The 72,089-nt window shown below is 40.8% G+C and overlaps 2 protein-coding genes across 2 annotated transcripts; one reads left to right on the top strand and one right to left on the bottom strand.

Moving 5' to 3' along the window:
• Positions 1 to 15,088: 15,088 nt before the first annotated feature.
• Positions 15,089 to 21,225, top strand: ftr55 (finTRIM family, member 55; the record flags this gene model as incomplete). Its single annotated transcript, XM_079828494.1, has 6 exons — positions 15,089 to 15,661; positions 16,351 to 16,446; positions 16,565 to 16,798; positions 18,538 to 18,673; positions 18,813 to 18,860; positions 20,702 to 21,225. 6 exons carry the CDS (start codon positions 15,089 to 15,091, stop codon positions 21,223 to 21,225), a joined length of 1,611 nt encoding a protein of 536 aa, XP_079684620.1.
• Positions 21,226 to 21,583: 358 nt separating this feature from the next.
• Positions 21,584 to 39,976, bottom strand: sf3a3 (splicing factor 3a, subunit 3). The gene is made up of 17 exons (XM_079829685.1): positions 38,555 to 39,976; positions 37,930 to 37,977; positions 37,747 to 37,799; positions 37,550 to 37,655; positions 37,375 to 37,447; positions 34,626 to 34,717; positions 34,452 to 34,534; positions 30,696 to 30,834; positions 27,900 to 27,968; positions 27,695 to 27,762; positions 27,419 to 27,526; positions 27,195 to 27,264; positions 25,844 to 26,008; positions 23,798 to 23,908; positions 23,594 to 23,684; positions 22,483 to 22,538; positions 21,584 to 22,344 (listed from the first exon to the last, which is right to left on the bottom strand). Exons 1-17 carry the CDS (start codon positions 38,648 to 38,650, stop codon positions 22,267 to 22,269), a joined length of 1,506 nt encoding a protein of 501 aa, XP_079685811.1. The 5' UTR covers positions 38,651 to 39,976; the 3' UTR covers positions 21,584 to 22,266.
• Between the last annotated feature and the right edge of the window lie 32,113 nt (positions 39,977 to 72,089).

Here is a 72,089-nt window from a genome sequence, read left to right on the forward strand (position 1 = left end):
TGCTCCCAACACTGGCCCCTGGGACAGAAACCAAGGTTTCTTCCATATGACTAGGGAACGAAGGCATCTGCGCGTTACCCTGATCATACAGAACAGTTTTCCCCTCGAGGAAAACCTCCTGATTCCCAGCCACCACTGTAAGGGTCTCGTGCAGCAGGCCAAGAGATATTCTGTTGGACGCAGCCGCAATGAGCCCCAGCAGTCCTTAAAACTGCTTCACAGTGATGCTGTGGCCTAGCTTCATTTTAGAGACCACCGCCCGTATGGACTCGATACGTGCGGGAGACAATTGTGCCCACAACGTAGAGAATCCCATACGACTCCCAGGAACACAGTTCTCTGAGAAGGCGTCAACACGCTACTGCGTGTAGAGTCTAAACCCCAAGCACTGAGAGCAGCCAAGGACGATACCTCAATGCCGAACTGCTGCTACCACTTACTTTGCGAGGGGAAGGGCTAGGCCGTATGAAAAAACCCAATATTGGTACGCTTTGCCCCCAAAAGCGAACCTCAGGAACTTCCTGTGACACAGAAGGATGGATACAGGGAAGCATGCGTCCTCTTTAGACCCGTCGTGACAGACCAGTCCTCAGACTGGATCTGAATCACAACGGAGGAACTGTAAGCATCTTGAATCTGAATCTCCTCAGAGAACGATTCAAGTACCTCAGATCTAAAGTTGGACGCAACTCGCCATCCTTCTTAGGAACTATGAAGTACCGGCTGTAGAACCCGGACTCCCTGTCTGGCGGAGGAGCACATTCTGTGGCCTCCTTACCAACGGGGAGTGAACTTCCTGTTCCTTTACCCGAACCTGCCCAGGGACCACTGCCGTCCAGACCACCCCACTGAACTTCGGGGGAAGGTAACCGAACTGCAGTCTGTATCCCCTTTTCTACAGTATGCAGGGCCCATGCAGATATATCCGGAGGCATAACCATGCGGCGAGATAATCTGCTAAGGGATCCAGCCTCTTGAGGCCAGCCTCGGGTGTCAACCGAACCTCCTCCCCGACCCCATGAAGCGGCTAACCGGTAGGGCGAAATCGAGGAAGATTTTCGGTGTGCGTACGCATTTGCTGGACCGCCGCAAGTCTTGCTAGAGGCGGCTGGTGCAGCGCACGTGCGCGGGGAAACGATGTGGCCCGAAGCATACTAGATGGCGGGAGCACAGCATCGATTCCCGAAAACTCCACAGGGGAGGCAACCTCGATCGCTCCTACACGGGAGAGGGGGCTGGACAAGAGGGGTCTCATCTAAGGGAGCAGCTCGACAGGGCCGCAACACTAGGGCGGACACTGCGATTAGCAATTGCCTGAAACTGATGTGTCCCGCAGGCCACAAGGCGGCGAGAACGACATCAACTTCAGGAGGGCTCCACCTTAGATGAATATCCAGACAAGTCAAACATGCTTGGGTGACATAATTAAAGTATCCAACTTATCAAAGTCAGATAACATGACACTCAATTCCTCGGAATTAAATGCCATCATAATCACCCAACCCGTGCAACCTGGTCTGAATGATAGGCTGAATAAATCTAACTCCTCAAAGTCAGATAATATTTTAATTTAATTCCTCGGAATTAAATGCAGCCACAATAAGCTGAAACATGGTCTGAATGATAGGCTGAATATCTAACTCCTCAAAGTCAGATGATATTTTATTTAATTCCTCAGAATTAAATGCAGCCATAATCATCAGATGACACTTTTTTATTGTATTTATACGGACTCGTAAACCACACGTTGCCTCAGCAATGTGGTTCAAGCCGTTATAATACAATTGGCTTTCATCCCTCGAGAAAAAAGCCAAACAGTATCACACAATACGGTGAAACATGGTCTGAAGGACAAGCTGAATATCTAACTCCTCAGAGTCAGATCATATTTCATTTAAATCCTCAGACTTAAATGCAGCCATAACCATCAGGCGATACTGTTTTATCGTACTATATGGACTCGTAAACCACACGTTGCCTCAGCAACGTGGCTCAAGCCGTTAAGCCAACTAGTATCCCATGCACACCGATCGCGTGTGTTCACTTTAATTGCAGACCCATGACCTGCACGCTGCCTCTGCAATCGTGAGATTGAATCTTGCATATAAGAAGTGGCGAGCTCTCGTTATTACTTTGACTGCCTCGATGCTGAGCACGTCTAATTCCTCAGAATCAGACCGCTCAAGCATCGGGTCCTCCGCCCTGGGGGAAGAAGCCGCAGCGCGGGCTTCCACGCGGGGAAGGAGAACATCTGAACTGTCAGACAAAGACTGGGAAGATGCCTCAGCAGTCCCAAGTCTCGCTGACATGACCGCCTCGGCGGATGCGGGACCGATCCACGGGGCTCACGAGGCTGGCCGGCCTCATCGAACACAGCCAGCCGCGAGCGAAGCACCCTGAGCGGCAGCTTATCACAATCGCCTCGAAAGCCGCCCTAGCATGCTGCATGCCCAGGCACTGTACACAAAGCATATGTGTGTCCGTGCCCGACATATAACTGGGACACGGGTGCACACAACGCTAGTATTGCCCGCCCGGAGTCGCCATACTTTATATATATATTCTTTTTTTTGACAAACAACACCAAATAGGCAGACAGTTTGAAACACAGAGCACTATGCTGAGGAGCGATAACTGCCGTTCCTATGCGCCGGCTCCCCTTATGTATCTTCCGGGTTTGCCGTCACAGCTACGTCATGACGCAACACCAATCAGGATTGGGATAGTTTCATTCATACTTCAGACACGCTGTTGCTTAGGGAGTGTCCCCAAATTCGTCGTTCCGACGCAGTGTGAGTTCCCTCGAAAGGGAACTGTTTGCCTTCCTGCCACCAAACACACCTGACGTCTCATTAACTCAGTGCTTTACATATACAGCGTTACTAGAGCGACACCCTATGGACAAAACATACATTGCTTTAAAATGGCTCCTACCGGCCACTTAATTGCTTATGGTAGACAGACATAAAAAATACACAAATACATAAAGGAGCCATAATGCAACATTTGAAATTGTGAAATTGTTACAACCACAAACCCTTATTCACATTAATCATTTGTCTCCACTAAAAGGCAGATCTTTGTAACAGGTCATTCTAAAACGCTACTTTTAGTTCTAATCTTTACTGTATGTACTAAGCCTTTATCGTCTGAAAACGTTTCCAAGACTTTACCAAGTTGCCATGAACCACAAGGTGCAGTGGGATCCAACAGAAGAACAATATCCCCAGGAGCAAACTTCGTTGTTCCTTTGTCCACTTTCGATGTTTTTGTAACAAAGGTAGATACTCCCTTATCCACCTTTTCCAGAAAAGATCAGCTAAATACTGAACCTTTCTCAATCTTCTTTTCACATATAAACACATTAACACATCATCATTTCGAAAAGGTAACTTGAGACTATAATGTCCATCTTCTACCTTACAGGACTTGTCCATTATTTTCAGAAACCTCTGATCCTCTCTGGACGTTTCTTTCTCATCAACCTTGTTTTCACTAAAATCATGATTGTATTGATATCGAAGGAATTCCGCGAGCCTTCCAATAGAAATCCTATTGACTAAAACAGAAGGTGTACCAGTATCCTTCTCACAATCACTGTTCTTCTCTGAAGGTCCAGTAACAACCCACCCCAATAGGGTTCTAATGGCGTATGGTCCATTACCATAACTATTTATTACCTCCCATGGCTCCATCACCTTAGATGCATTAGCTCCAATAAGCAAATCAACATTAGCCTCAATGTGTGGGATCTTTACTCTGTCCAGATATGGCCATTTGGATATTTCCTCCTGTGTTACGATGTTGTCTGAATTTACAGGCATTTTCTTTTGCGTGTATACTTCGGGAAGGGAAAAGAAACAATTGCTGTTAAGTCCACCAACCTCCAATCCAGTAACAACATTACAAGATACAGCCTGCTCTTGTCCCATGGTAAACAGACAAATGTTGACCCCTTTACCTCTAATGTTCAGTTCATTCATCAACTGTTCAGAGCAGAAAGCTGAACCGGAAAAGCATATGTTTGAATCTGTTTGTCTCCTTTGGCTGATTTTACTTGCACTGGAATAATTGACAGTAAGCACTTCTCATTACCGGCCCCTGTATGTCCACAAGTTTGTGCAGAAATTAAACTGCTCCTTTGCCCCTTGTCCTAATCAGCTGGTTTGCGATGTATGTGCAACACTGAAGGATGTGTCTGATTGCAAACTCTACACACAAGGCGGTTGTCACATTCCTTGCTAACATGTCCAGTCTCCAAACAGCTGAAACAAATCCCTTTTGTTCTTAAAAAGTCAAGCTTTTCTCGTTGTAACTTTCTTTCAAAAGCATCAAACCTTTCCAACACATGATCGCCAGAACAGAACAAGCAAGATCTTTTGTCCTTTGGTTTATACACTGAATGATCCATCAGTTGTGGGTTCACATGTCTCCTTGGACCTACAGTAACAACATTTGCAGCAAAACTATTTCCTTTAAATGGTTTGCTTACATGCTTTGTACTTGGTTGTTTGTCTTGAATACATCCAAAGACAGGATCTGATGCCATCTTTGCCTGTCCATCAATAAATTCCACAACATGTGAGAAATTGGCTCTACCTTAATTCAGCTCCATAATCTCACAAGCCCTTTCTCTCCAGCGTTCTCTCAATTTGAAAGGTAACTTCATTACCACAACTCTCATGTTGTTTGGCATGTTAAGCTCTTGCATATGAGAATTATCTTCCAGAATGTTACTGCATGCTCGTAAAAACAATGAATATGCATGTAAACCTTGGGCATCCTCATTCTTTAATACTGGCCTACTCAAAGCTTTCTCCATATACGCAGCAGCAATCTTAAACTCGTTGCCGAATTGCTCTTTCAAGAGCTTCTTGGCTAATGAATAACCCACATCTGGATAACGATGTTGACAACTCCGAACTTTTTTTTTTTTGTCCTATGGTGAATTGCTCCAGAAAATACAAGCAGTCTCTTTTATTGTGAGTCTTTTCTTCAACACAATACTCAAATGCTCCGATGAATGGTCAAACATCAAACATTGGGATTTCTCTTTTAGGCAGTGTGTGGGGTTGAGCTTGATTTACCAAGTATGAAGTCAATTCCTCCTGTTTTTTCAGAATCTCACCTTGAGATGGAAAACAGTTCCATGTTTGAGATGTCGCCATGTTACCTCTGAGATGTTTATCCAGGGAATGCGAGTCCTGTTGTTGGTAAGTACAGCTTGGTTGAGTGGTCAATACTCCTTTAGGCTGCTTAAATGTTGATTGTGTTATGCCAGTACAAGAAGCACCAACTGATTGTAATGGAACACTGCTGATAACTCCAGCTGTAGTTGTGATACCTGTTGACATTTGAATCGTTGGCACATATTCCGTAGCTTGTGGATTCAACACCTTTGGTCTCGTAGAATTAATAACTTCATTTCTTGTCACATCCCTTGAAGTCTGAGACTTTGTTGACCCTTTTCCTTTAAAATGTGAACTCTCTCATGAACATTTACTATGACTGTCACTTGTAATAAAAACTGCAACTGCTGCGATTTCAGCGTCCAATTCAAGTTGTTCCTTTTTTTTCCTTGATTCCTCACTGATTCATAACGCTTCGAAGCTTCATGATGCATTATTTTGAAATCGGTCATCACTATATAAGTCATTATTTAGGTTTTTTTTGCGCACAAAAACTATTCTTGCCGCTTTATAAAGTTATTTTAGAACCTGCACTATAGTGAGATGGATTGTAATGACGTCTTTAGAACCTTTTATGGGTCTTGAGAGTGTAAAGTGCATTGTGCCAATGGAGGCCTTTCCGAGCCATCGGATTTCAGCTAAAATATCTTAATTTGTGTTCCGAAGATGAACGGAGGTCTTACGGGTGTCGAACGACATGAGGGTAAGTATTTAATGACAGAATTTTCATTTTTGGGTGAACTAACCCTTTAAAGGGATGGTTCACCCAAAAATGAAAAAAAATTTTGTTTATCTGCTTACCCCCAGGGCATCCAAGTTATAGGTGACTTTGTTTCTTCAGTAGAACACAAAGGAAGATTTTTAATTCCAACCGTTGCTGTGTGTCAGTTGTATAATGCATGTGAATGGTAACAAAATCTGTGAGAGTAAAAAAAAAACATGCACAGACAAATCCAAATTTAACCTTGCGGCTCGTGACGACACATTGATGTCTTAAGACACGAAACGATCGGTTTGTGCGAGAAACCGAACAGTACACTCTAAAAAATGCTGGGTTAAAAATAACCCAAGTTGGGTTGAAAATGGACTAACCCAGCAATTGGGTTGTTTTAACCCAGCGATTGGGTTATTTTAACCTAGCAACAGGTTGTTTTAAGCAAACATTTAACCCAACCGCTGGATTAAAACAACCCAAATGCTGGGTTAGTCCATTTTCAACCCAACTTGGGTTATTTTAAACCCAGCATTTTTTAGAGTTTATTTATATAATTTTTTACCTCTAATACACCACTATGTCCAACAGCCTTGAGTGTGCTCTCACTTCTGGTGAGTGAGGTCTGTAAATGATCTGGCGTAGTTTACGCAAGCCAGGTCGTGTACAGACCTCACTCACCAGAAGTGCATGTCCAAAAGCCTTGAGCACGCTCTGACTTCCGGTGAGCATCAGTATATTAGGCTGCTGTCTCTTTAAGAGCTAATGCCCTGAAGACATAGACTGTGTTTTCGTGAATACTCAGATTTGGACATATCTTTGTGTTTTTGACCATTTAGCCACACACAGAAAGCTGCCTGAAAAATTCATATGGGATCTGGAAGGAAGTGGGTAAATAATGAAATGATCATAGGACTCCTAGCTTATCCCTGATTGGTGGAATTGGTTGTGTTACAACTCTCCCCAGTCTCCCATACTGAATACGAGTTCTCTTTTGCTTCATATTGCAATTTTTGACATCAAGCACATCGTGCTCTTTACTCATTTGACAATGTTGCTTTATGTCGATAACTCCTGCCACTAAAAGCTGCACAGATATTTGCATAGGCTATAGAAAGGCTATAGAAAAAAATTGAATCGATTCACACTTATCATTGCCATGATATAGCACATCATAACACCCAGTCAACAAGCAGTAATGCTTAAACTAACTTGAGTAGATAGTTGACAAAACCAACAACCGATTAACTATCAAGACTTACTTGCAAATGCTATTTTCCCCCTTGCCAGTGCTCTTTTATTCCTTCATGTTAAGTAAAGGAAAATTATGTTCCGTTTTACCCTTAATCAACAAGTAAAATCAACCATGACATCCTCACCTTATCTTATTCCTTATTAATGCAGAAAATTTGCTCACCCAATGCTAGAGTCGTGCAAAGACTTTAAAATACAAAATATATTTAGCTTATTCACTATACTACCCATACCTACTAGGAAGCCTGTGTGAACTTGAGAACTGACTTCTAACATCCACTAAAAAAACAACAACAAAAATCTTTATCTTTTACAGGTAATTAAAAGGCATTACAAAAATGACTCTGACAAGTTCTGAGAACAACTCTAGCAAACATTTGTTTGAAGATGACAGAATGGAATATAGTGCAGACAAGCACATTTATATGGGCACATTATACAATTGTCATTTAATTATAATAAATTGAACTACTGAAATGATAGTGACTAATAATTCATGCAAATTTCGATCTCAGCAACTCTTTATTTATCCTAGATGAGGGTCACATCAGCCTCATTCATGTGAATCACTCAAAGCAGGTCCCGAGCATTTCAGGCTTTCGTCAGAGACGGGCCAGACAGATGCTTTGTTAGCAAAAAAAAAAGATGGTGTGTGTGATCTCAGCAATTTGCCTTTTGTAGATAAAAAGTCTCGTCAGGACATGCTGACGCTGCACACTGGAAACACATTTGGCAAAACCGGAACAGAGACAGTGAACCAGACTGAAGGATACCTTTTATTGCCTGTGCACCATTTCTGACCTGAAAATGAGCTGATAATGAAAAAAAAACAGCTCTCAGTATGCAGTCTTAGTAGAGTTGCCATCACTTCAGTGATCATAACTCTCATTATAATTGCTGTATGATAATACTGAGCTCTACTGGGCCAGTAAACTGAGCAAACTTTACCAGCATCTTAGCACTGATGTCACGGTTTTCAAGGAAATACACCACTCACGTTTTGTTCAGAAAAAAATTTAAATAAAATAATAAGAATAATAAGAATAATAATGTTGGCTATGTATTGACAAAGCTGCTCATTTTCATACTTTTTTATTTACAGAAAAAATATTCAATAAATTAATTATAAATAAATCAAATAAGTAAATTTTTCTGCTTTCCAGAATATTTAATAATGTAATTGTAGGGAAAAGAATACTATAGTACTCATTGGTTCGCGAGATTTGCTTGGTTACAAACATTATTCCAAAAATCTTCCTTTGTGTTCAGCAGAACAAAGAATGCAGGTTTGGAACAATTTGAGGGTGAGTAAATGATGACCGAATTTTTATTTTTGGGTGAACTATCCCTTTAAATAGCTGTCTATGGAGGGGTCAGAGAGCTCTCGGATTTCATCAAAAAATATCTTAATTTGTGTTACGATTGGGAACGACGTGAAGATGAGTAATTAATGACAGAATTTTCATTTTTGGGTGAACTAACTCTTTAACCTAACTGTTAACCCCCTTTTTGATCATAGACGTTAACTGTGATGCGCGGGCCGTAAAACAAAAATAGAAAAAATCTCTTTGTAAAGACACTCGGCAGCAGATTATTGCTGAAGTGAAAGCAAAAAAAATTGTTAATACAAAATATATATTTGGACTTGTTGATTTCACAAAAAAATAGGTTCCTATTACATTTTTGACCAAAAATAGCACTATGATATTTGTTGTGCGTTTTTTTGTCAAGATTTTCACAGGATGAAAGAATGAACGTTAACATCTAATTATGATCATTTCTAAAATATGTGATATGAAAAGGGCAAAATTTCATCCAAGTGCCCTGCTTGTGGGGACAGTTAAAATCAATAACGTGCCTTTAGAAAAATAAATGAGATGACTTTTTAATACTGATTTATTGAATGTAGGCTACTTTTAGTTCCCATTCAGTCGGTCACTCTCGACGCCACGTCGGAGTACCGACGAATAGGAATCTCGCTCGCGAGAGCCAATCTACTTCGAGTGTAACTAAACGAGCCAATGCACATTGGCATGCAATGATTGCACCAGGTGCTCATGCCACGCCGCGCGGGTATAAATGAGACACAGGTGATTGCATCAAATCAACCTTTTGCTTCGGAGCCGGGTGGTAGATGGTAACGCCAGATATCACTCACTACTTCGCAGTCCTGACTGAAGACGGAAGCCGCCTTTCGGAAGCGATCTCTTCAGTCGGTGTTGGTGTGACGGCACAGCAGCGGTCGCGTGGTTTTCGGATCATCTCTCTGTGTTGTTTGTTTAGAGCAATCACAAAGGCTGTTCTCACAGCTGGTTCGGTGCGCTAGGTGGAGAGCGCTGAAAAGCCGTTCTTACGGCTGGTAAGAGAGCGCCTTCATGTGAGAGAGCGCGCACGTCAGGCTGCACCCACCCCCTGACTGTGTCGCCGCGACCCCGCCCCCTGCGTGCTTCAGCACCAAGGAGAGCGTCCTTCTGAAAGAGCAAACACAGATAGAGCTTGCGTCTTTTTCAAGATGACATTCTATCTGTGTGTTTCTGGATGCGGTGGTTACCTGTCACCAAGGGATGGTCACCAGCGCTGTATCTCGTGTTTGGGCGTTCAGCACGCTGAGACAGCGTTGGTGGATGACTCATGTTCTCACTGCGGGAACATGACCATCTCGGAGTTGCGGTCTAGACTCCATCTCGCAAGGGGTGGAGTCCCCGTGCCTCTGCCTCGATCTAACCCTCCACAGAGGGTTACTTCAGGCAGTAGCACGGGTGATTTGAGGGTTACGGTGAGCGCGCTTCCCCCAGGGAACCAACCCCCGGGGAACCCTCATCCCTCACGCACTCCGCAGCCAGCAGAGCTGCCGTCGGAACGTGGTGGGCCGTCCTCGAGATGTGCACCATCCGTATCCTTCGGGGCTCCCCCTGATGATCAGATGTCCATCGCTGCATCGGAGGGAGGGTCAGACTTCTCTGGAGATGACGTGTCGGCGCAGGGGGCTCCTTCGGGAAGATCCGCTGTGCCCGATATGGATCCGGAGATGATGGCCATGCTTTCCCGGGCCGCCGAGAAGATCGGGCTCGTGTGGAACCCTCCACCGTGTCCCGAACCTTCGAGGTTGGATGATTGGTTTCTCGGGGTGGCCCGTGCTGGTTCTCAGCGCCCCACCCCGGTTCCTTTCTTCCCGGAGGTGCACGAGGAGCTCACTAGGTCGTGGACGGCACCTTTTACTGCCCGAAACCGGCCCAGTGGATCCTCCTCCCTCACCACCCTCGATGGCGGACCTGCAAAGGGTTACACGCAGGTTCCTCCCGTGGAACGGGCCGTTGCTATGCAACTGTGCCCTAACTCCACATCCAGGGGGAACCCGTGTCTCCCCTCCCGAGCCTGTAGGTACTCGTCCGATCTGATCGGAAAGGCCTACCAGGCTTGTGGAGAGGCAGGCTCCGCCTTACACGCTATGGCGTTGTTGCAGGTTCATCAGGCCCAGGCACTGAAGAACCTGCACGAGGGTGGTCACGATCCCGCAGTTCTCCAAGAACTGAGAACCGCAACGGACCTCGCGCTTCGTGCGACGAAGGTTACGGCGCGGGCCGTGGGTCGTGCGATGTCCACTATGGTGGTCCAGGAACGCCATCTCTGGCTGTGTCTGGCAGACATGAGGGAGACCGACAAGATCAGGTTCCTTAACTCCCCCGTCTCCCAGACCGGCCTCTTCGGCGACGCGGTCCAGAACTTCGCCCAGCAGTTCTCGGCCGCACAGAAGCAGACTGAGGCCATCAGTCACATCCTGCCACGGCGGTCAGCTGCTGTCTCCACCCCGCCGCCGGCAGCACCTCAGTCTGCTCGTCGCCGAGGGCGGCCGCCTGCGTCTGCCTCCGCTCCCGCGTCGCAGCAGCAGCCTCCACCCAAGCGACGTCGTGGAGCCGGGCGCAAGCAGGCCGCCCAGCCCGTCCAGGCTCCTGCCAAGAGAGGTGGCAAAGGCAGGGGCAAGGCCAAGCGGCCCTGAGACGGGCGACCCGGAGATGGGGAGGACTGCTCTTCTGGAGACGGTGACCGCACCGCTCCATCCCCCGGAGGAGGGCCGGGAGGAGAATTTTGTGTTCCGTTTTGTTTCTGTTCCGCCGCTGGGCTCAGCCCCAGCGGTACCCAAATTTTCAATAAAAGAGCAGTTTCCTCCATCTCTGGGTCCTCAGGGGGCTCGGAGAGTTGTGGCCGGTCAAACGCCGGACCACACTCATCCTCCCCCTTCGCCAGCGGGCAGCAGTGGACGACCTCCTCACGTTCCTCCTGCCCACCTGTGGAATCAGGTAAGTGTTGCACAGCACACTCTCACCTCGCTGCGGGCCGCCTCCACGAGACAGCCGCCCCAGCCCGGTACCTGCATTCCACCTCGCTGCCCCACCGTGGGTGCGCCGGTGGTCCCTATGGTCCCGCTTGCACGGTCTCTGCGAGCCTGGCTAGAGCTCCCCAGTCCGTCTCGCTGGCTCATTCGGACCATCAGGCTCGGCTATGCGATTCAGTTCGCCCGGCGCCCCCCCAGGTTCAAGGGCGTCCGCTTCACCTCGGTGAATGCTGCAGATGCCCATGTCCTGCGTGCGGAAATCGCTGTCCTACTGGCGAAGGATGCGATAGAGCCGGTCCCTCCAGCCGATATGAAGACCGGCTTCTACAGCCCGTACTTCATTGTACCCAAGAAAACCGGTGGGTTACGGCCAATCTTGGACCTGCGAGTCCTGAATCGGAGCCTCCACAAGCTACCGTTCAAGATGCTCACGCAGAAACGCATTTTCGAATGCATCCGTCCCCAGGATTGGTTTGCAGCGATCGACCTGAAGGATGCGTACTTTCATGTCTCGATTCTTCCTCGACACAGGCCGTTTCTGCGCTTTGCGTTTGAGGGTCGAGCATATCAGTACAGAGTCCTGCCCTTCGGGCTGTCCCTGTCCCCCCGTGTCTTCACGAAAGTCACGGAGGGGGCCCTTGTGCCCATGAGAGAACAGGGCGTTCGCATCCTCAACTATCTCGACGACTGGCTCATTCTAGCACAGTCCAAGGATCAGTTGTGCGAACACAGGGACCTGGTGCTCAGACACCTCAGCCAGTTGGGTCTTCGGGTCAACTGGGAAAAGAGCAAACTCGCTCCCGTGCAGAGGATCTCTTTTCTCGGTATGGAGTTGGATTCGGTCGAACAGACAGCGCGCCTCACGGAGGAGCGTGTCCAGTCGATGCTGAGCTGCCTGAACACGTTTCAAGGCAGGATGGCGGTTCCACTGAAACAGTTTCAGAGGCTCCTGGGGCATATGGCGGCCGCTGCGGCAGTAACACCGCTCGGCCTGCTTCATATGAGACCGCTTCAGCATTGGCTACACGGCCGAGTCCCGAGATGGGCGTGGCAACGCGGCACTCACCGGGTGAGCATCACACCGGCCTGCCGCCAGTCCTTCAGTCCATGGTCAGACCCCTCGTTCCTTCGGGCCGGAGTGCCCCTGGAACAGGTGTCCAGGCACGCTGTGGTTTTCACGGATGCCTCTGCCATGGGCTGGGGAGCCACGTACAACGGGCATGCAGTGTCAGGGGTTTGGACGGGCCCGCACCTGCATTGGCATATCAATTGCCTCGAGTTGCTAGCAGTGCATCTTGCTCTGAGCCGCCTCAAAGCGTGGTTACGGGGCAAAGATGTACTGGTCCGCACGGACAACACTGCGACCGTTGCGTATATCAACCGACAAGGTGGTCTGCGCTCCCGTCGAATGTCGCAACTCGCCCGCCATCTCCTCCTCTGGAGTCAGAAGTGTCTGAGGTCGCTTCGGGCCATTCATGTTCCTGGTGTGCACAACCGTGTGGCCGACGAGCTTTCACGAGCTGCGCTCCCAGGCGAGTGGCGACTCCACCCCCAGGTGGTTCAGCTGGTTTGGAGACAGTTCGGGGTGGCACAGGTCGACCTGTTTGCCTCCCCAGAAACGTCCCACTGCCAGTGGTTCTATTCGCTGACCGAGGGTACACTCGGCACGGATGCCCTGGCGCACAGCTGGCCCCAGGGGCTGCGCAAATATGCGTTTCCCCCAGTGAGCCCAGTGAAGGTAAGACGGTTGGGAAGCACGACCTGGTCGTCAGGTTCCTTAGGGGGGCGAGACGGTTAAATCCTCCTCGCCCCCCCTCCATACCCTCTTGGGATCTTGCTCTGGTGCTCCGAGCACTTCAGAATGCCCCATTTGAGCCTTTGCAGTCAGCAGAGCTAAAGATTCTGTCAATGAAGACTTCGCTGTTGGCTGCATTGGCCTCCATCAAGAGGGTAGGGGACCTGCAGGCATTTTCGGTCGACGAATCGTGCCTAGAGTTCGGGCCGGGTGATACCCACGTGGTGTTGAGACCCCGGCCTGGCTATGTGCCCAAGGTTCCTACCACTCCCTTCAGGGACCAGGTGGTGAACCTGCAAGCGCTGCCCCCGGAGGAGGCAGACCCAGCCCTAGCTTTGCTCTGTCCCGTCCGCGCTCTGCGGGTTTACGTGGATAGAACTCAAAGCTTCAGAACCTCAGATCAGCTCTTTGTCTGTCACGGAGGCCAGCAGAAGGGAAAGGCTGTCTCCAAGCAGAGGATGGCCCACTGGATAGTGGATGCCATCACCTTGGCTTACCAAGCACAAGGTGTGCCCTGTCCGCTCAGGGTGCGAGCACACTCTACTAGAAATGTTGCATCCTCCTGGGCGCTGGCACGTGGCGCCTCGCTGTCAGACATCTGTAGAGCTGCGGGCTGGGCGACACCCAACACGTTCGCTAGATTCTATAGCCTACGTGTAGAGCCGGTCTCCTCCTGTGTTCTCACCTCAAACGGGTAGAAGCACTGAGAGGCCCCGGCTCTTGTCGGCTTGCTGCGCTACGGCGCTTATATTCTCCAGAAGCAAACTCTGTGAGTCCTCCACCGCCCTCGGTGCCGGACGTGGCGGAACGTCTGGCATCAGGCCCCTTGCCGCTGAATCCTTGAGAACCGGTATTGGGCTTGGGCCATATGAGTGACCCTGCGGGGATCCCATATTTCTTCCACGGTCGCTCCTACGGGAAGCCCGTGTCTTTCCCTTGGGAGAGCCTTCCCTGCAGTGGGACTGAGCCCCCTTCTCCTTGCGGGCTACGGCTCAGCATTGTACTCCACATAACTCCTTCGGGGTACGATGTGGGCTCCGCAGCGTTCCCTTCTCTAGGGCACGCTTTCCCAGTGTTATCCAATAATCACTGAGCGGGTCATGCGGAACAGCAGTGATGGACTTCCCGGTGTGAGCCCCGTCTCATCAGGTAAGAGAGCTCAGGTGGCTCACACAGGGCACTGGATGGGGGCAGAAGCCATGGCGCTTTGGTAGGGATTCCTATTCGTCGGTACTCCGACGTGGCGTCGAGAGTGACCGACTAAATGGGAACGTCTCGGTTACGTATGTAACCCTCGTTCCCTGAAGGAGGGAACGGAGACGCCACGTCCCGTCGCCATGTCCTCTGTACCCTGCTGGGGTGCCTGTCTACCTACCCGGCTCCTCAGCAAAAGGCTGATTTGATGCAATCACCTGTGTCTCATTTATACCCGCGCGGCGTGGCATGAGCACCTGGTGCAATCATTGCATGCCAATGTGCATTGGCTCGTTTAGTTACACTCGAAGTAGATTGGCTCTCGCGAGCGAGATTCCTATTCGTCGGTACTCCGACGTGGCGTCTCCGTTCCCTCCTTCAGGGAACGAGGGTTACATACGTAACCGAGACGTTCTTCATCTGGCTCAACTCGCTAGTTTCTGGATGAGACTGACACCTGGTGGACATATAGCTATACAAGTTTACAGACACGCCTGCTTTGCACACGTCTCTCAAACACAAAATCAGGAAACTCAATAAAAAGAAACAGAAACTCTGTTGTGGAGCTGTTGTTGGCCTATGCGTGTCTTTATTGGTGTACATGTATTGAAATGGCTGAAGCCAGTGTTTCAGTGGAGCAGTTCAGCTGTCCAGTGTGTCTGGATCTGCTGAAGGATCCAGTGGCCATTCCTTGTGGACACAGTTACTGTATGAGGTGTATTACAGACTGCTGGGATCAAGAGGATCAGAAGAGAGTCTACAGCTGCCCTCAATGCAGACAGGCCTTCAGTCCAAGACCTAGTTTAGCTAAAAACACCATGCTGGCTGAAGTGGTGGAGACACTGAAGAGAACCAAACTCAAAGCTGATGTTCCTGCTGCACCTGGAGATGTGGAGTGTGACATCTGTACTGGAAGAAAACACAAAGCCGTTAAGTCCTGTCTGGTGTGTCTGGAATCTTACTGTCAAACTCATTTTGAGCGCCATGAGGAGTTTCGCTCAGGAAAACGACACAAAGTGACTGATGCCACTGAACGACTGCAACAGATTATCTGCCATCAACATCACATGCCTCTATTGGTTTTCTGCCGTACTGACCAGCAATCCATCTGCATGCTGTGTGCAATGGATGAACATAAAAACCATGACACCGTATCAACTGCAGTAGAGAGGACTGAGAAAGAGGTATGACCTGAAATCACATTGATGTATTAATGCTTCAAGTGTTGCTCTTCACTTGCAGTCTCCAGCTGTATCATATGTGGATCATGTGATCTACACTCCTATTTGGAGTTACTACATAGCGGCTCTGTGCATTTGCGCACAAGGTGAAGCTTGCTCAACTGTCACATTGCTCAAGTTCACTACTCTAACTAAAAATGCATTAGAGTTGCTTATTTTGATGCAAATGAAGCCAGATTTAAATGTCTATTTCATTGACATTGCAGAATAATGTTCTGTTAGCGTCCCAAATCTTTAACATTGCCATTTGACCAAAGAATAACCAAAATGGAACGCCCCCCTAAAGTCATATCGCAAACTTTTTTTTATATGACCAACAGAGGACCATGTGGGAACGTTATGTTAGCGCCCCAAATGTCCTCTTTGTAATGTTGCTATGTGAACATAAATTAACCAAAACAGAGCGTCCCCTTAAAGTCATATAAGGAACCTTGAAATGCAGCACTTTCATAACCAAAAGAGGACATTTTAGGAACGTCCCTAATGTTCTTTAAAGTTCGGGATTTTCGTCACCTTTAGATAACTTTTAGGGAACGTTGCACAAGGTTTGCGAGAACGTCCCCTCCTACGTGGGTGTCCACCTTCATGTGTGGGGTCTTTATCAAACCTAAATTCAATAATTTCCTCTACAGAAACACTTGAAGGAAACACAGAGGAAAATCCAACAGAGAATCCAGCAGAGACAGAAAGACATTCAGCAGCTGAGAGAGGCTGTGGAGTCGCATAAGGTGAGTTTGGAGAAGAAGAGTTTGAGAATCAGTTTGGACTCTCCTCCAGTGCTGGAGTTCTTTCAATGTTACTGAATCCCACTGCAGCTCACAGGCTGTGTGATGTGTCCAATAACAGAGCTCTGCACAAACAGCAGTTGAGGATTGTGAGAGGATCTGTACAGAACTGGTCCGCTCCATTGAAAGAAAGCGCTCTGAGGTGACACAGCGGATCAGAAATCAGGAAAAGGCTGCAGTGAGTCGAGCTGAAGGAAAACTGGAGCAACTGAAGCAGGAAATTAATGATCTGAAGAGAAGAAACACTGAGCTGGAGCAGCTTTCACACACAGACGATCACATCCATTTCCTCCAGGTGAAGGCTGGAATACATTACACCACTTTTAAAATCTGAAAAAAATGTGCAAACAAGGTATCATACACTTGCAGACTTCCTAAATGCTTAAAGAAAAAAAGTACTAAATGACACGAACAGACGTTGTTCTGAACACAACAAACTAGTGCACTTTGTTGATAGGAAACACATGATAAATGAAAACAAGTATTGTCAGGAATGTTGTCTGCCCTTACAAAAAAATAAGTATACTTCAAGTTCATTTTATTAAGCACACTTAAGTAAAGTTCAAGTATATTTTTTATTATACTGTACTTTATGTAGCAAGTCAAATATCAAAGTACTAGTAGGCTATTATACTTGTAAGAGTACTATCTCAATACTACTTGGGACTAAATTGAACCAGTTTTAAGTGTATAAAAGAATACTTTTAAGTATATTTTAAGTGTAAAAATAGTACACAACTAGTTTACAATTACATTTTTTTGTACTGCAATTACTATAAGTGAACTTATACTGATAGTTCTAGTTAAATTCTTGTTACACATTTTTTTGTTTATGAAAGTACACTTTGAAGTATACTCACAGTAAACTACTAGTTTTCTTTAAGTGAACTTAACATTGTATTTACAGTTTACTTTTTAAACATTTTAAAATATTTTACTACTATGTTTCTATTTAGGTATTATTTTATACTTGAAATATACCTTTAACTGTACTTTAAGTAGATTTGAAGTAAATACCTATGTACAGTACACAAAACATAAATTCACATACACTGAAGTAGTGACATATCTGTTCCAAACAATGTAAGTTCATATGTAAAACTGTGAAAATTATAGGCTACTCAATCAAAAGAGTATACACAACTACAAGCCATTGAAGCCAAGTATACTTAGAAAGCTTAATTATACTAGTATATTGAGTATATATAATATTGAGTATTATTGAATAATATTGACTTTCAGTATAAGTCAAGTATACTTAGTAATTTTAAGTATATTTCTTAGAAGTACATACAAAGTAGACTGAAAGTATACTTTCTTATTTTTAGTTGAAAAGAAGTAGGCCAATACTAATAGCACCATTGAATAAAAAACATTTTTGTAAGGGTGGAGATGTTGTTTTTTTAACATGAAAAACTGGTTTCACAGGTACACTATAGTGGTAAGGTGACCTAATGAAACATATTAATACTAGGGAACGTTATCCATTATGACTGAGCTATTTTATTTGTTGATAATTAAAATCATATTCCCATATAAATTCAGCATCTGTAGCTTTAATGAGAATACATTATTTCGGTAAGCGCTACAACACAAGTATGCATTTTGTGATCCGGAGGTGATCCCTACATGGTGGTGCAAATAATATATTTCAAAACTTTTGCATTCCCCTTGAAACACTTGCGTTCACTTGCAAAACTTTTGCATTCCGCGACATTTGCAAGAGAACGCAAAGGCATTGATAATTTTTCCTCAGTTCTCATATTTTTCATTAGCCTAGAAATCTAGACGCACCCTAGCGGCAGCAAATGTAATTTGCAGCCAGGGTCGTCTAGCAACTCTCCGTAGACTTGCGAGCTTGAAAAACCAACTCTAGTCAGGCCAATCACAGCGTGTATAGAGTGAGAAATTAGCTGATGGTCAGCAGTTGTGGCTTTTTCCCAGGTCATGTTTGGAAGTTCAAATAAGAGACTTAAGAGAGTCTAATTAATCAAACTTTTTTTTTTTAATGATTTATTCAATCCATTCATGTAGAGTCTTCAGTCTCTCTCAGCTCCTCCTGAATCCACAGACAACATCTCTGTCAGTTTCCTCTTTTCTTTTGATGGTGTGAGAGAATCTGTCTGTCAGCTGAAACAGAAACTGGAGGATTTGATGAAAAATATATCTGGTAAATACTGCAGAAATACTGCTCTCTGAAATGAACCAAACAACCTCTAATATCATGTTAGAAATGTCTAAGGAATAAATACAGGTATAACTTTCTTTCTAAATGAGATTTACACTGTTTATATCTGTTATTTCCACAGTCACACCCAGTAACATTGTTCCAAGGACCAGAGATGACTTCCTACACTGTAAGTCACTAACAAACACAGTGACAGAGTGTGCTAAGATGTGTAAGAAAACATGACCGGTGTTCACATTATTAATAACCTGCAGTCAGTGTATGCAAAGTTATTAAATAAATCGACTGCAGATGATTACTTCTCTGAACATGTAATCCGTTTTTTTTTTTAATCATATTACTAATTTAATACTGTTACTTTCTTATTTTCCACTACAAACCAACATACAAATAGAAAATGTGGTGCCCAATAATTAATTCATACTTTAATACAACATAAAAAGCCAGACAAATCCATAACATTTCTGAAAATGCAACTTAACGTGTCTATTGTGTCTATATATCGACACTATATTGCCAAAAGTATTTGGACACTCCTCCAAATCATTGAATTCAGGTGTTTCAATCACTTCCATGGCCACGGGTGTATAAAATCAAGCACCTAGGCATGCAGACTGCTTCTACAAACATTTGTGAAGAATTGGTCACTCTCAGGAGCTCAGTGAATTCAAACATGGTACCGTGATAGGTTGCCACCTGTGCATAATGATGGGCAGACCAAGGCTTTGTGAAGCACTGAAACAGTTGAAGCAAATGTGCCATATTGTTTCGAAGCTTCTAATCAATTTGACACGTCTCTACGGCTACACCTAGTGGTCACTTGCATGTGTTGATCTGAAATAACCTTGACGATCCATGTAAAAAAACATTTTTAAAAAGTTTTTAACATCTGTTTGACAACAACATGATCTTGTTTTTTTTAACCTGTAGCCTCCTCATTGTGGATAACTTTAGGGTTCGGTGCCTTGCTCAAGGGTCTCACCTCAGTCGTGGTATTGAGGGTGGAGGAGGGCGCTGGTTATTCACTCCCCCCATCGACAATTCCTGCCGGACCTGAGACTCGAACCCGCAACTTTCCGGTTATAAGTCTGACTCTCTAACCATTAGGCCACGACTGCCAAGTAAAGCCACAATGTGTCACATTTGTTACATAACATTTTTATTCAAAAATAGTATTTGTTCTGCTGTTGAAGGACTTAGCAGACTTCTTTTTTTTTTTACATATAATTTCTCCAGCCTTTGAAAAAATCATCTTACAAGGTACACTTGTTGCTGGCATGCACAAAAAACAAATAATAAATGGGGGGTGCTGTGGTGTTGTTTTTCAGTGGTTGGGCTTGGCCTCTTATTTCCAGTGAAAGGAACTCTTAATGCTTCAGCATACCAAGACATTTTGGACAATTTCATGCTCCCAGCTTTGTGGGAACAGCTTGCAGATGGCTCCTTCCTGTTCCAACATGATTGTGCACAAAGCAAGGTCCATAAAGACATGGATGAATGAGTTTGGTTTGGAGGAATTTGACAGGCCTGCACAGAATCCTGACCTCCACCCGAAAGAACACCTTTGGTATGAATTAGAGCGGAGACTGTGAACCAGGCTGTCACATCCAACATTTTTTCCAATACTGCAGCCAGGGTCGTCTAGCAACTCTCCGTAGACTTGCGAGCTTCCCAAAAACTTTTGGCAATATAGTGTTTCAGTGCTCGTGCATGGATTATAGGCCTGTGTGAATCTGCTGTATTTTATGTAAAAGAATGAAATGCACAACTAAATAGAATGAAAAGGCACTTGTTTCAGCTTTTACAGTTCAGCTACACAAAACATAATTTGGGTCTTGCCTTTAATTTTAAAGAAAGTTGCGATAGAAGCAAAACTAAGTAGAGAGGGGGAATCTAGAAATGGAACATTCCAGATTCCAACATATCTTGCCACAACTCTGACAGATCAAACCAAAATACATATATAAATAAAATATTACTGCTGATTCTGCTGGTGTTTTTCTCCATCAGATTCCCATCAACTAAATCTGGATCCAAACACAGTGCATAAAAACCTCTGTCTGTCTGAAGGGAACAGAGTGGTGACTTTCACTTACACCCACCAGCAGTATCCTGATCATTCAGACAGATTTGATGGATGTTTTCAGGTGTTATGTAGAGAGGGAGTGTGTGGACACGGTTACTGGGAGGTTGAGTGGAGTGGGAGTCGTGGTGTGGGTATATCAGTGTCATATGAGAAGATCAGCAGGAAGGGAATTGAAGATGAGTGTGAATTTGGATTTAATGATCATTCCTGGTGTTTGTCCTGCTCTTCCTCCAGTTTCTCATTCTGGCACAATAACAAACAGACTAAACTCCCTGTACCCTCCAGTTCCTGTAGAATAGGAGTGTATGTGGATCAAAGTGCAGGAACTCTTTCCTTCTACAGCGTCTCTGACAGAATGAGCCTCATCCACAGAGTACAGACCACATTCACTCAGCCTCTCTATCCTGGGTTTGTGGTTTGTCGTCAATCATCAGTAAAACTGTGTTAAAGTGTATGTAGATTAGAGTTTACACATTGTATTGTTATATGCCAACTATGAGAGCTGTATGATAAATCAAAGCATATTTACATTTACTAATTCAGCACACTTCTATCCAAAGCAGTAAGATGTTATGGGGTCTTCAATTTTCTAATTATTAAAACAACTACAGCTGAACTTCTGTCACTGACAGTAACATGTACTGTTCTATATTATAACAGAGCGAAGACTAAAATCAGATTACTCTAATTATGATTGTAACATTTCTAAGCTACTGGCTATGGAATTAAAAAAAAATCTCATTCTAGAGTCCCATGCATCAAACATTATTGGCAAAAACATTAGAAAATATCCTCAGAGACAGAATGGGTTTGTACTTTTATAGAATCTTTTAAGCAGGGGTCTGACAAGATACCATTGCCCTAAGAAGATCGATTGATACAGCTGTGCTATCATTACATACAGGACCATTGATGGGGTGAAATGATCTTTGGAACATTATGTAAATCTGCATTTTTATGAGGTATTTTGTAAATCTCAAAGATGATCCAAAGATTGAGATGCACCTTAGCTAAATTTCAATTGTCATATCAAGGATCTAAATACTTGTCAATGTGATATTTCATTTTTTCTTTGTGATATTTCATTTTTTTTTTTTTTTCATTAATTATGTGGTATGGGGTGTAGATTGATGCAACATAAAATGTAGGAAAAAAATTAAGGGGTATGAATTCTTTAATATATTGACAGATGCCTACTGAATAAAAAGGGAGTAAAGCCACCTTACTATTGGAGTCTTAAAGTCATGCCTTTTTTTTTACATAACATACTAAAATGTATTGATTAAATGAAAAAGTATGTCTCATGTTTGAGACACCAAATGAGAAAATAGGGAATAAATCAATATTAATAAAAATGTACAAATGTATTTTTAAAAAAACCTGGAAAAGACAATAAGACTAAACTCGCCATTACTTAGAGAAACATTTGTGTGTTTCAATATTTACATAGTATTTCATATGTTCAGAGATCTTGTGTTGCAAGAGGGCTCTACAGCAGCCCCTGTCGTTTCAGATCCTCATAAGTCTTCTTGTTAACCACATTTCCACTGGAGTCTTCATATTCCTCCTGCAAGGCAAAAAGAAAATATTTTTTTCTGCTTGTGAGCTTAGCAATATTGAGTCTCAGTATTCATTCATGCAAAAGTACATTTGAAAACAGATAAATGTGGCTCCATTGACCATAATGTGTTTCAGAACAACTCACCTCTGTATCTGGCTGCCACCGCTCCAATGCTTTCTGTGACTTCAGCTTTGACCAGACTATTTTGGAGAAAAATACAAGGACAGATAAAGCCATTTTCCAAAACAAGGCCATTTTGTGTTGTTTATTAACATGCAAAAATAATGATTTAACAAAATACTGACACCAATATTATTATAGGCATTTTTCTCAACATTCAAGTATTTTGTCTAAATATTTTTCTCCCATTAAAATGTGTACTTAATGAAAGAGATCATCCCTCAAACTATTTTTTTGTTGCGTTTTAACAAACCACTAGGACCAGTTTCTCAATACTTAGGTCACTTGTGAGCACAGTAGCAGTCTTTGTGGGCTAAACTATGGGCCATTTATAACTGCCTTTGCACAAATGGTATTCAACAACTACTACTTTCAAATTGCATCAATTTTATTTATTTAAGCAAGATCGATATTAGGCCATGGTACTCGCGGCAAAAAAAGAAAATGAGATTTAAACAACAAGACTGTGTTAAACTTCAAAACCTAACATAATACAAAAGACCGCAATTTGCTACAATTCTACAGCAATACTATATTAAAATATATTCCAAATCTAAAAAAATGAAATGCTATCAAAACAATTAGATGTAGCTGAACACCTAGACAGGTGTTAGTCTTTCATCTATTTAAAAGGGGAAACTTTTGTACTGTAATGTAAACTTTGACCAATTAACACACTGCAGTGAATTCTAAAAAGTAGACAGCTGTTATACTTAATCATTGTATAATGCTACCTATTGTTAAGTGTTTTTTAGGTTGATGTTTTATGAGTGACTGTGTTTGTTGGGTTAAACCTTTGGGTTTTGGTAGTTTAGTGCATTTTCAGTGTGAAATTTACTGATGTTCCAAGTTGAAAGTTGATTATGAAAACGGTGTGAAGAGTTTTGAAAAAACAACCTAATTATTGAGAAATGTGTCCAAGCGATTGCTCAAAAAAATTATAAACTGTCAACCATGTTAGCAGTTACACCTCAATACAGCTGGAGATGGAAAGATGGTTTATCGTTATTTATTAACCCTACTACAGAGTGTACAATCCGTTAAGAATAGATCTTTTAAGAATTAGTATACTCACGAGATACTGCATCCTCAATCTGGGTGACGTTGGCAAAGTGGGCTGTATTAGGAATGCCCAAACAGCGCATGCCATGAGCGTGACGCCACTCCTGAAATAGAGAAAACAGATTAATCTTCTTCGCTGCCATTCACAAACTCTGAGAATGAGATTCTACTCTATAAAATACATCCACTGATATAGAGCAATTTCTTGAAAACTTACTGCAAAGTGTCTCTGGAAAGCTTTGGGTCCTCTGTACGTGTAATTCCCACAGATCTCACAGTTGTAATTGATGTTGAGACCGTGCAGCTTGTACAGCCAGTATGGAATTGGCTAAAGAGAGCAGACAAAAGGCAAGGTTAATGGCACAGGGCAAGTCCTTTATCACTAGGGCTGGGTGATGTATTAAATATTTGTGATGGCTATATGTTAAGTGCTCAGAGGATGTGGTGCGTGGTTGTCGTTTTTACTTTCACTTTCTCTGCTATCACCTCTCAGGGCAGTGCTAATGGTTGTTAATGCTGTGTGTCATCATTATGGCGCGACATCTGAATGGTCGTCCCTCTGATAAAAGGCCGACATTAACCGAAAATGGGAGAGAGAGGAAAAGGGAACCGAATTTTTGATCCTGTCATGCTTCACTCTTGCGGTGGATTTTTGTTGTTGTTTTTTTAGACTAGTTGGCTTGCTCCTTGTGCTTAGATTTTATTTTGATTTGAGCTAATTAGTTGTTTTTGTTTTCTTCCCAGTGGGAAGTGTTCTTCTGTTACTTTGAACAAACATCAAGTAACATCTGTTACTTGGTTTTGGTTTATTACTTTCTTTGATTTAGCCCCGCTCAGATTCTTACTTCCTTTGATAGGCATTTCTGTTTTTTTTTCCTCTCCCTCTTAATTGAGTGTAACTATGATTTATTATGAATAAATGTACCTTTTTTCCCCTATTGAAACTCCTTTTGTGCGTTTTTGTACCAGCTCATTGAGAACGTCTACCAGGTATAGGGGTGTAACGGTACACGTATTCGTACCGAACCTTTTCGGCACAGGGCTTTCGGTTCGGTGCACGTGTATACCGAACGGTTCCTAATGCAACCTTTAACAGTTAACAGTCGGCTTGTTTTAAGCCCAGAACACACTTCAATCCGAGTTCCCACGCAAACATTAAGTATTCAGTCCATTTTACCACGAAATTCAATAAATGATAAATGCTGTTTTAACGCTCTTTAATGTGACGTGACTGATCACTGTATAGGTGCGTCAGTTCAAGCGGCCGCGGAGCGCGCAAGCATCTGTAAACATCTCTTCCTAAAGATTAAACATGAATTAATATTTCTTAAGGTATGCTGAGGATACATTACAACTTACTGAAATGTATCATATGTCGTGTAATCCCTCAATCTGTGTTTCAACCGCGGAAAGACAATAAAACAGCTTGTAAACAATGTCACATAGCATCACATTTACCTCGGAAGTCATTCATAGTCCACAGCTGTTAGTTCACCAGAGAAACAAACTCTTTCACTAAATATATACACTATATTAGCCTATACATTCATTATATTCTACATAACCTGTTAGTGATATCTTGTTTATTTAATGTATGTTTAAATAAATCTGTCATGAAAATGACAGCCACTGTGTATAAATGATTATATTTAAACAATGAGTTGGAGAAATATATTATATATATATATATATATATATATATATATATATATATATATATATATATATATATATATATATATATATATATATATATATATATATATAGATTGAGTGTTGATTATTATATCTAAAAATAAATAACTGAATTTAGGCTAATAGTTTGGGCTCTGTTGTTAACCTTTAATATTATAATGTGTAAGTAAGGGCTCCCTATATAGTTTACAGCATTATCTTTAAGAAACTTTTAGTTATAATTGAATTCATTTAAGGACGGACACAATTGTTTCAGTAAACCACTTGATTAAAATGAAATAAAGCAATTATGTACACCCCTAACCAGGGCTAAAAGATCCGTGAAATTATTTATCCAATTAATGTTATGTTCCTTCATAGCCTCAGCCCACATTAGGGTCATAACACTATAGAAAATGGCTCAAAACACACGCACAAAAAAAGTATGAAATATTTACTACGGCCCAGCCTTAATGATTAGTACAGTCTAATTATCTTTTGAAGGGACTGGAATCAATTACATCATCTAAATATCTAATTTGATATTTCCTTTAGCCAAACTTTACCACTACAACAATACCAAGCGTACCTTTCCATCCCAGCCAAGTGGCAGGTTTTTGGGGTTGTATATGATCTCATTATCTTCATCTTCACTCTCACTCTCACTGGGCTGCTCTTCATCCTCCTCGTCACGCTCCTCTCCTGTGCGCGCCTGCTTCCTCTGAACATTCTCATGGGTCAGCTGCCTTTGCTCCTACAACACACAACAAAATACATAAGCTTTGAGTGTCACTGCAAGGAATTTACAGCAACGTCCATAACAGATCAGTTACCAGAGCAGAACACCAACATACATGAAGTTAATTTACCAAAGAAACAAAGTAAATTAGATTAGATTAATTAAATGTGCTTGAATCACCTGTCATTAATGTTTAACATTTCTCCATGGCTCATTATTTGACTGCACTAAATTTAAATTTGGATTAAAATGCCTAACAACTTTTTTTCTTTTTTTAGAAATGCCTCGTTCCAAATTAAGCACACATATACATACATCCACATTTAAACGCCTAAAATTAACACTTGTTAAGTGCCAAATGAGAGTGAAAATCAGTGTTGCCGAGAATATGAAATGGTGTCAATCGCCACTTGGCCAGTAACATTTTTATGAATTCAAACAATGTAAAAATTTTGAAAACATGAACGTTGCTCAGGAAAGTTGGCAGGGCAGTGCTGCATCATTACAAAAGTTTACATTTTTGCCAATCTAAATATTTAATCTCAAGAAGACACGAAAGGGAAATGAATTTATTACTCGTACACTGTGTGGGAAGTTTTCTGTGCGCAAATATCTGAAGCCAGTGCCCAGAAATTCACGTCTCAGATATATTATAATATGCATTATAAGCACACTAGTATTCTATTTTTAAACAATCCATTTGTTTGTTTTGCATATTAAAAATACACGTGAAATGAGAGGAGACCAACTACTAAAAACTTCTAGGGCTGGGGGGCTAGGACTTCTCTCTAATCGATGCTGAGCTTAGTTTTTAACAGAAGATGGCAATCTAGGCTAGTTTTTAACCACATGCTCAAATGCTCAAAAAGAAGAACAGTTGTGCGTTCGACTGAGTCTGAGAATGTACTTGCACCTCAGAATGCCTGAGATTAATGTAAGCAACCCACTGCAAACACTCTTGTAATTCACTTCAACCTTTTTGAACGATTATTTTATAGAAGGTTCAAGTGGTGTGTGTGTGTAAGGAATTGGAAGCACGCAGTGCCATCTACTGTTAAAAACAAAGCTCAGAATCGATTTAAGAGAGAATCGCGATGCATTCAGTAAATCTTGATCCATAACCAATTCTTGATTCGCAATGCATACTTTTATTGTCCCAGCCCTAAAAACTACTCAAAAGAAAGCAGGCAGATATCTTTACCCCCAAGATCTCCACATATTCATAAATCTGAGCTTCAAGAAAACCAATTTCCTTGTTGCGCTCCGAGTCTCTGCAAACAAAAAGACAAAAGATCAAAGTTACATTTAACAGGCAAATAATATATACAAAGTATGACTGCATCCAAGTGAAAACATGTCCCTTGTTTCTCTACCAATTTAAATGCAGATTGCATTATTTTATATAGTTTCCAGGGATGGGCTTACTTCTTTGGTCCCTTGGCTTTTGGATTTTTGGCAAACAATGAGGGGTCTAATGACTCCAGAGATTTGCCCTTAGTGCTGAACAGACGCTGTGCCCTCTCTTCTAGTGTACTACAAAGAAAACATTAAAAAACAAAAATACATATATAAATAACACTCTCTACCAGACATTATGTACAGTGTCAAGAATCAGGGCCTATCAGAATCTTTTATTTAAATCCAGTTAAACGTGAAACTAGAATTAAAGAGTGCTACGTGCGCAGGAGTGTTCCTACTCACCCTCCACATTTGAGGCCTAAAGCCATGAGAGCAGACTTCAATCTGTCCAGTCCCAGAGATGCCAGCTCCTACAGTAATAAAACAACAGCAATGATCTTGCAATAGAATTATGTGTGAGACAACATAAATTAAAACATTAGTAAAACAAAGAACAAAGTAAAAATAATGTCACGTTTTTGTAACAGACAAGAACAAAGAAACTGACCTCCCAGGAAGAGAAAGCAGACAGATCCAAATGGGCTCCCGCGTGAGTCAGAGCACTACTCGTCTCTTTCTGCAACACACATTTAAAGAAAATCATAGTTTATTCCCCATGCATTGATTTAATAGACAACATCTTTCCTTAAATTCACAATGCATAAACAATAGGGGTGTCACGATTTCGATATTAAATCGAAATCGACCAAAATTGAGTCACAATCTCAAACTTCGAATTAAAAAATAGAATCGATGCTGCCACGCCCCCATGTCACGTCCGGTTGCTTGCCAAGAGGAAAAAAACACGTGTTGAAGTGCTGCGAGTCAATCTCAGCTACAGCCACTCAAAAGATAGCATGGCAACTGTAGATGCAGGAGACCCATCGACAGAACTTGAACCCCATCCTATTTTTCACCGAAGTCGCCAGTGTGGAAGTATTTTGGATTTCCAGTGAGTTATGTTGACAATGTTCGCGTGCAAATGCAATTACGTGCGCGTTAGGAGTATTCATAGCCGCAGACATGCAACCTTATTCGGTGGTGGAAAACTCTGGTTTTAGTCATTTAATTAGCGTGCTAGAACCACGCTATGAAATCCCTAGTAGATCGCATCTCACAGCTACGGTGATTCCCTCCATGTACAATAATGTAAAGGAGAAAGTTATTGAAGGTCTGAGCAGCGCACATTTAGTTGCCTTGACTACAGTATTTTAGTAATATTTTAGAAGATCTCTTTCCATATTCCTCTTTAAGAACATTTACACATTTACATTTATGCATTTGGCAGGCGCTTTTATCCAAAGCGACAGTGCCCGTATTACAGGGACAATCCCCCAGGAGCAACGTGGAGTAAAGTGCCTTGCTCAAGGACACACTGGTGGCGACTGCTGGGATCAAACCAGCAACCTTCTGCATATCAGTTCAGTGGTTTAACCCACTAGACCACCATCTCCAGTTCAGAAGGACTTGACACTGCAAAATTGTTACAGTTGCCTTGTCTTGTTCTATTATTAAAAAAAAATTGTTTTTGAAAACTCAAAGAGCAGCTCTAAACAACATATCCGTCTTTAGGAATAACATGAAATAATTAAAAAATACAGTCCTCATTCTCAGGGGATAAAAAGTAGTTATCAGTGTAGTATATGTTCAACTGTTCGGAAATAGTTTGTTAAGACACTTAATTGTTCAGAGAAGACTATGGACATGACTGTTTTATTGTTTTTGTTTGTTTTGTTGTGACCTTGAATTAGGGCTGGGCGATTTTTTCCCCTGAAAAAAATCTGCGATTTTTTAATAAAAAACTCGATTTACGATTCGATTCGCCCCCGATTAAAACAAAATAATTGCAAAATGTACATATATTTTAAATATATATATTTATTATATTTAATTAAAGTGCATCAACATAAAATTGCAAAGGCAAACCCTTTATCTAACTGAAAAGTCACGGTGCAGTGTGCAACAAAGATTGTTAAACATCCAAATTATTTATACTGTATTTGGATTGAGCTAATAAACAACAAAAAATCCTGAGGTAACTCTTAGTTGAATTGAACATGTAAACAGTAACACCATTCGCCATAAAAAATTTAATTGCATTTTAAACATTCTTTGCAAGGAAAATGAGCCTATCAACAACAGCAGGCTTGAGGCAAGCTCGGTTGTTGAAGAGTTGTTTGCTTTGCAAACGGGGGGCTAGCGCTAACGCCACTAGAGTGGTTTTCTTTTCGTAGAGGCAACACTTCTCCCACTCAGCCGCATGTCTTCGCTTTAAATGTTGAAACAGATTTGTCGGACTGCTGCCAGCAACAACAACAGCCTTAAGACATAGTTTACATCGAGGTGTTGTCTGTTCCTCATCAGATACCGTAAATCCAAACCAACTCCACACGACTGAAATGGAAGGAGCTGCTCTCTTTCTCCGGCTGTTTCTGCCATGTTGTTTGTGTATGCATGCGCTGCCGGGCTGCGCCGCCCGTTGAGCGTGCTACGGAAACCCTGAAGGAAGATTTGGCGAATGCAAAATGTATGTACTGCAGAGGGGGAGAAAAAAAATCGATTTTTTGAAAATATGAATCGATTTGACCTACCAACTCGATTTTTAAATCAAATCAATTTTTTTTCCCAGCCCTACCTTGAATGTCATCTTCTGTGAAGAAGACTGCACTTACAAAAGAGAAACTAGATGGCAGGTTATTTTCCTAAAGTTTTCAATTGACTGAAGATATGTTATTGTTACATAATGTTGTTAATAAATGTTTTAAATTTGGCAATGTAGTGTGGTACATTGCGAACAAAGGTCAGATATTATATTGCATAAAAGTCTAGTCTAAAAATGGCATAGCAACCTGTGCTTTAAAAAAAATAAATGTACAAATCGAGAATCGAATCGAACCGTGACCTTAGAATCGAAAATGTAATCGAACCAAGGATTTGGAGAATCGTGACACCCCTAATAAACAAGTAACCTACCCTAGGGTTAGGGTGGTATTAGATGGTATGAAGATATGGAATATGCTACATGATAGTAGCAATACAGCTGTGGAATAACCATAGCTTTATACACGACCACAACACCACCAGAAGCAGAAAAATAAAGTCTATTCAGAAAGTATTATTGTAGATGATAGGCATCTCACTATCCTGCAATACTTCTTTGCCAACTTCAAATGGAACTTCAAATCTACCAATTATTTCAGCAGTGATGAATATTAACTTGTTTGAAAAATATGCAGAGACTGCTGAAACGCATGTAATAAGACCTGTACAGCTCATTAATGTTGTCGCTTAAACACAAACCCACCGGCCAGCCTGGGAACATTCCACTCTCCCACTTCTTCTCAAACTCTATTAAGATTTTTCCATAGAGGTCATTCTGATCCAGGAGAGGCTTGACACGATCCGTGTATTCCTGCAGGTATTCCAACAACATCTCCAGATACCTGCAAGAGCAGAGACACAGATACATTTTTAATACAGTAGTAACCAAAAGTGATATTTGTTTTTAATTAATTTATTGGTTCTCTCTTGGCTTTGTATGCATAAAAATGAAAATTCACTCTCTGACAGTAGGTGGCGCTTATGGAAAGCAAATATATTCATCGAACCCCAAAAAGCCTTAAAAGCTCTAAATTTGCACTAAATCTCATGATATGCATACGTCAAATTTCACAGAATAGCGTTTGCACTTTGCAGGTATGAATATGACTATAAAAATAATAATAATAATAACAACCCCATATGTTGATACACATTTATTGTAGAACTATATATAAAAAAAACAATAAATAGAATTTAATAAATACCTTTTTAGAATAATCACTTGATTCCTATAAAATTAAATGCACTAATATTTCATCAGTGATCAGTCAATCGTGGACGTCTATTCTGATTGGTAAAACTATGAGCTACAAACCAACAATGTTTATGATAATGAAATTAAAATAATATGGCTACAAATAATTTTAAATATTAAGCAGCATAATAACTAACAGCTAAATTATTATTGAAGTTGGCCGGGCCATTAAATTTTTTTTTTTCTTAAATATGGATGGATAGAGATCTGAGAGTGCACAGGAAAGTTTGAGTGCCGTGCGCACACAATGTCTGAGGGAGAGCAGCACACTAAATTTGAGAGTGTGTCTAGTTTTTTGCAAGAGCGAATTCAGTGAAGGAAATCTGCCTGCGAGCTGAGAGATTCTTATGAATTACAACCCCAAATCAGAAAAAGTTGGGACAGTATGGAAAACGCAAATAAAAAAAAAAAGAAGTGATTACTAAATTTACTTTGACTTGTATTTCATTGCAGACAATATGTACACAAAATATTTCATGTTTTGTCTGGTCAACTTCATGTCATTTGTAAATATGCATCCTTTCCTGTCATTCAGACCTGCAACACATTTCAAAAAAAGTTGGGACAGGAGCAATTTAGGGCTAGTAATGAGGTAAAATCGTTAAATAATGATGTGATTTGAAACAGGTGATGTCAACAGGTGATTGTAATTATGATTTGGTACAAAAGCAGCATCCAAGAAAGGTCTAATCCTTTAGGAGTAAAGATGGGCCGAGGATCGCCAGTTTGCCAACAAATACGTGAGAAAATTATTGAAATGTTTAAAAACAATGTTCCTCAAAGAAAGATAGGAAGAGATTTGGATATTTCACATTCAACAGTGCATAACATAATGAAAAGATTCAAGGAATCTGGAGGAATTTCAGTGCGTAAAGGACAAGGGCGCAAGCCTAAGCTGAACAACCGTGATCACCGATCCCTCAGGCGGCACTGCATCAAGAATCATCATTCATCTAGAAGCGATATCACCACATGGGCTCAGGACTACTTTGGCAAACCTTTGTCAAGTACCACAATACGTAGTTACATCCACAAATGCCAGTTAAAACTGTACGGTGCCAAAAGGAAGCCCTATGTTAACAGTGTCCAGAAGCGCCGTCGACTTCTCTGGGCTCGCAGGCATCTGGGATGGACCATCACACAGTGGAAACGTGTACTGTGGTCAGATTAATCAGTATTTCAGGTATTTTTTGGGAGGAATGGACGCTGTGCGCTCCGGACCAAAGAAGAAAAGGATCATCCAGACTGTTACCAGCAACAAGTCCAAAAGCCAGGGTCTGTCATGGTATGGGGTTGTGTCAGTGCCCTTGGCAAAGGTAACTTGCACTTCTGTGAAGGCACCATTAATGCTGAAAAGTACATAGAGATTTTGGAGCATAATATGCTGCCTTCAAGAAGACATCTTTTCCAGGGACGTCCATGCATATTTCAACAAGACAATGCCAAACCACATTCTGCACACATTACAAAGTCCTGGCTGCGGAGGAAGAGGGTACGGGTACTTGACTGGCCTGCCTGCAGTCCCGACCTGTCTCCAATAGAGAATGTGTGGCGCATTTTGAAGCGCAAAATGCAACAACGAAAACCCCGTACTGTTGCCCACCTTAAAGGTCCCGTTTTTCGTGTTTTTTTGAAGCTTTGATTGTGTTTACAGTGTGCAATATAACATGTGTTCATGTTTCGCGTGTAAAAAAACAGTATTTTTCACACAATTCACTTATCTGTATACCGCTGTTTTCACTGTCCTCAAAACGGCTTGAAAGATTTCCCTGTTCTATGAAGTCCCTCCTTCAGAAACACGTAACGAGTTCTGATTGTGCCAGCAGTTCCCGTGTTGTGATTCGACAGCAGCTTAGCGCACGCAGAGCGCACGTTACCGGAAAGGTCACGCCTCTCACCATAACGGGGATGCATGCGCTCAATGATCTCTAAGTACAGCGTCCCTGGGAAAGCCAAACAAGGGTGACTTGACTCCGGGATGAAAATAACAGCGTCTCGACGACATGGCGACAAACAAACTACACAAACGCAACCGAATGCAACACTTCCTCTTATCCACGCGGGAGCAACAAGACCACGCCCCCTTTTTCACGTACTCTTGTGGGCGGAGGTTAGTCGACATACTGCTCTACTGACGTAATTAAAGCAGGATGTACAGGTATGTAGTCCCAACAGGCCGTTCGCTGTAGGCTTTGAAAGGGAACTTCTGTTAAATAAAATATCTCGCTTGGCATTGAACTTTGAGCTTTATAATTTTACAGGTATTATATATGCTCTAACAGCAACATTACACACTAACTAAAGTTTGAAAACTGGGATCACGAAGAACAGGACCTTTAAGACTTGTTTGCAGGAAGAATGGGACAAAATTACACCTGAAACACTTCATCACTTGGTGTCTTCAGTCCCTAAACGTCTTTTAACTGTTGTGAAAAGGAATGGCAACATTACAAAGTGGTAACTGCTTTACTGTCCTAACTTTTTTTTAAATGTGTTGCAGGTCTGAATGACAGGAAAGGATGCATATTTACAAATGACATGAAGTTGACCAGAAAAAACATGAAATATTTTTTGTTCATATTGTCTGCAATGAAATACAAGTCAAAGTAAATTTAGAAATCACTTCTTTCTTTTTTTTTTCGTTTTCCATACTGTCCCTACTTTTTCTGATTTGGGGGTTGACCATGGATGCTCTCTCGTGTTACAATAATGCACTCGACATTGGCATTAAAATAACGCCATAGAAATTGCCTCAAATTAACTCTAGAGAATAGAAGAACATATTGTCTGAAATCTGTCCGCCCACCAGCTCGTTGCCACCTATATTGCCTATGACAGGATCGACATAGTTGGCAGGTATATGCAAATTTATCACATTTGAAATTTCTACAATGACTAATCAATCACCCAGACCCTGATGCTTTGACACTATACCAGCAACATGTGAGAAGTGCCGACCCAAGAAAAAAAAAAAAGAGGTATGCTAAAGATTCAAATATAGAAGTGCCGACCCACTTTGAGCACTGTAGAGCAGCATTTAGAGTCTCTCTGAGACACAACCGTTATCATGAGCTGCACGTGTGTAAATAAACACAGTGCTGCGTCTAATCCTGAAACCTGGATCCCTTATCACAATTTTGCTTTTAATTTGATCAGTTGTTTAGTCCTGTTATATGGTATTTAAAATGTCCAGCTTTCACCTACTTCTTATATTCAGCATTCTTCCTATCTTTAGAGATGTCAAAGAGCTGATCGAATGTTGACAGATAAGTGACATACTCCAGTTTCTAAAAAAGATCAATAAGCAGAGGCATTAGAATCTTTTATTCAATTATTTGAAGGCAGGCAATAAAAATAAGCCAGTAAATCATACAGTACCTCAACTCCTTTAAGATTAATGTACTTTAAGTAGCAGTCATGGAGATCCAGGTAGCGTCCATAACCCTCTTCATCAGTGAACTCCACCAGATCTGTGATCAGCAAGGAAGACTTAAGACCCGTTTACACCAAGAACGATAACTAGAACTATATTAGTGTCCACACCTAAGGATGTCATTTTCGGTTTATTATAAGTGTGTACTGCAGTTGTCATCTTCTGCTTAAAATTCTCAAGCTCTTTAAATGTCGGGTGGATTCTGATTGGCTGTCAATATTTTTATTGTTTAGCAATTTTTTTAAAAAGTTCTGAAAGTGATCCAAACTCTCATTCCTCTGTTGTTATTGTTGTAACTGTGGTGTGGACTTTTCTTTTAGAACAATTGTTTGAACATGCCTTTAGTCAAATTAATAATTAAACTGACAAATTATTGCATTGAAGTAGGGATGTCCCGATACCACTTTTTCACTTCCGATACCGCAGCTTTGGCTATTTGCCGATTCCGATATTTTTATGAACCAATACTAATAATAAAATAAATGGAAGCACTTTGCTTAATTAGCCACCTAAAAACATCTCATTCAAATGGAGAACAAATACTTCTCCTGTATATAGTCCACAATAACAGTTGATTATAAAAGACTGCCACCCTTTAAGTACTTCAGTACTTAATGCTACCAACGGGTTTAAAGTTTAAACAATTTAAACAGCAGCATTCAGCATTGTAAACAAATAAATACAAAACCCTCACAGTGCAGCTATGTGCAAATCACAGCAGTAATAACAAAAAGGCACTGAAAGACATATGTATAACATTCCAAATAAATAACATACCATTGACAAACAGTTTAAACCTTACCTTATTAATAATCTTTCATAGCGCAAAAGTATTATAATACAGAGCGGGACTAAGCCGTATGCGCATCACGTGCGCAGGATGATGCGCTTGAAGCAAAAGTCACATCCAAGGGGGTAAACCCAGCCCCCGGAAACCGTACCTTCCATAGGCGCGGCCATTGCTAACCAAGCCATCACCTGTTGTTAGCATCCCATTGACTCTCATTCATTTTGGCCTCACTTTGACAGTGAATATCTTTACATCCGTGGCGTTTAAAGACTCCATTCGTCCATTGTTTATTTCTAAACAAACACGACAATGTATAAAAGGCTCCATTACCTTGTATCTTACACTATCGCCCCGTTGAAGCTGTTTTTGTAAAATATAGGCTAACGATTGCGTCATAACCACGCGACTGTGTCGCGCTGTTGAGCAAATTACCGTATAGACCCAAGGAAAAGCTCGTAGGCAATATTTTACTGTCTATGAGGCAATCGGGGGGACGTGGAGGCATAAACGCAGATAGAGATGTTGGAGATCCTGCTTCATTCATCAAAAGTTGCTCCTGCTCACCCTCTCTGTCTCTGCAAGATTCGGTGATTCAGATTTCACTTTGCACAACTAGTAGAAGACTTGCCACTGTCGGACAGGTTGCTCACGTCACATCAACGCCGTCAAGCTCAGTCCGAGGCTGCGCAGTACGCTCAGCCATCAGGAAGTGAGTGCTTCTATCTGACTTCAATTATCTCCGTTGAAGTCTATGGAGTCGCTCTGTCCATTTCTTTTACTGTCTATGGTCACATCCCACCGCTCCGTCCGCATTGAAAAGTTCAACACAACTGGAAGATATATCGATGCGTAGCGTATCTATCTATGCAATATTTTATCGAACAGTTTAACATTTTAGTTATCGTGCGTGAAGAACAATACAATCTCTAGTCCAGTGTTGTGATCTAACAGACACCAGTTAGAAAGTAATGTTAACACGTTTACAGCTATAAACTCCAGCAGGATAAAGTCAAGTTATGCGAAAACAGAGCGTTATCAACAGATCAAGCATAACAACAGGAACACTGAATCATCTTGGAGAGTGTGTCATCGTGTTGACTGTCGTAACTGAACGTGACACACAGTTTAAAGCTGAATGGAGAATGGCTGACAGACGCAGCGGAGGGAATTATTCACGTGAACTTGAATTTAATTACTTAAATATTAATCTGTACCTCACATTAAACTATGGAATGGCTTCAGAACACTATATAGTGCACGAAGCATTGATGACGCTTTATAAATGTTTTGTGTGCATTTTGTGGGGCACTGAATATTGATCGGTCCTGTCTGATCGATACCCGATCCGGCAAATAATGGCGGATCGGAGCCGATACCAATACTGAATATCGGATTATGAATGAAGTTTTAAATATGGATATTTTTCTTGCACAAACGCATCGATTCGCTTCAGAAGGCCTTTATTAACACCCCAGAGCTGCGTGGAGCACGTTATTTCATGGGCAGATGCACGTTTTATGGACTTAAAAAACAGAGCAACTATGAATCCAATTCTAATGCTTGGATTAGCCTGGATTTTGTAATATAACTCAGATTTTATTCGTCTGAAAGAAGAATGTCATATAAACCTAGGATGACTTGAGGGTGAGTAAATTATGGGCTAATTTTCATTTTTGGGTGAACTATCCCTTTAAGACCCGTGGAAACCCTGACTGACAGACTAGGACTACAACAATGTAAAATATGTGAAAACAAGGTGCTTTTTGAGCATGAAAACCTATGTTAGTAGACACCCCAAACAAAATCAAGACTTAAAAAGGCATAATAGGGCCTCTTTAATAAGGGTTTGTTCAAATACCTAATCACGGTTTCATAATGTTCCACTTGCATTACTCAAGACTTACTTTGTGCCTCCTCACTAGGGTTGTCTTTGGCTTTCATGAGCTCTTCAAACTCCACTGACATGGGCACACAGATCTGGAATTGACACAAACAAGCAGTGTGTATATTTTGCACTCTGAGACAAAAGCATGCAATTCAGGAAAGGGTGAAAGTGAAAGACAGATACTTCATGTCTACCTCATGAGGGTGTTTTCTGTGGAATTCCTTGATCTGTTTGAGTCGGTTGTAAAATTCCGCAAACTCATTTGGTCCTGATATTGCATTTAGCTCATCCTTCCTCATTCTGAAGAAGATACACAACACAGCCATATGATCAAACAAAATAAGGCAGATATATATATGTACAGATTCAAATGTCCTCGAGAATGTCTTACCCATCTTTGTCTTCATACAAGTCTCTGAGGTTTGCGCTCACTTCCATGTATCTCTGCATGTATTAAATAACACAAAAATACCAGCTTCATGACTTTAAAACATTTCTATAACTGAATTTGATAATTATTTGTAGGAAACTAAAGAATGTTATTGCACAAATGAACAGAACAGATGAATCTTACATCCAGCATTGCTCTCACTCGATGATCAGAATTAATCTGGTCTCTCAGCTGTTGAACAGAAAAAAGAACAAGTCATTTATCAAATAGATAAAAATACAGCAATTATTACACCAATCAGATATTACCAGAAATTATAACTTGCAATAATTATATAATGCTTGTAAACAAGGCAGAATTCACTAAAATAAACAACGGTGTAATAGGTTTGCACAAGAAACAAAGAGTTTCAAGGGATCGTATCAGGAAAACAATTAAACAAAAAGGAAAACAATATTTTCTTGCTTACAATGGGTGATAGTACAGTGATGGAATATTACCAATGGGATACTATATTTTATTTTATTTAGTTTCTCTAAATAAAAACATCTGCTAAATGTCTCAATACAAATGTAAACTTTAAGATACTTCAAAACGCCATGGTAGTATTTTAAAGTAACGTAAGACACAATGTAAGTTCAGTACCAAAAAAAAGTGCTTGGTGAGTTCACAACGAACAGACACATATTAGCCAACCATAACATACTAGGTTAGTTAAATATAGAAATCAAAACGACACAGTGGAAAAAACGGGCTACGTTTCATGTATTAGAATCATTTAAACTAATTCACGGATCTGTAAAATTACCGTGGTTTTTTTCGTCAACATCTCCTTCGTTTTTGCGTCCATAAGTCTTTCTTTCTCCTCATGGTATCGACGCTGTTGCTCTAAAATCGTTTCCATGTTTATTTATTAATTTCAATGTATCTGGTTTATTCAATTGTTGTTTAGGTTAGCCTGCATACGCGCGTGTAACGTACAGCAGGAAATCGATCCCGAGTTTATTTCACCCGACCGGAAACATGAACGAGAGAATAAAGGTTCCGACGTCACACCTCTGTTTCTTTCATTCAGATTTGAAGTGTTTTTGAATAAAATTTAATGACAAAAATATTGCAAAGGGGATACTCACATCACATATACATACACACACACACACACACACACACACACACACACACACACACCTCAGATAAATTAATAAATATATCCAGCAGTCGCAGCGTGAGAGCAGCTGGATCGTCTCACGCACAGCGCTGACGAACTTGTTCGGCGCTTTCGCCGCTCTATTGAAGTGATAACGAGCACCAGGCAGTCGCTTTATCCATTTACAAGCGCAACATCAAGTGTACAGTAAAGGCTCTGTGGCGAAACTAGCTGAACCAGACTGAAGAGCTCCGCTCCGACCATGTAAAGTGAAGTGTTGAGAGCCGCCTTTCCACTGCACACGACATTCGGACACGACTGTCGGAATCTGCCCCCTAGTGGCAGTCGCACGTAAATTTCACTTTGATCGTACACGGCAACATGGGAGAGAAGCTTATCCTCGCGGTCTCAGAAAACCCCATTCTATATGATACTTCTCTAGAATCATACAGAGACTTTAATAGGAAAAATGAGGCTTGGAAGAAAGTTAGTGAGGTTGTCGGGTTGACAGGTGTGTTTTGTTTGCCAAATTTGCTGAATGTATTCAAATCCTTGTCATGCCTTAATTAGCCTTAATTAGCATAGCCCGATGTAGCCTAGTATTTACATGTATTTATTATTCCACATTTTACAAATTTATTGTATTATTCACCATGGTGAAATGAATTGAATGCCAAACAATAAACAGGTAACGTTAGCCTATATATAGGACAAATGACCGCCAAAAATTTTAGTGAAAATAAAGACATTAAAAATAATATAATTCAATTACTAATGTAATATTAATCTATTATGCATTTTTTTGTAATGTTTTAAAACAAAATAAAATGTGATAAGCAAAAAGATTAATAATTCTCAACTTGCGCACACTGATTTGATTGGACAACTTTGGAATACATCACATCCGGTCGGCGTGTCGCATACGGTGTAGTCGTTCAAGTTCAAATATTTGAACGCATCCGCAGCTCAAATCGGATCCGAAAATTCCGCATTCGCAGATGGTCGGCACCCCACGCAACCCCTGTACGACTCTCCATTGGAAATGAATGACTTCCGGTACGACGGCTGTCGTTTGTCGTGTGCAGTGGAAAGGCGGCTTCAGGCTGCCTACACGACTGTAATAGTGGCCGTAGTCAGCTGAGGTCACCGAGGATCCGGACCTCTGTATTTGTCCGGCTCCGAGGTGTATCTATAATAAATGTTGTAAAATAATTTCAGGCATAAAAAAACGAATGTGTGTGTGTACATATTGTGAATTAATTTATTAAACTTTATAGCGTTCGTAGCCTTCAGTGAATTCACTTCAGTTAACCCTTTCTTCACTGACACAGACGAAAATGAATAGACCATCAGCCAGAGTTCAGCTTTAGGGGAAGAGACAGGGCAAGAGAAGGAGACTGAGAGAAAAATAAAGAGTGATGGAAATGAGAGAGTGATGAAATGAGGAGAGGTATGACAAGATGACAAACCACTAACATGGTTTGTTTTGAAAGCTATTTATAAAAAAAAAAATTGCCTTCATTAAAATGCATATAGTTAGATCAGAAAAATGAAAAAATTATTGGGGGACCAAGCCCCCAAAATAGCTAAAATTTGGGACCTCACTGGTTGTAAAACTCCTTAAAGGGTTAGTCCCCTAAAATGAAAATTCTGTCAATTACTTACCCTCATGTCGTTCGACACCCATAAGACCTCTGTTCATCTTCAGAACAGAAATGAAGATGTTTTAGTTGAAATCTGATTGCTCTGAAAGGCCTCCATTGGCACAATGCACGGTTCACTCTCAAGACCCTTAAAAGGTACTAAAGACGTCTTTGGTTCTGGTTATTGGATTACACCTTGGCTCTAATTTCTATGTTGGACTGTCTGCCCGTGTATGATTTCTACCCGCTGCTGACCTGATTTGCTCTGGCTATGCTGCTGTTCGTCTGGTTATGACCTTTTCACCTGTCTGACCCTGCTTCGAATTGCCCCTTCTTATGTTGGGCTGGTGCCAGATGGCTCACCTCCAGTTATTTCTAATAAAGTCTGAGTTCAGCATTTATCTGCTTTTGGGTCCTTCCTTCCAGTAATCTGACCGCTCAGTGTAGCTGAGCTGCAGCTCGTGGACATGGTCAGCTATCACATTGGCCGCCTGCAATAGTTTGCCGCTGGGCAGAACATATACCACAGACAGCAAAACACATCCACATTCTCTTGGCAGATAAAGGTCTTGAAAATCCTGCCAAAAATGTTCACATGGGATCACAAGATCCTGCATTTTACCTTTTATTATTTATGCACACATAAGTATTCAGCCCCTTACTTTTCCCTGAATCTTTATCCTCTGCTCATAGGTAAATCCAGGGACCTCAAAGAGAGTATCAGGCATTGAATATTGCAGCCAGCTTTCCGTGAAGCATAACAAGGATGCCTTGCGAAGTTCATTACAGTACCTTGTGTACGATCTTATCATTTCCACTTTGTTATTCAATGAACAGAGGCTACTGAAGACAATGGGCGGCAAGGGTGGCCGATTAAATCTCCATTGTAGGTGGTCCCGAATGCCACCTATCCTTTTTGGTTTCTTTTATTTTGTTCAAATCAGCTCATGTGGGATGCTATCCAACAACAATTTTTTGAAGTGGCTTGTTATCATCTCTTGAGACATTTTGGAATTTGGCTCCAGCAGAGTCTTTTCACTGTACAAACAGTGATTGTATATATACTTACACTTCCAGTGGGAGATTGCATCGTCAAACATGATCCATACAGGCCAATAGTGCACAGAATCAGAAGTACATATCTCCAGGCCCCAGGAAGCGTAAGCAGACATTTATCAACAAACATTAAACAATAAACCATATGAAAATAGCATACTAAGACATAGTGTGCTACTGTACATTCTCAAAACATCAATCCTTTATTGTTTGTTGACCCAAATGTCTTGTACTGTTTCTTATCCCAGAGCCAATCCTCAAATCCATTCAGATTATACAGAATATCTGTAAGCATTCATCATGGGTTTCAATGGATTACTTAAAAATAGACATCAATCCATCTACCTGTTCTGTGATCTGAACCCAGCCATTGTGCGTTACCCAAAAATGACTGTTCAGTCATTTATTCAGTTTAACTCAGTTCAAAACCTTTATAACTTCTTTCTTTCCTTGGAACAAAAAAATAGAGGATTTTAAAGAATATGCTGAAAGTTAATGAGGACCGAGTCTGTCATGTTTTCAATTGGACAATAAAAGTACAATGGAATAGTATGACTCGTACACTATATCATGAAAACTTTGAATGCAGAACAGTCATTATTCTTTGAAAAACATTCTGTCTGCCGTAGCTCTCATATCGTTTTCGTGCTCATGTAGGCTATATTCAAATATGGCATGCAAGTCAGGCCTGCTTTGAAGTCAGTGTTCCCTTTAAAGGGATAGTTCACCCAAAAATGAAAATTACCCCATGATTTACTCACCCTCAAGCCATCCTAGGTGTATATTACATTCTTATTTTAGACAAATACAAACAGAGTTATATTAAAAAATGTCCTGACCAATCCAAGCGTTATAATGGCAAAAAATGGCAGCCCAAAATTTGAAGCCCAAAAAAGGGTATCCATCCATAATAAATGTACTCCACACACCTCCGGGGGGTTAATAAAGGCCTTCTGAAGTGAATAGGTGGGTTTTTGTAAGAAAAAATATCCATATTTAACACATTATAAAGAAAAAATATCTAGCTTCCGGCGGACAGCCTTCCGTATTTAACTTATGAATAAAGCATAAGTGCCACAACGATGATGTCGGACGTAGCGTAAGCGTTTTGAACCGCTAGAGCCATGTGGAGTAAGTTTATGAAGGATGGATGCACTTAAAATTTTGGGCTACCGTTCACTACCATTATAAAATCTTGGATTAGTCAGGACATTTTTATATATATATATATATATATATATATATATATATATATATATATATATATATATATATATATATATATATATATATATATATATATATATATATATATATATATATATATATATATATATATATATATAACTCTGATTGTATTCATCTGAAAGAAGAATGTCATATAGGATGGCTTGAGTGTGAGTGAATTATGGGATAATTTTCATTTTTGGGGGAACTATCCCTTTAAGCCTTTGTTTCTCATAACCAATTGCACAGTGATATGTTATAATTATTCATTTCTGGGTGAGTTATCCATTTAAAAGCAGCACAAAGTGCTGTGAGCAAAGAGCTGGTGCCTGTGAGTCTGGAGGTGTTGTAGATGACATACATGTTGAATAAATGAGGCTTCTGTTGAATACAGAAAGAGGACTTGAAGTCTCAGAGCTGTGGCCACATCATGGTTTTTCGATCTCCCTTACTTTCCCCTGTGTTATAAATCCATGCATAAACACACACACACACACACACACACACACACACACACACACACACACACACACACACACACACACACACACACACACACACACACACACACACACACACACACACACACACACACACACACACACACACACACACACACACACACACACTCACACACACACACACACACACACACAGGGGAGGAAGAGGAGGAAGAGGAATGGAAGGAAGAGGAATCAACAGAGGAATCAACAGAGGAAGAGATGGAGGCCATGCAGGAGGTAGAGGTGGAGGTAGAGGTAGAGGTAGAGGAAGAGGAAGAGGAAGAGGAAGAGGAAGAGGAAGAGGAACACAAGAAGGTGCTCAAAGAGGACCGAAACTGATAAATGAGATCCGCGCAACACTGGTTGACCACGTTGTCAGCCACGGCCTGATGCTGAGGGAGGCTGGACTGCGAGTACAGCCAAATCTAAGCCGATACACAGTGGCAAGTGTGATAAGAACATTTCGACTGGAAAATAGGTATTGTAAAAATATCATATCAAAAACATCTGCACGGTTTCAGTAACTGCTTACAGTACTGTATTCTATGCACTATCAGCACTTCTGTGACCTTTTCCTGTGAAATTACTATTGTATACTGGTTTTTTTTTTTTTCTACATCGGATTGAGGGTCAGGAACGACAAGGGGAAGGCCTCCTATGTTCACAGAACAGCAAGAGAGGGAGATAGTAAACATGGTTTTGGCCAACAATGCTATAACACTCAATCAGCTCCAAGCTAACATTGTCAATAACCATGCCACTTTCAACAATATCCATCAGGTCTCAACATCAACACTGGCACGCATCCTAAAAAGAAAACATATTCAAATGAAGCAAATTTATCGAGTGCCTTTCGAGCGCAATTCCGAAAGGGTGAAACAACTGCGGCATGATTATGCAGAGGTATGTATTCACTTTAGCTTTGCGATCTTGCATACTTTTTCATAATATTTTACTGTACTGTAATATGTATACTAGATCTACACTGAACTAAACAATTTTGCCTGACACTGTCCTTCAGGGAGTTTTATGAATGGATGGAGAGGAGATCCAGCATGAGTTCATTTATGTAGATGAGGCTGGGTTCAACCTGATGAGAACAAGAAGGAGGGGAAGAAACATCATTGGCCACAGGGCTATAGTCCCAGGGCAACGTGGGGGTAATATAACACTCTGTGCAGCCATTACACAGAATGGTGGTCCTCCACCGCCATGCCCATATGGGCCCTTACAACACAGCACTCATACTTACATTCTTGGACCAATTGCACAACATAACAGCAGCAAATCAAATTGATCATATGCAATACATTGTTGTCTGGGACAATGTGTCTTTCCACTGCTCTGCTCTGGTTCAGAACTGGTTTCAGCAACATCCACATTTCACCATCCTATATCTTCCACCATACTCTCCATTCCTCAACCCTATAGAAGAGTTTTTCTCGGCATGGCGGTGGAAGGTATATGATCTCCGTCTCCAGGCTGAGGTACCCCTCATCCAAGCCATGGAGGAGGCCTGTGACCAGATGGAGGTTGCAGCAATGTAAGGATGGATTCGTCATTCAAAACGTTTCTTTCCAAGGTGTCTTGCTAATGACAACATTGCCTGCGAAGTTGATGAAAATCTCTGGCCAGATCCAGCTAGGCGAAGAGACAATGTGTAGGTTGTTTTTATTTTCTTTTTTTTTTACAGTAAACTTACAGTACAATACGTAAAGTGACATTTTGTTACAGTATTATGAATGTCCATGTCAACATTTTGGGCGTGTTGAGAAATAAATGAGTTTCTTCAGTCTGCAACATTGGTCTTGTGTAGTGTTGGTGGATTTACATTATATTTGTACTTTGTTGGTGGTAGCCTACTCTAATCATAGGAAAGTAGAAGTGCTAAAAGTGTTTTAGGTTTATCACAGCAGAGTGTAACTCGTGCAAACAGAGTAAAGCAATGTGAAACGTGTGTTTCATATGGTAACAAAGTGTGGTTTTTAAACAGAAGTGTATAGTTTTTTTCCAAGAGTGTTTAATTATGCAAAGGATCTGTAGTGTTTTGCTAATTGGGTGTGTGGTTGTGCTAATTGTGTGTAGGGTTTTGAAAAGACGGGCCCTGTTTTGAAAATCGTGCTTAAGCAATCCAAAAAAACTGTAACAGCAATTGTTAATTTGATGAAATACAGTATCTTAAAAAAATATTCTTTTATAAAACATTTTTGAAAGTTGAATCATGAAAATGACATGCATATAGGACTTTTATACAGTGCATGCCATCACAGCCTTACAGATACTGACGGTGAGTCATGATAAACTATTATCTCAAACATCCCTGTGACGTCCGGAAACTAAAGACAAAGTCGGATTCAATTGCAAGTAAAAAGGTATTTATTAGAGAGTGAAACGAATAGTCTGGACACAGCGAAGATCCTCCAGGAAACAGACACTTGGCAGCACAGGGACTCTGTGGACAGCAGCGACCTCCCGTGAGGTGAAGTGGAGACGACGGTGATGGTGAACCACAACAGGAACCGGTGAAACACGAAGATCAGGAAGCACGGAGAACAACGGGGTGAGGAACAGGAAGGCAGACAGGAGATAACCGGGCGACATCCAACAACGCTCTGACAATGACATGACAAACAGAGAGAAAATAAATAGGGTGCGCTGATCAACCGCAGCTGGAACGCTGATTATCGCAGCAGGTGTACTCAATCGTCAGCACACCCAACTTACGCACGCACATACTCATTCAATCAACCCACACACACACATTCACTCATGCACCCACGTGAAACGTACGAGAGTGAGATAGTGAATTCATGAACCGTGACAGTACCCCTCCCCCTAGGAGCGCCTCCTGGCGCTCCCAGAAGGACTTACCTGTTGCTTGTAATCGTCAATAAGGGAGTGATCCAGAATGTCCCTAGCAGGAACCCAACTTCTCTCCTCCAGACCGTAACCCTCCCAGTCCACCAGGTACTGGAATCCGCGTCCCCTCCGTCTTGAGTCCAGAATACGGTTAACCGAATACGTAGGTTCCCCATCTACGAGACGCGGCGGTGGGGGAACCGGGACCGGCGGATCAAGGTGAGAATGAAAAACAGGTTTTAATTTGGATACGTGAAAGGGGCGGTGAATTCTCCTGTACGCTGGAGGAAGTTTGAGGCGGACTGCCACCGGACTAATGATCTTGGTGACAGTAAATGGGCCAATAAATTTGGGAGCAAGTTTATTAGATACGGAGCGGAGCGGAATATTTCTGGTAGAAAGCCACACTTTTTGACCCACGACGTATACGGGAGGCTTAGACCGGTGGCGATCGGCTTTAGCCTTGGTGCGCGCCCCCACTTGGAGCAGAGTCTCACGGGCTCTGGTCCATGTGCGGTGACACCTCTGGACAAAGGCGTGGGCGGAGGGGACCGCGACTTCGGAATCCAGACTCGGAAAAATAGGTGGCTGGTACCCTATACTACACTGGAACGGAGAGAGGCCCGTAGATGACACTGGTAGTGAATTATGAGCGTACTCAACCATAGACAGCTGTTGGCTCCAGGAAGAAGGATTCTTGGATACCAAACATCGTAACACTCTCTCCAAATCTTGGTTGGCACGTTCGGTCTGACCATTACTCTGGGGGTGATAACCCGAAGACAAACTAACTGTAGCCCCTAGTAATTTACAGAATTCTCGCCAAAATTTGGACACGAACTGGGAACCCCTGTCAGAAACCACGTCCATCGGGAGGCCATGTAACCGAAAAACGTGGTCAATGACAGACACCGCTGTCTCCTTGGCTGAGGGCAATTTGGGCAAGGGAATAAAATGTGCTGCCTTCGAGAATCGGTCCACTACGGTTAAAACAACCGTCATGCCATTAGAGGGCGGGAGGGCGGTGACAAAATCTAGCGCGATGTGGGACCAAGGTCTCGAAGGCACCGGCAGCGGATGGAGTAACCCATCAGGAGATCGGTTAGACGTCTTACCAATCGCACAAACCGAACATGCCAATACAAAACTGCGGACGTCACGAGCCATTAATGGCCACCAGAATCGTTGCTTTATCAAACCGCTAGTCCGGTTTACTCCTGGATGACAAGCAATGTTGGAGCAGTGACCCCATCGAATAACTTCGGACCGTAACTCCTCCGGCACAAACAATCGGCTCGGTGGACCGCCGGGCGGAGGCGTTACCCCTTCTAAGGCCGATTTGACCTTCGATTCAACCTCCCATGTGAGTGTGGAGACTACTAGTCTCTCCGGCAAAATACACTCGGGAGTAATCGGGCGTTCGGATGGATCAAAAATGCGAGATAAAGAATCGGGTTTGATGTTTTTGAACCCGGGGCAGTACGAGAGTAAAAAGTCAAAACGACCGAAAAAAAGAGCCCACCGAGCCTGCCTGGAATTGAGTCTTTTCGCAGTTCTAATATACTCCAAGTTCTTGTGATCAGTCCAAACGATAAAAGGTACCCCCGATCCTTCTAACCAATGACGCCACTCCTCCAACGCTAACTTGACGGCCAGCAACTCCCTATTATCAATGTCATAATTACGTTCGGCAGGAGATAGACGGTGGGACAAAAACGCGCAAGGGTGCATCTTGTCATCTGAGAGAGAGCATTGCGATAGAACTGCACCTACCCCCACCTCTGATGCGTCGACCTCTACCACGAACTGACGTGATGGATCAGGGGCGATAAGGATGGGGGCCGAAACAAAGCGGCCTTTCAGTTTGGTAAATGCAGCTTCCGCTGTCTCGGACCACCTGAACGTAGTTCTGGGAGAGGTCAAGGCGGTCAGAGGTGCGGCTAGTTGGCTGAAGTTGCGAATGAAACGCCGATAGAAGTTGGCGAACCCCAGAAACCTCTGCAGGGCCTTACGGGAATCTGGACTTGGCCACTCTACCACAGCCTTAACCTTGTCAGGGTCCATACGCATTCCCTCAGACGAGACGATGTATCCTAGGAAAGGAACAGACTGTGCATGAAAAGCGCATTTCTCCGCCTTGACAAAAAGCCCATTCTCTAGCAACCTCTGAAGCACTCGTCTGACGTGCTGAACGTGTTCCTGGAGAGATGAAGAAAAAATCAATATGTCGTCCAGGTAGACATATATGAACTGGTCGACCATATATCTCAGCACGTCATTGACGAGTGCCTGGAAGACCGCTGGGGAGTTGGATAGCCCGAACGGCATCACCAAATATTCAAAGTGCCCCCTGGGGGTATTAAAAGCGGTCTTCCACTCATCCCCCTTCCTGATGCGAACCAAATGATAAGCGTTACGTAAGTCCAGTTTTGTGAAAACAGATGCTCCCTGCAACCTCTCAAAGGTTGAAGACATCAGCGGCAAAGGATAAGTATTCTTTACCGTGATGTTATTCAGCCCTCGGTAATCAATGCAAGGTCGCAGTGAACCATCCTTCTTTCCCACAAAAAAGAACCCCGCCCCCGCTGGAGAAGAGGAAGGCCGGATGAATCTGGAGGCTAGAGATTCAGAAATGTATTTCTCCATGACCTCCCTCTCAGGAATAGAAAGAGATTAAAGCTTGCCCTTAGGCGGAGACTTACCTGGGAGTAAATCTATAGCACAGTCATAGGGACGATGCGGAGGAAGAGAAGCAGCGCGGGACTTACTGAACACCTCCTTCAGGTCCTGGTACTCGGGGGGCACGTTAGACAAATTAACCACCTCACTCTGAAAAACAGGACGAGACACAGACGAACAGGCAGACACCAGACAACACTCATAACACTTATTACTCCAGGTAGAAACAGAATTATGTCCCCAGTCGATCCTAGGGCTGTGCTGGATCAGCCAAGGATGACCGAGGACAACGGGAGCCAGGGGTGAGTCCAAGAGTAGGAATGAAATGAGTTCTGTGTGGTTGCCAGATGTAATGAGTGTCAATGGTTGTGTGGTGAATGTGATACTGGGAAGTTCTTGTCCATTAAGTGCGTTGACCTTGATCTTGTCCTGAAGTGTGGTGATGGGTATACCCAGAGTGCGTGCCAGTGAAAAGTCCATAAAATTACCCTCTGCTCCGGAATCCAAGAGTGCCTGGCAGACGTGTGACCGGGCTGCCCACAGCAGTCTTACCGGAAGGCGAGTAGAGGATGAGGTCTTCTCCACGGAGATCCCGCCCGACAGTAGCCTCTGGTTTACCGCCGGGCATGGTCTTTTACCGGGTATCTCTCCAGGTAATGTCCTGTTCCACCGCAGTAGAGGCAAAGACCATGGGATCTCCGTCTCTCTCTCTCCTCCCGGGAAAGCCGAGCACGACCCACCTGCATGGGCTCCAGATCCGAACTGGGACTGACCGCACCCCATCTGTTGGCTGGAGGACACTCGACATTAGAGGCTTGAGCCCTTCCTCTCGACGACTGCTCCAGGCGACTGAGGCGACTATCCACCCTCAATGCCAGCTCGATAAGACCGTTGAGTCTCTCAGGAAGGTCCAGGGTGTAGATCTCCCTTTGGATGCGGTCAGCCAGCCCATGCAGGAACATGTCCCGCTGTGCCTCCTCGTTCCAATGGCACTCAGCGGCGAGGGTGCGGAACTCAATGGAATAGTCTGAGACCGAGCGGTTGTCCTGACGAAGATCGGCCAGCTGACGTGCTGCCTCTCTCCCCGCCACCGCTCGGTCAAACACTCGCTTCATCTCTTCTGAGAGTGCCTGGAACGAGGAACAGCAGGGTTGACGGTTCTCCCACACCGCCGCTCCCCATAGCGCCGCCCGTCCGGAAAGCAGAGTTAACACAAAAGCCACCTTAGCCTCCTCGGTGTGAAAAGTCTGTGGTTGGAGCGCAAAAACCATAGAACATTTGGTCAAAAAAGGTCTACAGAAATTCGGCTCACCAGTGTAGCACTCAGGACTGGGTAGGCGTGGCTCGGGATGCCGGATCGACTCTGCAGGTGTGGGGGGAAACGGCGGTGGGTTGGGCACAGCAGGACTGGCGAGTTGTTTAATCCTTTGGGTCAGCTCGGACACCTGTGCCACCAAGGTCTTAACCGCGTGTCCCGTGATGTTCAGATTCTCTTCCTGTTGATCCATCCTGGAAACACTCTGCGCCAGAAACTCACACAGGTCCGATGAACTTGCTGAATCCATGTTCTGGTCAGAGCGTTCTGTGACGTCCGGAAACTAAAGACAAAGTCGGATTCAATTGCAAGTAAAAAGGTATTTATTAGAGAGTGAAACGAATAGTCTGGACACAGCGAAGATCCTCCAGGAAACAGACACTTGGCAGCACAGGGACTCTGTGGACAGCAGCGACCTCCCGTGAGGTGAAGTAGAGACGACGGTGATGGTGAACCACAACAGGAACCGGTGAAACACGAAGATCAGGAAGCACGGAGAACAACGGGGTGAGGAACAGGAAGGCAGACAGGAGACAACCGGGCGACATCCAACAACGCTCTGACAATGACATGACAAACAGAGAGACAATAAATAGGGTGCGCTGATCAACCGCAGCTGGAACGCTGATTATCGCAGCAGGTGTACTCAATCGTCAGCACACCCAACTTACGCACGCATATACTCATTCAATCAACCCACACACACACATTCACTCATGCACCCACGTGAAACGTACGAGAGTGAGATAGTGAATTCATAAACCGTGACAATCCCTCATAGACTCAATGCTGAATCCTTTCCAGTCCTGCCTAATAAACTTCCTGTATTGCCTACACACACACCTGTTTTCAACCTGTTTTTTTTGTGTGTAGATAAGCAGAGGTGTCACTAAGCTAGTAAATAGCAGGTGGTAATATCAGCGCTGACGTGCTTCACAGATTGCAGTGGGTGACTGAGAAGAAACCCTGGGTTAGCATGTGTGTTCTCCATTGATGACATTGGATGGCTTTTGAATGGACATATTTTGCCCAGTGAAGTGAATGTAGGAACTTAGAGCAGATCGGCCAGAGATGATTTGTACAAACAGAACAATCTAGGACCATAAATAAAGTGGGCCCCATCCAGTCTGAGCTAAATAACAAACTCCACAGCTTTAAAACAATGAACGTTTGTAAGATTATGGGGTAACACTTTATTTTATAGTGACGTAGTTACATATTACTACATGTAATTACTTTATTAAAGGTCCCATGGCATGAAATTTTCATTTTATGAGGTTTTTCAACATTAATATGAGTTCCCCTAGCCTGAAAATTGTCCCCAAGTGGATAGAAATGTTGATTGGTGTAAACCCGAGTTCTGGCTGTCTTTCTCTGCCTTTGAGAAAATGACAGGCCAGACTAGCCAATCCTGAAGTCTCCTGGTTTGACGTCCAAGCAGGAACGGTTTCCTCCCTTTCCTCCGCCCAGAGAATCTGGCACGCCCATGCAAACGCTCGAGAGATCATTGCTTGTGAACGAGTGAATGCTGGCAGTTTCTCAGTGTTTGGATGTACAAATGAAAACAGAAGTCTTTTTTCAGTTCCTTCTGATCTGTGATCAGTGATTTCTTATGTGTAGCTAATTATTTATTATTCGTGCACACGCTGCGGCTTCTCTCTCTCCCGACAGAACGGTGTTTTCGTGGTTTCTATCTTGTGAGTCAGTGTTTTTGTACGTCCTCGTCGCGTCTATCTGTTCTACAATGTGCATACAGTCGTTTCTGCTCAACATCAGCAGAGTAACATCTTTAGAGATAAACCTTACACACGCCGAGGCTCAGGCTGCACTGACCGGTCGGCCTCCAACATCCCCGACCCCCAGTACTGCATCTGGCCCACAGCGGAGGCACCGCACGCGGCGCGAGATTAAGCAGAAGGGGGGTAAGCGTGAGGGTATCTGGGCTAGGCTAGCCAGCTATTCCAACAATAAGATGGATTACATTCGATTACTGCTGTTGTGTCTTTGTTTGCGCTGTGTACTCACTGACGCTTTCCATATGATAGGAACATATCTAAAAATAATGGTATTATCAACACTTACTCATAACTCGTTCATCTCGACAGCTGTAATGGTACTTTGCATGTGTTACAAAGTTGGTAATAATGATGAAGACGGACTCGGCGTGACTGGGACTCGTGTTTATTCAGAACTCTCAAATACAAACAAAATAAACTCGCGCTGACTGACAGCGCACTCATAACTCAGTAATTACTATAAATAACTTTGTTAGCAATCGCTGAGCTCAGTCTCTGGTACATTTGTGATGTCCGGTTCGCGAACGATCTTTCTTTTGAACCGGTTCTTTTTAGTGAACCGAATCAGTTCACCAAATCGGACTGAATCGTTCTAAACGGTTTGCGTCTCCAGTCAGCGCTGATCCAAAATTTACTAAAGTTACTAACTTTCTGACATGAGTGACAGCCCCTCCGACTAGAAATAGACTAATAACCTGAAGTATATGCTGTAACTACTACAACAGTTCACTGAACTGAGACTGACAGAACCGATGTGAAGTGAACTCCGGTCCATCCGTCTCTCTGGCAGCAGCTCGTGCCTGCTCGTGCCTCGTAGACCTCGTTAAACCACGCCCCCTCCGCTCATATCAAATGCTAAGATGTCAGCCAATCACAACAGTGGGCGTTTTTACTGAAGTCTCACAGCAGACACGCCCCTTGTAACAGGGCCTTCAGCCACAGGGCAAACAGCAGTATAGAAAAAATGCCTTTTATTTCTAAATTATGACATTTTATGATGTAAAAATCATACTAACAATATAAGTACACCTCAGGAAACATTATAAAATAATAGAAAAATGCCATGCCATGGGACCTTTAAGAACAGAAAACTATGCATAATTACAAGTAACTAACCCTAAACCAAACCCTAACTGTAACTCTATAGTAAGTACATGTAGTTAATTCATTACTCAATACTTATTTGAGTAAGTACAATGTAACTGTCACCTTAAAATAAATCACTCCCACGACAGATATAAGACAGACCTTCTTCTTCTTAAAGTCCTCTGAGTGACCTTTTAAACACAGTATTGAAATCCACAGGAAAAACCACAGACTGCTTATATCAAAATATGATGCTAGTTGGACTTATAATCAAACATTATTCAAAAGCCTAATTCTATATCATGTCTACAACCTATATGACTATTATGCACACGTGATAATTAATCCAATTGTTAACTTTTGAATAGTTGATTGAAAAGGGGACATCCCTAATTGAAAGTGTGTCGTTTAATACCAGCGTGATTGCCTTCTCACCTCTTTAATTATTCTGTGAGTCAAATCTGCGTAAAATGTATCGTATTCTTATTATAGAAATCAGGTCCAAATTGTATTTTGCTAGATTGGCTTCCCAAGAAATACATGCTCTAGACACGACGAGACCGCCAACAAATCAAAGAACCTGGGAAATGCCCCTTCAGAAAAGGACTACGAAGGGAATCCCCAATCAAAGACACCAACACAAACACAAGTAGCCTCCAGACTCTAGCTGAACTGATGCATTTATATGAAATTCAATAACCCTGCCTAAGAAACAATCGAAGGGTTATATTTAATGATTGATGGTTTGTTCAGGTCAGGTCTTATGAAGTAAAGGCATATTGCTAAAACTTGGGATTTCATAATTTCACTCTCTTAAAACTCATTCTTTCCTCTTTCATACTTTCTTTCTGCAACTTGTGCATGTGTGTGTGTGTGTGTGTGTGTGTGTGTGTGTGTGTGTGTGTGTGTGTGTGTGTGTGTGCGTGTGTTTATGCATTAGATATTTGTTTTGTGTTAGAATAATCAAGTCTCAATATTTATATCCGCTATAGAGTTGATTGTTAAGGCCCGTTCAAGTGAACGCTGGACGATTCATTTGTTAGGATGTAAAAAAGTGACTCTTTCAAAATTCCCTATAAATGAATTAATAATTCCCTTTGAGCTAATTTGACCTGTTTCCCTTACATGGCACAAATATCCTCTGCTTGGTGTGTTGGGAGCAGTGAACACTGCATAAGGACCCTTCAAATTGGAAGCTATATGTCTTGTGTCTCCTGGCTGCAGCTTGTCTGCTGGTGTCTCCATCTCTTGTGTCTTATAATAAAATCATCAAATTCAGGTGTTTCAAACCAGCAGCTGAGAGAACAAAGCCACTTCTCTGTAACAGACTGCAAATCTCTCTGTAATTGTCTCAGCGGGCATCCAGCTTTCCCAGGCCTCTCATGTGAGATGTGCTTCCAGCACTCTTGAATTGTTAATGTGCCCTTTTGTGTGCCTCTTCACTGAACCATTGCCCTTAAACCATTGCCTGTTAATGGCATATTCCCTCCTTTCATGTCTCACTCGCTTTATGAACAGCAAAAATATGAATGTGGTTTTAAAAGAAGTTAATGGATGTGTGTAAATGAGCATGAGGGCGGCTGTTGTTGGATTCCCATGAGGCATTTTAGAGGGCGTCTGGTTGAAGGTCTGCATGTGTCACTAAGCGAGAACTGGCTGTTCAGGGATTCCGTCACTGATCTGGCACGGGCTGAGCTGAACCCAACCGACTCTGGACACTTTCCCAAAAAATAATGGATATCAGTCTCTGGATTGGTGACTGTCAGACTCAGATCACGCTTCTAATCAGTCTCAAAGTGATGCTAATAAGTTAGATATGGAAAAAACATATAGAACTACACGGCTGCAGTAGGCCTATCTGAATCAAAGAAGTCTAATTCACACTGATTTGAAGGGGGCTTTGACAATTAATTCATAAGCAATGATGTTAGCCAATAGAAGTGGGTGATTACACTGACGTTTTAAGGGGAAAACACACAAATGAGAAACAGGGTGGGAAAAAGGTAATAAATTCGTCAAATTTTAATGTTTTTCGGCAAATACACTTAAGGAATATTACACCTCAGGGAACATAGTCAAATTAAAACAAAGACCCCTTTAATGTTGTAATGTTTGATGTTTTCCATTTGTAAAATGTTTTTTTTAATCTACTGCAAATTCTTGTTTGTACCTGAACTTGTGTTCACATTTACTGTCATTAAAATTCCCTTTTGTACTTTTCTATGAACACCTTTTAATCAGTAGCAAAATTCTTTCTGACATGCTGTTATATTTTTGCCACTTACATCCTTTTTTTTAATCTTTTTTTTTTTGTATTGCTTTTATTGATTTGTATTGCTTTGATTCTGTGTGTGTTGTTCTGGTAAACGCTACTTATAGGGACAACATGTCATAACAAAAATGGAAATATCCTTAAATAAATAAATAATAAATCCTTGTCTGTCATGAGTGGCTATGATAAAAGCACACAACGAAGGAGTCCAAACACAAACAGTCTTTATTAAATCCACACTGGAAAAATAATTTAAAGCAAACACAACCACTATACCATAAACAATACTGGACAATGAACTGAACTAACAGGGAGATAATTGGAAGATCCAAACAGGTGTGGGATTAATTAACTAATGATCAGGAATAGTCTTGTCAAAAATATCGACATTTCATCGATATGTATCTACTGAAATATCTGAAACAGTTCCAATACTCCTTTTATTGATACACAGATACCACCTGCGCGTTCTCGTTCTCTTGTCCGATGGTGAAGTGACACACACCCGCCTCCTGTTACTCACTCGTCTCATTCACACCGGTTGAATAGTGCTTGTATTGCGCATAATTTTAGTAATTCCCGCAGGTTTCACGCTCATACCAAAAGCGTGTGCACCATAAGTGCTGCTCTCATAAAGCCGCCTCTAAAACAGTATCTCTGGCGAGTACCAAATTGACTTATTTTTAGTGGCTTATTGCACTTAAATGATCAAATACATACAAAACTATGTCGAAATACTCGTCTTGTTGAGTATTCAGATAAATATGGTCAGTTTTGGAACTTAAATAGTTCCAAAGAAAATGCATGTTGTGTAACTACATGGGATCTGTGCATAGGCTCTTAAAGTGACAGCAGCCTAATAAACCTGCTGCTGTCTGTCATGTGAATCAAAGACAAAGAGAAAATCACTCGCTGCTCTTGACTGAAAAACTTTTGTAACTTTAATTGTAAGCATTAATCTGTATTTAATTTTTAAAATGAAAACTATGCAGTGTAATTATACATTTGATTACTTTCATTTCTGTAATATTTATTGCCTGAATTGTTAGACCCACCTGAAAAAATAAAGGGCCATTGCCTGATAAGGCACCGGTCAGGGTATATTCTGGCAAACCGTTTGCCAATCGCGTCTAGCAATAGGCAAAGCAAACTGTTGTACACGCCATATACTAACACGTGATGGATAACTCGCCAAGCAAATCATTTGTTTACCTTTTCCCAGCGCGATATTGATGAAGGAATTAAGTATAAGAGAATGAAGCAGCAGGAGGCGGGTCAACAATTTCAAAGTTAAAGTTCCAGCAAATTAGGTTTTAAATAAATGTGTAATAGCTCTATTAAAATAATAGAATTTAGTTTTAATCCAAATTCAATACTCACTGGCAGATAAACTGCCCTCTACTTTAACAATGACTTGATTATTCCATAATCTTAAGCATCCAATGGCATCCAAATCGTCCTCATGTTATGTCTCAATTTAAATAAATAAAATATAAACAAAATAAATAGCCTACCTGACTGTGCTGGTGGTAAATATTACATAGGCTACAGTGTACATTTTATTTCTTGTAATTGAATTGAAACGTTTTCATATACATACTTATATACTTTCATATACATGAACACTTTTTTTCTTTATTTAGTTATGGTATCATAACACATAGGAAAACTCCTAATTATTAATAAATATATTTTTTAAAGCAATACAAAAATGTATTCATTTAACTATTAATAAATACAAAAAAATCCTGTTGACTTTTTCATTTTATTTTAGTGCATAACTATTTGAAATAACCGTAAACATCTATCTATCTATCTATCTATCTATCTATCTATCTATCTATCTATCTATCTATCTATCTATCTATCTATCTATCTATCTATCTATCTATCTATCTATCTATCTATCTATCTATCTATCTATCTATCTATCTATCTATCTATCTATCCATCCATCCATCCATCCATCCATCCATCCATCCATCCATCCATCCATCCATCCATCCATCCATCCATCCATCCATCCATCCATCCATCCATCCATCTATCTATCTATCTATCTATCTATCTATCTATCTATCTATCTATCTATCTATCTATCTATCTATCTATCCCTCCATCATTCCATCCATCCATCACTCACATCACACATTTTTTCTTTTGACCATAGATGCAACAAACTCTCATATAATTGAAAGGTGCAGTGTGTAGTATTTATGAGGATCTATTGACAGAAATTCAATTTAATACACATAAACCAAGTGTTCAATAGTGTATAAAGGCCATTATGTTTTTATAACAGTTTTTTTTTATTCGCTTTGGTACTATTTTCACAAGTAGCCTAAGGTGTACATTTTCAAAACTCTTAGTACAAAAATCCAAACTGATCACACTTGTAACAGCTAGTCATTCTTTCAAAACCTGATCTCATGCTTTCATTCAGTTGCACATATCTTCAGTCCACATGATCATTGCTTCAAACACAAGATTATTATAATATGTAATGAGCACATGTGGTTTAATCACTGAAACACAACAGTGTGATCTTCTTTCAGTTTAGTACTTTTAACAATCAGTTCATCCAACAGCAAACAATGCAAGATACATGTTTCAAATCTCCCTCGTTGCTGAATTATCTACAGTAACAAAGGCTACATATGCCTCATTAGAAAATACACTTATTACCTAACTTATGTAATTGAATCCATAATGTTTGTGATAGTATTCCGTGTGTTATCAAAAGGTGTGATAAAGTTATGACACAGCCATGAGGTTCTGTGCTATAACAGAGTTTGCTGCCAATAAATGTTCTCACTTCTCACTATACCATATGAATTAATCTACAGTAGTTGAGCTTTATAAGGGTGAGTTACAATAATGTGACAGTCTCTACCATGGTAATCTGTTTACAGTATCACATGGCATACATACTGTAATGAAAAATGCTATAGTTGATACCATCTGTCTCCCTTCTTCTGATTTCTGATCAGTCTGATGTTACTCTCCCTTATACTCTATTCACAAATTGAAAATCTCACACACACTCACACACACACACACACACACACACACACACACACACACACACACACACACACACACACACACACACACACACACACACACACACACACACACACACACACACACACACACACACACACACACAAACACACACACTGTGTTGGGTTTTCATGTTTTATGGGGACTTTCCATAGGCGTAATGGTTTTTATACTGTATAAACTGTATATTTTCTATCCCCCTACACTGCCCTTGCCCCTAATCCTACCCATCACAGGAGACATTCTGCATTTTTACATTTTCAAAAAACATCACTTAGTCTGATTTATAAGATGTTTTCCTCATGGGGACCAAAAAATGTCCCCACAAGGACGAGGATTTCGGATATTGACATCATTGTGTCCCCATAACGTAGGGATTACCAGTCCACACACACACACACACACACGGAGAGAGAGAGAGAGAGAGAGAGAGAGAGAGAGAGGCAGGCAGTTACTGTGAATGAAACACTTATTTTGTGTAGTGAAAAGGATACTTTGTGGTTTTGTGTATTGTACTAACACAATTGAAAATATGCTGAAATGTTTGAAAAAAGTGCACTTTTGATGACCTGTTGTGATATTAACATTGAGTTTTGAAAATGTACACCTTGCTTGTGAAAATAGTACCAAAGCGAAAAAAAATAAAATAAAAAAATAAATAAAATAAAATAAAAAATATATATATATCTCTTAGAATGAGCCATTTCTATCTACATCACCCTTACAGTGAAGTCGCCATTTTGTGCCGCAATGTTTCTACAGTAGCCCTGAACGGACAAACTTCTCTACAGAGTGCTAGCTACTCTCTGCTGTCTCAGACGACTACATCTTTGTCCTGTGTTGGCCACCGTAGCTTCTCTATGTGCTTCGAAAAAGAGGGGTGAGCGGAGGGCAGTTGCAATTCACAACCTCAACGCTAGATGCCGCTAAAAACACACTGCACCTTTAATGAATGGCTGTGGTCTTTTTAATTTTGTAATTTCATCTGAATATCAGCATTTGTGAGATTTAGTCATTCGAAACAGTTTTGTTCATTTATCAAATTTGTGTCTCTGGAAAATAGCAATCTATGACATTGTAATATGCTGAATAGGTTTTTGTTAATGAGGGATTTGTGGACACATTAATGTTTTTGGATTTGATTTGTGGAAAATGCCAAGAACTGGCACAGAAGACAAAGTGGCATGTTAATACTTGTTTTTATTTTAAAATGTATAATACTTACAGAGTGCATTAGTGACCACCCCCTTTTTCAGAAATGCTGGTTTCTGGAAGTATTTTTTCCACTCATTTAAAAAAAGCCATGAACCAAGCTAACATCTACGATGTGAATCACAATACAAACTACAAAAAAACATATTTGAAAGACAAAAATACATTTATATATTGCAAAATATGCACATACATACAAACATTTACAGTAGTTATTTTGTGAGCGTAGGCTCAATTACGTAATTTGCAGTGCTTTATGGGAGAGGGCAGAGCTAAAGAGCTATTTTGTTACCTTTTTATACTCTCTGATTGATGGAATTTTTTGCTAATTTTACTGTTGTAATGTGAGCGGATGGCTTCCGGAACTCACTCTGTTGTAGTTCATGGGGTTATTTAAATAATTCAATAAGAAAGTTGTACATTACAGATATCTTAGCTACATATTCATTAAAACCTCTAGGCTACTTGAGTAAAATCATTCAATTTGAATCGCTGTTGCTGTTATTACATATCTCCAATTAAAGTATGGGTATTTGAAAATGGGCATAAATGGAGTAAACAGAATAGTTCTTCAATGTTATTTATTATTTTAATTAATACTTTCACTTAATACATTGGCTGATGATGCAGCATCACCATCTACATGCTAAACTTAAAACTTACAATTTAAATATAAATGGGGGGAGGAGATGAGCTTTATTCGCCAAGTCTTTACAAATACACCAAGGAATTTGTTGTGGTTTTCAGGGTATATATGCATACATGAATGACACAATAGAACAGAAAGAACATTTAAATAATAATTTATATATATATATATATATATATATATATATATATATATATATATATATATATATATATATATATATATATATATATATATATATATATACACACATCTGTATCAGAACGTATGGTCGCCTAAATTTTGTAGCCTACATATTTGCACATAATGTACAGTTTACAGGCTACAGCTGCACTCTCGTGGCATAAAGGATATACAAGCGCTGAGTTACGAACTTTAACTTTGAAATTGTTAACTGTTGACCCGCCTCCTGCTGCTTCATTCTCTTATTCTTAATTCCTTCATCAATATTGCGCTGGGAAAAGGTAAACGAATGATTTGCTTGTCGAGTTATCCATCACGTGTTCGTATATGGCGTGTACAACAGTTTGCTTTGCCTATTGCTAGACGCGATTGGCAAACGGTTTGCCAGAATATACCCTAACCGGCAGTGAGGCAACAAGGATGCAGCCAGGAACTAAACACAAGAAGAGAACACAGAAACAATAGGAACAGAAAACACTTCAACTTAAAAGTCCTTAATAATAACAAGTTAAATGTAGTATGGCGGTATATAAATGGTATACAGTATATGGTACAATTTTTTCCTGTGGTATCGAAAATGGTATTGGATATCAATATTTTTCAAGGTATCATATCAAAATGGAAATTCCAGTATCATGACAACACTAATCAGGAACACAGGCAAATGGAAACAGAGAGAAAACTAAACCTAAACAGAACATAAACATTACATTATCCTTGTGGGGACATTTTAAATTTATATTTAAATCATACTAAGTGATGTTTTTTTGAAAAATGGGGCCTATACCATGAAGCCGGTTTAGGTGGATAGCCAGGTATGTTTTCAGTTTAGTTTGCACAAACCCTGGACCGAAATCAGACACAATAAAGTCACTCCCCCAGTTTCTCTTGCTCCAAATTAAAAGATATTAAAAATAGTAAAATAATTTTAAAAACAAAATTTACCAGTTTTTATTTATTATAATCATTTTGTATGATTTTATTTATAGAATTATTCATGAATACCCCTAATTTAAACATTATTAGTAAATATTTAGTTATGACAACAACAACAGCAAAATTATACTTCATTTTAATTATCTTAATTTTGTTGCTTTCGCACAATGCTTGCAGAGATTGCACAGCTCCTTAAATAAGTTAATTAAATAAATACATGAAATATTCATTTGAGTTTAATTAATTTGAATATGCTCAAAGAAGAGTTGTGCAGAGCGATATGAGAGAAAGGAAACTCATATGCAGGAAATCTCTTGCCTTAATTAAGTTTGTTTGTAATTAGTCAGTGGGTGCTTTCTGAGTTTAAATATTTTCATATAATTGATAATTGCTCCAACGGTCGTGTAATCATAGTTAATGATTTCTTTATGATTTAATTGTAACATTGACAGTGTTGTTAAGCTGGTCTAGTCTATTGCCTTACATCTGTCAGTGGCTTTCTCAGTGTCAAATAGAACTGCAGGTCCATTCACCCTCTGTCATTCCAAACGACACCAGCATTCCCATCCTGTCGTGGCGGGATTGGTGTTGTTACCATGGAAATCCTCCCCTGCAGTAAAACAGATATTTTCCATCCCCTTGGGAGTGGTTGCTAGGCAACATTGCCTGAACCAATGGGGACTTGTTACAATTAGTTTGAGCTTATGGAAAGGTCAGGGGATGTGTGATGTACACCAGGGTCATGGAGCTCCTAGCCTCATTTCTGCTCACACATAAAACTTTTGATTTTAAAAGAGAAAAATCTTTTGGCAAAGCCACAAATCATTGAATATGAATTTCCAGACTTATGCTGCCTTGTACAAATATGTTAAAGGGTAAGTTCACCCAAAAATAAAAATAATGTAATTTATTACTCACCCTCATGCCGTTCCACACCCGTAAGACGTTCATCTTCGGAGCACAAATTAATATATTTTTGTTGAAACCCAATGGCTCAGTGAGGCCTGCAAAGCCAGCAAAGACATTTTCTCTCTCAAGATCCATTAATGTACTAAAAACATATTTAAATCATGTGAGTACAGTGCTTCAATATTAATATTATAAAGCGACGAGAATATTTTTGGTGCACCAAAAAACTAAATAACGACTTATATAGTGATGGCCGATTTCAAAACGCTGTTTCATGAAGCTTTGGAGCGTTATGAATTAGCGTATCGAATCAGTGGTTCGGAGTGCCAAAGTCATGTGATTTCTGCAGTTTGGCGGTTTGACACGTGATCCGAATCATGATTCAACACACTGATTCATAACGCTCAGAAGCTTCATGAAGCAGTGTTTTGAAATCGGCCATCACTATACAAATTGTTATTTCGTTTTTTCGGCACACCAAAAATATTCTCGTCGCTTTATAATATTAATAATGAACCACTGTACTCACATGAACTGATTTAAATATGTTTTTAGTACATTAATGGATCTTGAGAGAGGAAATGTCATTGCTGGCTCACTGATCCCAGCTAGCAGGGAACGTTCTCAGAACTGTGGCTAACATTCCCTACAAGTTTGGTTAATGTTCTGAAGAAAACATTTGAATGTACTTTTGTACTTTTACTGAAGTGATGTTTAAATGGAGGACTTTCTTTTACTGGAGTCATTTTTTATTTAGGTATATACTTTTACTCAAGTATAACTTTTGAGTACTTTTACCACCCCTGATTCTTTCAGAAAACAGCCGAACTCGTGGCAGCGTGCAGTGGGCGGAGCTAAAGAGTCAAGAGCACACACACACAATACATCATCCCAGCTAACAGGGAACGTTTCCATAACTTTCACTAAAGTTATGTAAAAGTTATGTAAATGTTAGAAAAAAACATTCCTAAAATAATGTTTCAGGAACATTCTTCTAATGTTTTCATAGTTCAAAAACATTCTCGTAATGTTGAGAGGAAACATTCTTAGAACAACATTGTTGGAACGTTTTTATGATGTTATTTGTGCTTGACTGATGTTCTCATAATGTTGCGCAAAAACGTTCTCATAACAACGTTCTTGCAACGTCTTTATCATGTTATTTGTGCTTGACTGATGTTCTCATAATGTTGCGCAAAAACGTTCTCATAACACATTCTTGCAACGTCTTTATCATGTTATTTGTGCTTGACTGATGTTCTCATAATGTTGAGTAAAAACGTTCTCACTACAACGTTCTTGCAACATCTTTATCATGTTATTTGTGCTTGACTGATGTTCTCATAATGTTCAGTGAAAACGTTCTCACTACAACGTTCTTGCAACATCTTTATCATGTTATTTGTGCTTGACTGATGTTCTCATAATGTTCAGTGAAAACGTTCTCACAACAACGTTCTTGCAACGTCTTTATCATGTTATTTGTGCTTGACTGATGTTCTCATAATGTTCAGTGAAAACGTTCTGACAACAACGTTCTTGCAACGTCTTTATCATGTTATTTGTGCTTGACTGATGTTCTCATAATGTTCAGTGAAAACGTTCTCACAACAACGTTCTTGCAACGTCTTTATCATGTTATTTGTGCTTGACTGATGTTCTCATAATGTTCAGTGAAAACGTTCTCACAACAACGTTCTTGCAACGTCTTTATCATGTTATTTGTGCTTGACTGATGTTCTCATAATGTTCAGCGAAAACGTTCTCACTACAACGTTCTTGCAACGTCTTTATCATGTTTTTTGTGCTTGACTGATGTTCTCATAATGTTCAGTGAAAACGTTCTCACAACAATGTTCTTGCAACGTCTTTATCATGTTATTTGTGCTTGACTGATGTTCTCATAATGTTCAGTGAAAACGTTCTCACAACAATGTTCTTGCAACGTCTTTATCATGTTATTTGTGCTTGACTGATGTTCTCATAATGTTGCGCAAAAACGTTCTCATAACAACGTTCTTGCAACGTCTTTATCATGTTATTTGTGCTTGACTGATGTTCTCATAATGTTGAGTAAAAACGTTCTCACTACAACGTTCTTGCAACATCTTTATCATGTTATTTGTGCTTGACTGATGTTCTCATAATGTTCAGTGAAAACGTTCTCACAACAACGTTCTTGCAACGTCTTTATCATGTTATTTGTGCTTGACTGATGTTCTCATAATGTTCAGTGAAAACGTTCTGACAACAACGTTCTTGCAACGTCTTTATCATGTTATTTGTGCTTGACTGATGTTCTCATAATGTTCAGTGAAAACGTTCTCACAACAACGTTCTTGCAACGTCTTTATCATGTTATTTGTGCTTGACTGATGTTCTGATAATGTTCAGTGAAAACGTTCTGACAACAACGTTCTTGCAACGTCTTTATCATGTTATTTGTGCTTGACTGATGTTCTCATAATGTTCAGCGAAAACGTTCTCACTACAACGTTCTTGCAACGTCTTTATCATGTTTTTTGTGCTTGACTGATGTTCTCATAATGTTCAGTGAAAACGTTCTCACAACAATGTTCTTGCAACGTCTTTATCATGTTATTTGTGCTTGACTGATGTTCTCATAATGTTCAGTGAAAACGTTCTCACTACAACGTTCTTGCAACGTCTTTATCATGTTTTTTGTGCTTGACTGATGTTCTCATAATGTTCAGTGAAAACGTTCTCACAACAATGTTCTTGCAACGTCTTAATCATGTTATTTGTGTTTGACTGATGTTCTCATAATGTTCAGTGAAAACGTTCTCACTACAACGTTCTTGCAACGTCTTTATCATGTTTTTTGTGCTTGACTGATGTTCTCATAATGTTCAGTGAAAACGTTCTCACAACAACGTTCTTGCAACGTCTTTATCATGTTATTTGTGCTTGACTGATGTTCTCATAATGTTTAGCGAAAACGTTCTCACAACAATGTTCTTGCAACGTCTTTATCATGTTATTTGTGTTTGACTGATGTTCTCATAATGTTCAGTGAAAACGTTCTCACTACAACGTTCTTGCAACGTCTTTATCATGTTTTTTGTGCTTGACTGATGTTCTCATAATGTTGCGCAAAAACGTTCTCATAACAATGTTCTTGCAACGTCTTTATCATGTTATTTGTGCTTGACTGATGTTCTCATAATGTTGAGTGAAAACATTCTCACAACAACGTTCTTGCAACATCTTTATCATGTTATTTGTGCTTGACTGATGTTCTCATAATGTTCAGTGAAAACGTTCTCACAACAACGTTCTTGCAACGTCTTTATCATGTTATTTGTGCTTGACTGATGTTCTCATAATGTTCAGTGAAAACGTTCTCACTACAACGTTCTTGCAACGTCTTTATCATGTTATTTGTGCTTGACTGATGTTCTCATAATGTTCAGTGAAAACGTTCTCACAACAACGTTCTTGCAACGTCTTTATCATGTTATTTGTGCTTGACTGATGTTCTCATAATGTTCAGTGAAAACGTTCTCACTACAACGTTCTTGCAACGTCTTTATCATGTTATTTGTGCTTGACTGATGTTCTCATAATGTTCAGCGAAAACGTTCTCACAACAACGTTCTTGCAACGTCTTTATCATGTTATTTGTGTTTGACTGATGTTCTCATAATGTTCAGTGAAAACGTTCTCACTACAACGTTCTTGCAACGTCTTTATCATGTTTTTTGTGCTTGACTGATGTTCTCATAATGTTGAGTGAAAACATTCTCATAACAACGTTCTTGCAACGTCTTTATCATGTTTTTTGTGCTTTTTGGAAAGACTTCAATTGGATAGACCTACAACCAATCAGAGCAATGGAGCGACGCATAACGTTAGTTATCAAATGTCAACAGAACTCAAATGCACTGTGTTGCCATGTCCGCGGGTTGAAGCGACCCCAGTTATGTGATATACAGACCCAGGAATGCGAATTTTAGCTGCCAGCCCTGCCAAAATAACACATATTTTACCCCCCAAATGCCGTTTTTCCCCGGAGAACCCCCCCTGGAAAGCTATTGGACTTGTTTTTGGCTAGTTTTGAGGAACGTTAGCAATTGGGCGGGTTTTGTTGTAAAAACTTGGCAACCCTGTCTGCACGCACACTGGAATAAGTTACGTTAGAAGAAAAAGATGAGTGTAAACGATCTTTGCCGGTGTTGTAAAAAAAGAATTTAAGGATACACAGACCAACACGACCATCATTTCTGAGAGAAATAGTAAAGGTGGACGCATATACGAACAAGTTCTCCGTTTAGGATTAGAACAAACTCAACCCAAGCGCCTTTGATGACGTGGATGATTACGTTTACGTTGATAATCTGTCCATCATCATCTAAAGCCCGCCCTGACAATTTCATTGGTCCGAACAGTTTCTGTTCGGGCATAATTACTTCTCTATGGATCAAGTCCAGACCGAACTGCCCGAGTAAAAATGTTGTGGGCGGGGCTAAGTTCGGCTGGCATCCAGGCTAGATGTTAAATGTTGAGTGAAAACGTTCTCATAACAACGTTCTTGCAACGTCTTAATCATGTTATTTGTGCTTGACTGATGTTCTCGTAATGTTGAGTGAAAACGTTCTCATAACAGTGTTCTTGCAACGTCTTTATCATGTTATTTGTGCTTGACTGACGTTCTCATAATGTTCAGCGAAAACATTCTCATAACCTTCTTGGAATGCCATAATTTTAGAAGTAATGGGAACAGAAATTATTATATTATAAAATTAACAATTTTACTGATCTTTCTTAACATGGCTGCAGATTTTTTCTTACCTCTTAAGTTTAACTTAAGAAATAAAATACACTCCTGATCAAGAACCAATAACTTTTATTCTATTTGTTTCCCTATATTGTCCTAATGACAAATTTATGATTGGTTTATAAACTACCCACACTCTGCAATAAATCATCATGTATTTTATGAACAAAATGTAATTTCTTAGCACAGAATATGCCAGAACATATAGGCTATATCTTATTTTATATTTTCTGTATTTTAAAGGTTATGTCAATAACCACTGCATTACTGTAAAAAAGGTCGTTTTTCAAGCACATTATTAAAGACCTATATTTACACGCGCCCTCTAGCTGGCGTAAAAATAATGACAGTCTGTTGTCATTAAAAATGTTACCACTCAAAACGCGTGTTCATTTAAACGCAATGTGTGGACTTTACGTGAACATTTAGAATGTTTTTTTTTTTTTTTTATTATTAACGACTACACTTTCCCCATCCCTAAACCTACCCTTAATGATCTATAGTGCATAGAATCTTTATGAGCACATGCGTTCCGTTCCATGGGATCGAACCCACGATCACATGATCACATGATTGTATATTGATATCGCAATGCTCTGCCAACTGAGCTACAAGAAATTGTATATAGGCTTAAATGTAGGTTATAGGTCCTATTTCAGGGACGTGACAAACGACTTATATAGGCATATTGGTTGGAGAAAATGTTGCATTGTGAATGGATCGTCAGGTTTTGTTTCCCAAAGACTTTTTTTTATTCTTGAACACGGGTCGGCAGAATACACGTCTGTTCGCTAACCACTAGACTACCACAGCCAAGGTAGCGCAAGTGCATTGATCTCGCGGTAGTGTTAATTTTGACAGCATATTTTGATTTAGTTTTAGTCATAGTCTTATGACTAAAATGCCATTTAGTTTTAGTCATATTTTAGTCACCTGAATTGTTTTTAGTTTTAGTCTAGTTTTAGTCGACTAAATATCATAAGATTTTAGTCGACTAAATCTACAGTAGATTTAGTCTTCTAAAATCTAATGAGTTTAGTTAAATTGTAATACATTAAGCATTTAAGTATTACATAACAGACTGCACTTGAACTGACATTTTGACATTATTTTGTTTTTGACATAAAAAATACACGAAAGAGCACAATTCACTGTTTTGTTTGTTTTTAAAAACATCTATATAGTTTTTATAACTTTGTATTTCTGTTTTAGTTAGTATATCATGTTAAGCTAAAGCTTCAAATAAGTTTTTTTAAAATTTTTTTATTTCAGTTAACATTTATTTAATTTCAAGTAACAAAGATTTTTTTTAATGGTTTTAGTTAAAGGGGCTATATGCAACTTTTTCCCCAAAATAAACGTAACAATAGCCTTTTTATTTGACCATTTATGACTCAAACATCTCCTGATGAGCATACTGACACCTTGTCCGCTCACAGTGGGTGCACCTATAAGCCTATATCCTATTTTTCCTATTTTCTGGCAGGTCGTTTTTTTTCCGCGCTGTCTGCGGATGTGACGTCACCACCGCTGCGAGAGCGAGCAGAAAATAAGAGCAGTTCTGTTTTTTGGCCACAGGTGTCAGTCGCGAGTTTAAATTTCAGAAAAACGCATATAGCCCCTTTAACTATTATAACCCTGATACTTTATTTAATATGTGTCAAATACTGGTCTTTCCTCCTGACTATGAATTAAATGGGAATGAAATTAAATACAGTTTATTGTGTAAGCAAAAACGAATATATAATGCGTGACTTTTAATTATAAACCAGCTGGAAATAAACCGGGACTCTTATTTTGAAATCTCGGCAGGAGCTCATTCAAGTTCAGATGAGGAGATAAAATATGCATTGTTACAACCGTCTAAAACATATTACTATATAAACATCATAAAGTAAACATTGTCCTTATTCATCAGCATTAGTTCATAAACAATTGTCTGGCATAAATGTGTGTTTTTGATTGATTGAGCCGCTCTGGAGCGCTGGATTGGGGATGAGCCTGTAGGCCGTGGGTTTTCCAGCGGTTAGATCAGTTCAGATCAAATGTGTTTGATTAAAATTTGTTAAATCTGTTACACAGGACATCAGTTCTGACTGGATCTCTTCCCTAATCGACCCTCACTAACATTTTCGTCTCGTTTTTATTTGACGAAAATGACAGTTGATTTTCGTTATAGTTTTTGTCATCCAACACTAGTTTTTATTTAGTTATCGTCTCGTTTTCGTCAGTGAAAAAAGGTTGTTGGTCATACACCGATTGGTCTGTGCTGTGCTTTACTGTCTGTGGTGCTGTGCACTTCAAATCAAACATGCCGTCTTCCACGTTCTGACGTCACCTCAGTGCAGCGCCATTTTCAAACCAATGGTATCCAGGGGGGCCAAGATGGCGTTCATCCGTGTAGACACGTTTTGAGGGGTGTCGTCAGGCAACTTTGAGTTGTACATGAAACTAAGTATAATAACCCCGATATATTTTCTTGATGATTAGTTAAAGTGCTCCTCTTCTATTGTGAAGCTCGTCAGGCCCATATGGGTAAGAAAAGAAATCGAGAAAAGGTTCATCTGAAAGTAACCGACATGGCGACTGAGGAAAGCAAAGATAGTGACAAAGTTTCTATGGATTCTGAAGTGCTGCTTGCTACACCGCTTCCGTGCACTCTGTGTAAAAGTCCACCCTGAAAAAAAGGGTAAATTGAAGGCCAACATTGATGAGAAAATCGATTCACTTCTTGTGGCTGTTGCGGAACTTACATCGAAGTGTGATGGCACATTTCAAAGAGTCGAGTCCATGGAAAAAATAATGGAAAATACGGCGTCTTCTATCTCCGCTCTTTCTACCACAGTAAGCAAACTGTTACTAGAGACCACGTCCCACAAGGAGAAGATTTTGAATCTGGAAAAAAATTTGACGCGTTGCAGCAAGAAAATAAGCATTTAAAGGAGAGACGTGTATGGGAATGCAGAACTACAAAAGAAGAGGGGATCTCAGGATTTACGGGGTAAAAGAAAGTGGTCTAGACAGGGAGAACAACACACGAGATGTTGTAATCAAGATTCTTTCTAAAGTATCTCCAAAGATTGCGCAGAAATTTCCAGATGTGGTGGATTCGGTTCATAAACTGGGACAGAAAAGAGGTGATGGTCGCCCTAGGGTGATAATCATACAGTTTGCCATGCGACTCTATCGGGACACAGTGTAGAGAGATGCCAAAGACAACCAATACCTGAAAGACAACGGGCTACACATCAAAGAAGATCTGTCTTCGGAGGAGAGAGCTGCAAGAAAGAAGGCATGGCCATTGGTGAAAAGAGCGAGGGAAGAGGGCAAAAGGGCCGGCTTTCGAGGAGGTTTTGCCTTCATTGAAGGGGTGCGCATTAATGTTCCAGATGTTACCTGAACAATTGGATTCTGACTGCTATCTTGCAAGGAACATGAAAGAAAAAGAAAAAAATCGGGAACATTGCAAGTTTGAATGTTTCAATGTTTCATGACTTCTCAGTATTCACTTTCTCCAAAGTTTATTCTCACTATTCTTTTGTTTAGTTAGTTACCTTTTGCAATGGCAGATTTTAAGTTTGGTAAGTTTACATTTATTTCTTTAAATGTTCGAGGCATTCGCGACGCCATCAAAAGAAAAGCTATATTTCTTTTCGGAAGACATACAGATGCTCAAGTACTTTTTTTTCAAGAGACTCATTCTTGTGACTCTGATGCAAATCTTTGGAAAACCCAAAGGGGAGATTCTAGCCATGGATCCAATCACTCAGCAGGTGTTGCTATTCTCTTTAACAAATTTAAAGGTAATGGTTTGGAAACTATTCGGTCTGATAATGGAAGATGGATTATAATGGCTATTAGATTGGATAATTCTACTTTAATAATCAGCAATGTCTATGGCTTTAATGTTCGAGTACATAATCTAGAAATGTTTAAGAAAATTTGTGAAATATTAACAAATCTAAAAAAGAAATACAAAGAAGGATATGTAATCATAGGTGGTGACTTCAACGATACTCGATACTCCACTTGTGCCCCGCTATCGGATCACAAATTGATTTCGATTTCCTTTGATGGGTAAATGAATAAGGGTAATACTATTCGTGGAAACTGGAAATTAAACAATGATTTACTATCAGACAAATATTTTGTGAAACAGGTCAAATTTTATTTTTGGAAAACAGAATTTAAATTGTATACAAAAATGGGAGCTATTTAAATTTAAGGTCAGGGAAATGGCTATGAAAAGAGGCAAAGAGTTCAAGAGAAACAAACTTACAAAGATTACAGGGATAACAGAAGAACTTAATACTTTAATTAAAAAAAAATTTCTATCAGAAGACGAAAACTCTAAAATGCATAAACTAAGTTTAGAAATAGATAACCTGTACATGGAATTAGCCAAAGGTGCTTCTGTAAGGTCAAGAGCCAAATGGTTTGAGGAAGGGGAAAAAAATACTAGTTATTTTTTTTTCTCTAGAAAAAAGAAATTATGCTAGAAACTTTGTTTCATCATTAAAAATAAATGAATGAATTTCCAATAACCCTTCAGAGATAGCGTCATTTGTTTACTCTTTTTATGAAAAACTCTATACCTCACATAATGATAATGTAAAAATAAGTAATTTCCTACAGACAATCGTAGATTTTGTCCCTGTTATTTCTGATGATTATAGAGACTTGTGAGGATGATATCTCCAAAGCTGAGATTTCTAAAGCTCTTTTTTCTATGAAAAAAGGCAAATCCCAGGGAACAGATGGGTTATCTGTTGAATTTTACTGTGCTTTTTGGGAGCTGATAGAAGATGCTCTATATAATATGTATAAAGAGTGTTTAGAAGGTAAAGAAATGAGTATAACAATGAAACAAGGGGTTATTTGCTTAATCCAAAAGCCAGACAAAGATCCTCTACTCATCGATAATTGGAGACCAATTACTTTATTAAATGTTGACTATAAAATTTTAGCTTTAGTGTATGCAACAAGATTAAAAAGTGGTTTAGGTAACAT

Source organism: Gobio gobio (genome assembly GCF_949357685.1).
Source record: "Gobio gobio genome assembly, chromosome: 11".
Lineage (NCBI taxonomy): Eukaryota > Metazoa > Chordata > Actinopteri > Cypriniformes > Gobionidae > Gobio > Gobio gobio.

Excerpts from the sequence above, each read along its gene's own strand:
- sf3a3 (XM_079829685.1), bottom strand. The coding sequence starts at position 38,650 with ATGGAAACGATTTTAGAGCAACAGCGTCGATACCATGAGGAGAAAGAA. Across the intron at positions 37,656-37,746 it reads TTGTATGAAGACAAAGATGG|AATGAGGAAGGATGAGCTAA; the intron begins GTAAGACATTCT and ends TATCTTCTTCAG. Across the intron at positions 27,969-30,695 it reads GAATGTTCCCAGGCTGGCCG|AAAGAGACGAGTAGTGCTCT; the intron begins GTGGGTTTGTGT and ends TGTGTGTTGCAG.